The 72,089-nt window shown below is 33.3% G+C and overlaps 3 protein-coding genes and 1 non-coding gene across 4 annotated transcripts; all 4 read right to left on the bottom strand.

The window, feature by feature from the left end:
- Positions 1-18,629: 18,629 nt before the first annotated feature.
- On the bottom strand, positions 18,630-19,979 carry LOC120275869 (probable aquaporin PIP2-6). The gene is made up of 4 exons (XM_039282590.1): positions 19,625-19,979; positions 19,248-19,543; positions 19,008-19,148; positions 18,630-18,898 (listed from the first exon to the last, which is right to left on the bottom strand). Exons 1-4 carry the CDS (start codon positions 19,914-19,916, stop codon positions 18,779-18,781), a joined length of 849 nt encoding a protein of 282 aa, XP_039138524.1. The 5' UTR covers positions 19,917-19,979; the 3' UTR covers positions 18,630-18,778.
- Positions 19,980-44,745: 24,766 nt separating this feature from the next.
- On the bottom strand, positions 44,746-50,752 carry LOC120275132 (trafficking protein particle complex subunit 2-like protein). The gene is made up of 5 exons (XM_039281633.1): positions 50,627-50,752; positions 50,444-50,540; positions 47,770-47,848; positions 47,135-47,216; positions 44,746-45,291 (listed from the first exon to the last, which is right to left on the bottom strand). Exons 1-5 carry the CDS (start codon positions 50,657-50,659, stop codon positions 45,151-45,153), a joined length of 432 nt encoding a protein of 143 aa, XP_039137567.1. The 5' UTR covers positions 50,660-50,752; the 3' UTR covers positions 44,746-45,150.
- Positions 50,753-55,567: 4,815 nt separating this feature from the next.
- Positions 55,568-55,674, bottom strand: LOC120276574. The gene has a single exon (XR_005541289.1). It is a non-coding gene; the product is annotated as a small nucleolar RNA R71 (small nucleolar RNA).
- Positions 55,675-70,373: 14,699 nt separating this feature from the next.
- On the bottom strand, positions 70,374-70,970 carry LOC120275965 (uncharacterized protein C106.07c). The gene has a single exon (XM_039282704.1). It carries the CDS (start codon positions 70,896-70,898, stop codon positions 70,518-70,520), a length of 381 nt encoding a protein of 126 aa, XP_039138638.1. The 5' UTR covers positions 70,899-70,970; the 3' UTR covers positions 70,374-70,517.
- Positions 70,971-72,089: the final 1,119 nt, after the last annotated feature.

The following is a 72,089-nucleotide window of genomic DNA, read 5'->3' as shown; positions in this document are numbered from 1 at the left end:
AAACTAGGGCACAGGTCGACCCTAGTTTTGGATCTCTCGTGTGGGACTCTGTCTCTATCTCTCTCTCTGTCTGTCTGTCTGTCTCTCTCTCTCTCTCTCTCTCTCTCTCTCTCTCTCTCTCTCTCTCTCGTTTGTGTCTGTGCTCCAGGTCATCGCTTCCCTCCCCTGCTCCTGGCCGCCGCCCCTCTCTCATTTGGCTTTGAAGAGAAACTATGGCCGACCTATTGGTGGTGCACAAGAGCTCACGCTTCCTCTCTCTCTCTCTCTCTCTCTTGTGTGGCTGACTCTATGAAATTCTTGGCACAAAAGCCTGGCTTGCCTTGAAATCAGGTACAGAGGCAATGATGATGCCCTAAAAATTTCTATCCTGCCCTCGTCTCTCTACAACTATGGCATAGTGGCTTGGATGGCCTAGTAGGCAACCTCTACTCTTATTGTTGTAGAGAGAGGGGGAAGGATGGGAGAAGATCAGTACTGTTGAATCTGAGCCTCTGTTTTGATTCTGTTGCTTGATATTTTATCTATATTCAACATTAATCATTTTGTTGCATCATGTATTTCTTTCTGTCGATGTGGCTGGTTTGTGTGGTTGCTTCGCTCTATATAGCATTACTCTTAGTAATGATGTTCTTGGCCATGATGATTTGCCTTATAAAAGAGTATAGAGATTGGGTGGCATGGCAACTTTAGTTGCAGCCCTTGAATCGTGTTTATCCATGCGAAAGAATAGAGTGGCAAGATCTGAGCCTTTTTCTTCTTCTTAAACTGTTTGTTTTTTTGCTCTTTTTGAATATCTATCAAGCTTGATCATTGTTGATGTAATCTGCAGTTGGAATCAGTATCTCAGCCTTTTGATTCCATGATGGTAAGAGCTTTTTGTGTCATCTTATAATGTTGGTTTTTGAGTTGGCAAGCTTTTATTTTTATGTGATTGATTGATTAATGTGTTACTTAAACACTGTTAATTTGTTTGATAATTCATGAGGAGGACACCAAAGAAGCTGTAAAAATTGGTTATTTACCTCAAGGTATCATAGAATCACAATCTGACTTGGAATTTTAGTGAATTTCCTAATTATCTCTTAAATGTTCTATACTACATTCACTGTCATGTTTCTGGTTCTTGTAGGTTTATTTGGAGGTTAACAAATATAAGGATGTGCTGGTTGAGGATTCAGATAAGTCATTGCTCTCTCTATTGATTGCCATCAACAAACTGTTTTCAAAATTAGAAGCTTCAATTAGCCATCCACCGGAAATTTACAAGGTTCTGTGCCATGACTCTCTGCAGTGTTTAAATTGTTTCATCTAATTTTTCTTGGTAACCATTGTAATATTTCAGAGAAGTAAAATAATATTTTTATTTTACATTAACCATTAACTATAACTTCTGAATACTTTATTTGGTGCTCCAGAGTGGTAGTTCCTTCTCTAAGGATGGAGATAAATCATATCCCAGTTGACTGCAAATTCACTTTGGAAGTTCACATAATGAGCACTAAGAAGTCACTCTTAAAGTTACATATGTTGATCTTAGTTTCAAGGACGCTGTTTTGATAGAATTATCTGAGTCCATTAAAGAGTTGTTTTGTGTGTCTTTGTCTAATTTGTTAGATAACGTTTGATTCCTTTTTGGTTGTAGTCAACAACAATGATGGAGAGCTTTATGAGACTAGCCCAGTCAAACACTAACAGAATTTTAGAAACTTGTGGTGTTCTTGCTGGTTCACTTGTAAGAGCAATGGCTGCAATTCTCAATATAAGATATTGGTATATATATATATATATAATTATATAGTTGGCCATTGATTGTCAATTTGTTGCTTTACAGAAAAATAGGAAATTCTTTGTGACAGCTCTCATCATTCTGAAGCAGGAATCTACTTCTGATTCAGTAAGATATAGAACACCGTTTACACTTGTTATGCTTGTCCATATGCTTTCATACCTATTACTTACAAACTATTTTTGATCTCAGTGCCAGACAACAAATGAAGAGAAAATATTTGACTACCTAGATAAGCAATCACTTTTTCCGCTTGGTTGGATTCATGTGAGTATATATAACCTAGGAAAGGTTTTATTTTTAATAACTTGCAGTTTTCACGCTATCAACAAGTCAATGCTCTTTGTAAGCAGACAAACATGTTAAGCACCAGTATATTTATCATTTGAGATCAATGCTAGTTAAAAGAAATTGCCTGCTTCAAAATTCTTTTGTTAAGCATTTTGTCAGGTTAATGGTAGTAGTTATATTGGTCTAATTTTTCATATTTAAAATCTATATCATGACATTTGTATTAGTTGATTAGTTTTTTCCCTTTCTTGTGCATATGATTTAGATTACAAATTTTGTGTTTTCCAAACTACACTTACATTTTGAAGTAATATGATTCCTGACCAAAACTCAAACTTAATTTGCAGACTCATCCTACTCAATCATGCTTCATGTCCTCAATTGATGTCCATACACACTACTCTTACTAGGTTTGCATAGAACAATATGTACCTGGACAGTGTTATACAAAATCATCTTTTCTAATTAATCCTCTCTTGTCTCTTGTTTATTTTCATCTAACCTAAGCTTCTTCTTGATTTGGCATAGAAGATCGGGAATTCCTAGAAATTGTGATGTCCAGGTAAAATCCCTTTTTTCCATTGTGAAGATGTTGTATGTTTATTATCCATGTGGACAAGGGGGACTGAAGGAAGGCTGCAAATTTTCTCCAGTGACAAGGGGACTAAAGGAAGGCTACAGATTTTCTGGGTTCCATCATTATCGTATTCACAAATTTTCGTATTCATCAATGGGACATTGGTTGTTGGGTATCAGAAAGTTGTATAAATCGCTCAGACTTTTGTTATAATTGACTGTTATAATTGACTATAATTGACTATAATTGATTGTTATAATTGAATATTGCAATACAAAATTCAAAATGTCACTGCGAATTCAATATACAAATCAATTCTGTTATGCATTCAAGAATAATAACACTAACAAGAGAATAAAGCATGGAAGTCTGTTCTCTAAACAAAGACAACATCATGGACACCTTCCCTTACTACAAAATCAAACATCTCTTCATCAAACATAAGCAACACACATACTACAAAATCAAACATGTCATGGACAAATTCCTTTACTACAAAATTTTATAACATGAACACAAATACTTATAACACAAACGAACCATCTCTTCATCAAACATAAGCAACAAACACAAAAATTTTATAACATGAACACAAATACTTATAACACAAACTTAGAACACAAAATTTCTGGTTTTCCTCCATGAGCATGAACACGAATATGAACACAAAAATTAACCCTTGCGCTATATAAGTAACTTGCACCACAATATGATTCCTTAAAAAACTAAAATGGATAATACATCACTACTTCATAAAACCAAGAATATTAATCACTAAGTATTAAATACAAAAATAAATATGTACATCTTGCAACTCACCTTAATCAGAGATCATTGCATTGGCTTGTAAAACCTAAAGAAGAACTGTGATGCATGTCCAGATTAATCGATATAAAATTTGAATTCACCTAAGAAAAGAGATTATAATAAAACAAATCATTATAGTCCGCCATCATCTTTAAGTATGTGTTTTCAAACTCTTGAGTATCCACTGCTTCATACGTGATGCGTTTCAAAATCTTCTTGATTGCTTTGTATTCATTTAAACCTCCAAGCTTCTTGGGAACCTTCTTCAAGGCAAAGACGGTGATGGGAATTTGGAAAAACCAATCTAACTGCACCCTGAATAGCCATACACTGGTCTGTAATAATTGCTTTAGGAGCCTTGCCTGACATACACTATAGCCAAATTTTGAAGAGCCAAACATATGTTTCTGTATCTTCCTTTGACAACAAACCACACCCAAACAATACCGTCTGCCCATGATAATTTACACCGACAAACGGAGCAAATGGCATGTTATACTTATTCGTCAAGTATGTTGTATCAAAGGAAATTACATCACCAAAAGCTTCATAAGACGCTATAGACCTCGCATCCGCGCAAAAGACATTTCTCAAACGACCTTCCTCATCCATGTCAATCAAATGGAAAAATTTTGTGTTTCTTTGTTGCATGCGAGAGAAATATTTTTCAAGTGCCACGGCATCACCAACACCAAGCCTAAATTGCCTTGCTTTCGCAATATAATTCCTACAATCTTTCTCGGTGTATGTTAAATTTTCATAACCCCCATTTTCAACCGCTAAGAAATGAAAATTTTTGCTTAGGTTTATCCCTGCTTGGTCGTTTAATTCAAGCCTTCTTTTGACATATGTATCAATTTTTTATTGAACTTTTGGAAACGAGCTTTTTGTGGGCTAACTTAGGGCTGTAAACGAGCCGAGCCGAGCCGAGCTTTGCCTTGTTCAAGCTTGGCTCATTACTATTTAATTGAGCTTGAACTCGAGCCGAGCTTTCTTCGAGCTTTATTTTTTATGTTCAAGCTTGGCTCGTTACTATTTTAACCGAGCTTGAGCTCTAATCGAGCTTATTTCGAGCTTCATGCTCGAGCTCAACTTGTTAAGAAAATTCGAAGACTTAGCTCGTTAGCTTGATTAAGGCTTGACTATTTTTGTATTCTATTTTTTATTTAGTAAACTTATTTAATGAATCATTATCAAGTGTGACTCAACTCGATTTGAGTTTGATTATATTAATGATTGTTACTAATAAAATTGTAAATGATACTATAAATGAGCTTTTAATTATACAATAAAAGAGTTGTTCACAAGATTTAATGAGCCAAGTTTGGTGGTGTTCAAGCTTGGCTCGTTTATCTTACGAGCTCATTTAACTTAATGAACTAGCTAACCCAAGCTTTTAATGAGCTGAGCCTTTGAATAATAGTTTATAGTCCTATATGTGGAACTCAAATTGACAAAAATGGCATAATCACATATACACCTTAATATACATATACATATATATATATATATATGTATAAACTAGCTCACAATCGAGCTTATAAACGAGCTTGTTCATGAGCTTGGTCACGAGCTTGTTTGTGAGATGTGTTCACGAGCCAAAACGAGCCGAGCTTACTGCTGATCAAGCTTGGCTCGTTTATTATTCGAGCTTGAAAATGATGTTCAAGCTTGGCTCATTTGCAATATGAGCTGAACACGAACGAGCCCTTATCGAGTAGAACACCGAGCTACTCACGAACGGCTCGGCTCAAATACACCCCTAGGCTAAGTAAATGATTATGCTCCAAATTAACACTTGAAATGGTAAATCGCCCATCATTGCCAACAATGACATTAATCTTTGCCGGACAATTTACTTTGGTGGATAGCCTTGGGTTGAAGGAGTTTTTTGAAGTAGATATACGTTTGCCACCTCTTGAACATGCTAGCGTGTAATATTTCAATTTTTCATCATCACCTAATCTCGTACTTTTTTTTGTGATGCCAAACCCTTCATCCCGCGCATACTTGACATACAATTTATAAACTTCTTCTTCGAAATCAAGTATCATACCAGCCTCTAGCACAATATTTTTAACTAAATCCAAATCTACCGGTTTTTCTTTGGCATGTATTTCATAACTTGAACATCCAACTTCCACATCATCTTTTCCTTGCTCATAACACCCAAGTATCACTTCTTCCATGTTCTTGCTTTAAGTATACTTCTAAACACAAATTAGACAAACAATAAATTTACAAATTACACAAACAATAAACACTCCCATTTTTTTAGCTCTTGATCAAAATAAAAAATTTAATCACCCACCAAGATCTCTTTATAAACCAAAATAATAAGTACAAACTTAATCACCCACCATGATCTCTTTATAAACCAAAATACTTGTAACTAATTGTGTTTCCTACACAATACTAATCAGAAATTTTTGGTAATACAATTTTAATCATCATGATCTCTTTATAAACCAAAATACTTGTAACTAATTGTGTTTCTTGCACAATACTAATCAGAAATTTATGATAATACAATCTTAATTATTACAAAACATTACATGAAATAAAGTATACCTTTGATGTAGCGGCGGCCGGAACGGGGACCGGGAGCGGGGGAGGGAAGCGGCGATCGGAACGGGTGCCGGGAGCGGGGGAGGGAAGCGGCCGGGAGCGGGGGAGGAGGCGGCGGCTTGAACGGCGGCCGGCAGCGGGTGAGGGAAGCAGCGGGAGCGGCGACCAGGAGTGGGAGAGGGACTCATGAGAGAGAGAGAGAGAGAGAGAGAGAGAGAGACAATCGGCTTTTACTTTTTACTTTTTAAATTTAAAAAAAAATTCCACGTCACCAGCCACATCAGTCGTGTGGCTGGTTCGTGTGGTTTCTTCGCTCTATATAGCATTACTCAATACTTAAACACAAGAAGAACCAGATGTCCAAAATAATAATAATAATAATAATAACAATAACAAGAGAAACATTTACAAAAAAATAAGAAGAAGAAGAAGATGAAGATAAAAAAGAATGCAAGAGAAGAAACAAGAAAGTGGAATAAGTGCAGTTTGGTATTATAGAAATTTTAATAAAAGTCTCTACAAGGACTATAGAAAAAGAGCTACTTTTCCTTCCTAATATGCAAGAAAAGATAAAGGACCCTTGCATGGCATTGAATGCTTGACAAAAATACACAATAAAAACCAAGAGAAATTCATAAAATTTGATAAGAAGTATTATAAAAAGTGCTAGTTCTGATTTGAGTAATAAATATAAGAAATGCAAGCTTCTCAATAAATTATATAGTATAGAATATATATATATATATATATGTATGTATGTATTATAAATGTTATCCCTAAAAATTTCATTTCTAAGCTCTTCTATGGAACGAGCAAAAGGCCTCCTCCTATTGAGTGGAACAATATCTTGTGCAATCATATAATAGAATAAAATACTTATTACCACCTCTAGTATGAATAATTTTAAATCACATACATTTGAATGAATTAACTTCAGAGGTTTTGTGCTAGAAATCTATTAAAATGGAGTTATTGTTAACTTAGACTCTACACATACTTCACACTTATTATTTGAATTAATATCAAATTTAAGTAATAATTCCAAATTAATTAATTTCCACAATGTATCATAATTGATATGTCCTAACCTTTTATGACACAAATTACCATATAAGTAGAAGAAATCTAATTTATATCAACTAGTAGATACAATAGTCATAACTTTTAATTTGAATAAACTATCACATAAGTACCCTTTTCTCACATTCACCCCATTTTTATTTAGTACAAATTTTCCAGACATGGAAACTAATATGCATCTATTATTACTCAATAATGACCCAGAAATTAGATTTTTTTTTTTCTAATATTTGGCAAATGCAAAACAATGTTGTTGGTCAGTTCTTTGCCTAAGGTCATTTCAACACAACTTTTCCTTATCTTTCAATTTTTGATGTAAACAAATTTTCTATAAACAACTGTTCTCCATTAGTTATATTGTTACATATGAAAATCTTTTTATCTAAGCATATGTGATGAGTAGCACTTGTGTCCATCCACCATTCTTTGGGATTACTATCAAGTTTACCTCATATACAATAGCCAAAAGGTTAAGGTCAAAGGATCAGTTGTGATCATTTTGAAGTTCTTTTTATGATTACAATAATATTTGGCACAGTGGCCGAGTTTGTTAGATTCATAACAATTTCCTTGGAACTTGTTGGCCCTCTTTTTATTTGATTGATCATAACCAACATGCTTTCTCTTTTTGATAGTTTTATGTCCATTCTCAATAATATCTACCTTGGATCTTATGGAATTCTCTAATTAATTTTTCCTTAGAATTTTGACTATCATCTTCTTTCCTCAACCTCAAAAATCAAATCCTCAACACTCATTTATTTACATTTATGCTTCATGTAACTCTTAAAATCTTTCCAAGATGGAGTCAAATTTTCAATCATAGTAGCCACTTGGAAAGATTTACTAAGAACCATTTTCACAGCATGAATCTCATGTAATAATATTTAAAGTTCTTGAATTTAGCATATGAAAAGATGTTTGTATTCACAAAATAAAAACCATAAAGAACAATAGATCTATAATTCATATTTCTCTATAGCATTGATGAAACACCTCCTTCTTTTCCAATATCATTTCTCGATAAAACAAATAAAATAATAAATAAGTGTAATAATATCTCGCTGAAAACCAATGAACATCATAATAATTATGATTTTCTACAATAATAAATTTAATCCAAACCCAAGCATCAACAGTTTTCATGTTTTATAAATTCTAACATCCATCCTAATGCAATAATCCCAACTCAATGAAATACAAACTATTGTAATCAAACATAGAATAAGTCTCCATGTACTGACCAACCTGAACAATAAAGCAAATTACTAGTGCAATCCAAAATGAAATTTCAATTATCTACTCTGGAAGATGTCAAGGTGTGAGTTGTCGGTTCAGTAATTACCATACTTATACAAGTACACATATAGTCATATATTGCAATACAACGAAGCAATTAATATTACGAGAATAATCATGTTAATTTAGTTTTCATATAAAGATGTAAAATCAAGTAGTTAATAAACTGAAATCAATCACACCAATTAAATTCTAATGTAAAGAAATATAATTAATCAAATAATACACAAAATCAATCATACCAATTTAAACCCTCAAATTATTTACTTATTCTCTACTGTCATATTTTATTCCGTTTTACTTATTTGGGCACGTCTAACCTAGTTAAATATGTCCCATGGTCTAATAGCTATATCTCACCTAAGGTATACTCTATCATCACTTATATGAACATGCATCCAAATTTCATCAAACCTAGGTATTGCTATCATCACCTATATGGACACATTACATTGACACCCTATCTCCGCCTATATGAATAGGTGCTAATTTAATTACAACACATAACATCAATCTCTAGACCAAATGACATATCCAATCTAGACAAGCACTAATCGGCTACCTTTTCCCATTATTACATATCTAACATCTCAATATCAAATCAACTTCATTCTACCACATATTCCCATTATCTTCTTTCAAACATATCCATATATACCTCAAACAAAATATTATATACTATTCATATGACAATACAAACCTTAGCATGCTATCAATTCAATACCACAAGCATCATATCTAATACTAAGATATATATACAAAGCAATCACTTAATCTAATAAATTCAATCTCTCACACACACACACACACACACACACACACACACATTATCAAGCATACATCTACATACATGTATAAATAAAGCATTTACCTCTCGCCTAACGCTAAATAGAAGTATGTTCACCCTGAGCTTTACCCTTATCTTACTCACCTATTACCAAACAAACATAACCATAATAAATTCTAATATATACTTGATGAGGTCTATAAATATGGTAATGTCTATTAATCTTTTGTTTCCGACGAACTTAAGTTATTTACGAGTTTGTCTTTAAATGCCAAAATAAACTCATAGATCTATTATAAAAATTTAACAACTCCCATTATTAATCTAATATCAATCTCCAATTCCCAAAATTAAATTTGTTTAATAGTAAAGAAATAGAAAATGAGATCATGTAACCTACCTTTAGTCTAATCTTGAAAATGATTAACCCTCTAGATCCAATCTAACTCTTTTAGTTTGAATAGAATTCACAAAACTTGTAGAATTAAAACAAGGAGAAAAGAAAATTTGAAAGTTTTAGAATAGAAAAATCGACACATATATGAGAAAAATTAGAGGAATAAATTTACAATTAGAAGACAATATATAACACAGTATGGTGCCTAATATTTTAGAATTTTAAATTATCTTAGCTTTATTAGCTATTTTAGTTTTATTTAATCATCTAGTATTTTGTAATTATTTTAATTATTTTAGTTTTATTTACTATTTTTTCCTTAGTCCAGGCCTCTATAAATATTTGTTTTAGGGTTTGTAAATGGGGATCGATGAATTGAATTGAATTTTCTTGTTTCTTGTGACTTCTTGAATTAGAACTGCATATCCGTTGTGACAGGTGGTATCAGAGAGAGGATGTCAATTGGTGGCGACGGTGATGGTCTTCGTGACGATGATCAGGAGGCTAGAGCCCCTTTGGGGGATGAAGTGTTGCAATGATTGGAGTGACGTTTGGAGCAACGGATGGATCTTAGATTCCGGCATTTTGATGAGCGCTTTGAAGAAATTGTAAATCGTTTGGATGCTCTACAAATTGATGCACACAGAAGACGGAATGACAATAGAAGGCTTGGGGTGGAGTTGGCCCGTGGTGTTCCTATTGCCAGACGTCGTCCTGCCCCAATTCTTATACAATATGTCTACGATGAAGATTCAAAGGAAGAAGATGATTTTGAACCAAATTGGTTCGGACATCATCAACCATATGAAGGCCAGAGGGTGAGAAATAATTATGGCTGTGCTAAAAGGGATGGTGGAGATTTTCGATTAAGGGTGGATATCCCGTCTTTCAATGGAAGCTTGGCCATAGAAGAATTTTTTGATTAGATTGCAAAAATTGATAGAATCTTTGACTACATGGAGACCCCTCCAAAGAAACAGGTTAGATTGGTAGCATACCGTTTGAAAAGAGGAGGATCTGCATGGCGGGAATGGATTCAATCCAGGAGAGAAAGTGAAGGTAAAGGTCCTATATGAACTTAGTACAGGATGAAGTATTTATTGAAGAGGGAGTTTCTACCCCAGATTTTGAGCAGATACTGTTTCAGCAATACCAACGTTGTCCACAGGGCAATCGATCTGTCTATGAATGCACTGTAAAATTCTTCAGACTGGCTAAGAAAAACAACCTCCTTGAATCAGAAGGGCAGTAGATTGCGAGGTATTTGGAGGGGTTAAGGCCTTCACTCAGAGACAGAATTGGTGTACAAATTATCCGAACCTTATCTGAGGCGAAGAATATGGCCCTAAAGGCAGAATTAATGCAATAAGAGCAAGGTTGGAGGAACCATGAAGATTATAAAGTTGAAGAGTCCACAGAAGAGTTTGAAGATCGTAGCAATAAAAATAATAACCAATACAGAAGGAACAAGATAACAGAGACTATAGGGAAAGATCAAGAAAGGAAAGATAAAGAAATTAAGAAAGCAAAAAAAAATCCTTATACGAAACCTACTGTAGGGAAGTGTTTTAGGTGTAATCAACTTGGACACAAATCAAATAAATGTCCCATGAGGAAGACCGTGAACATTATAGAGAAGAATAAAGAAATTATTTGTGAGCCAGATGGCGATGTGGAAGATGAATTTGAAGCAGATGAAAGATAAATTTATCTTGTAAGGCGGATAATGTCAAATCCCAAACATGAAGAGCAGATTCAAAGGCATCAGTTGATTAAAAATAAGGCGTTCAATACTATTATTGACGATGAAAAGATGAAAAAGTTGATTGGAAAAATGTTGATGAAAGAAAGAAGACCAATGAGAAGGATTTCTTGGAGCTTCTTAAAGAATCCAAGCTAAGGATGTTGTTATCTTTAAAGAGGAAGAGAAAGAAAGCTACTAAATGGAAAGATTTCAAGATCAAAAAATTGAAATTTTTGAATGGTGATGGTTTGATGAAATATCCAATCACAAGCTTAATTGCACAATTTAAGACTCGAGGTCGAGTTTCTCACCAGTGGGGGTGAATGACACAGTATGATGCCTAATATTTTAGAATTTTAAATTATCTTAGCTTTATTAGATATTTTAGTTTTATTTAATTATCTAGTATTTTGTAATTATTTTAGTTTTATTTACTATTTTTTCCTTAGTCCAGGCCTCTATAAATATTTGTTTTAGGATTTGTATATAGGGATCGATGAATTGAATTGAATTTTCTTGTTTCTTGTGAGTTCTTGAATTAGAACTGCGTATCCGCTGCGTCAATATATATATATATATATGTTTATTCTCATTGATCCCTAAAATTACTTTCATTCTATATTAGCCCTTTTTTCATATTGTTCACTATCATTTATTTTATTTCTATTTCTGACCCTATGACTTATTAATGATTATTTAAACTACATTTACTCATTACTTTTACTATTTTAATGTAAATATGCACAATGGCAAATTGTTAATGTGAATTTAGCAAGAATATTTAATTTTTCAGGATGTTACAATTGAGTTTATCCTTGAACACCTTCCTATGTGTTTAGTATAATATACAACATTTCCTCCCTTTTGTCATAACAATACCTTCCATAAGCTTCCAAAATACCAATTAATTAACAAAGCAAATTTTAAAACCTCCGTCATCCAACTTGGAAGTAGAAAAGAAGTTCATAAGGAGATTCATAATGTGCATCACATTCCTTAAAATCAATTTGTTTCCATGCTAGTTTCAAGACAATCATCTGTAGCACCGTTAACTTTAGTAATGCCACTATTATCCAATCTCACAAAACCAAAATCATAGGTGTTAGTTCCAGAGGGGCAGAAGTGTGATCATTTTTCACTCAACCTCACATATAATGTAATCACATACAATCAAACATACAAGAGAAAAGAGACACACTAATTGGTTATCTAGTTCGGCACAACTTATCTACGTCTGGGAGGCTGAGCCAGGAGAGAACAATCCACTAAAAGAGGGAAAGAATGAAGAGTACAACACTCACTCTCATTCACACAATAACAAAAAACAACCCTCTCTAGATTATCCGATGCCCACCTCCTCAAACCACACACTAGGGTCTCTCACATGTGGTACACACTAAATCTCAAAGCAGGGTATCTTATATAGGCATCTCTATGTCCGTAACACTTTCTCTTTTAGACTCTTCGCAGCTTCCTAACTTGGACACCTTCCAAAGTTAGACGTTGCAATTCCAGTTGCAACCGAACTTACAACACGGCCAGCCTACTGATCTTGACTGATTTTTAGCTCTAATTGCAAAACGACCTGCAACACATACAACCCTCCTAGTTGCTCTACTTCTCGTCGATCCAGTCAACTCCTCCCAAGCTCTTCCTGCCAGCAACTAGCCTCCTTCCTCATGTCATATCAGCAGGTCCCTCTCCCAAGGGTCGTACCCACCAAGACGTGAATCCATCTCACTAAAGATGGTCTTCAAAGATCTCCACGATTTTCTTTCCAAACTTGACCTCCATTTATCCAATTTTGGTCTTCAACAATTACCGAACTTGATCTTCATTCATCCAAGTTTGGTCTTCAATATCTTGTTACTAAACTTGATCTCGTTTCATCCAAGTTTAGCTCTTCAAGATCTTCCAAGCATGATCTTTATTCATCCAAGTTTGGGTCAACAATCTTCTTCTAAATCTATGCACTTGCCAAAGATACTTGTGCCCTTGAATAGCTTGTGTCTTCAAATAACTCCGCCCATAAATAGCATTGGATCTTTTCTTCAAAGCTAAATCCTCAATGTGCTTGCTAATTATGGTCTTGAGATCTTCATAGCTTGGTGTTGCCTCTCTTAGTTTGTTCCTTCAATTAAACTTTACACTAAATTAAGGATCTCCAAATCTTGGCCTCCAAGTAAAATCTTTCATGAGAAATTGAGTTACCAAATATAGATTTTATCATCTTGGATATTACCAAAAATAGATTAAATCATAACTTTAGATATACTCCTCATGGCTTGCTCTTAAGGGAGATCTTTTTACCTTGATGTTCTTTGCCAAAAATAGTCTCTCCAATGATAGTTGTGAAGATATTCTCAACATGCTTTTTGCTTACTCCTCAAGAGAGATGCTTTTTACAAACATAGCTTCATAAGATCTAAACCTTCATGTTTCATTGCCATATCATCATGTGCCTAGTCGTTTTGCCATGTCATCATTCTTTGCCTTGTCACCTTATTTGCTACATCATTGCTTTTGTCACTTCAACTTCTACGAGTGTCAAATAATACCAATTATAAAGCTCTAGCTCTAACAATAGGATTTTCAAAAATTGAAAAAATCCAACCATGATGTAGCAAGATATGAAACAGTGCTACCAATTACAACAAGGCAAGTTTCAACACAAGTTGATAAGATCATGTACTTTTCATTGGAAATTACCACAAAGATGTCTATCTTTCTTTGTCTTCAGTCCTTTGTCATGAAAACTTACAATCATTCTTTTTATTTCTGAGTTTACCACAATTATAACCATGTACTCATTTCCTCAATTGGATCTTCCTTGAGGTTTACTATAGTTGTCAGATCCTATATTCCTACTCTTTCCTTTATTTTCAAAAATAAGAATACATGATTTAGTAAAATCGGTGCTCTTTACTTTTGATCTCATTTTCAAGTAAGATTCAACCAATCTCAATGTCACTATTTCACTAGATTTCTATGTTGTGAGAATCACCGTCATAAAAATTATTGTGTTTTTATTTGTACTCACAATTAATGAATTATTCAATAAATATTCAACTGCCTCTTAAAAACTAGTCTCTTAGAAATATCTAACTTTGTCAGCAAAGATAAACTATAAATTCATCAAGCATAATTAGAAAGCTACACGATATTAAAGCTTTAAAAAAAAGTTAAAAAAGATAATTACTAATAGCAAGGTCTCAAAAAAATTAGGAGCCTCCATATAAATTGAAAAAAAAAATTGAGAAATTAGTATATAATAATATGATGAGAAAAAAATTGAATAATTTTTTTTGGTGTAAGAGTAAAATATTTTCTTCCGAAAAAAAAATTTGGTCAAAAAATATTAAATCAAAATGCTTATTGTTCTCGTTGCAAGCTTATGATATAAAGACCCATTTTTGTAATTATGGATTTTTATGCTTTTTTTTAGAAAGTCTATAGATAAGATATATGACCCCACATCTTCAAGGAACATCTATAATATCTGAACATACTAACATCCTTAAAAGTCATTGGAACATTCAACTCCTATCCAAACTCTACTCATCTTTTTCTCCTTTTTTTTCATGTAAATGTTTTACAAACATTCACAGATCACATATCAGTATACATATGCAGAGAAAGGAAACATAATATATGGGCGTTCTGTAAACGACCGCAAATTATTAAAAAAAAGAGAGAAAAGCAAGAGGAGAGAGACAGAAAGAGATAATGTGAAGGAGAGTGAAACATGATTATAAACAGTGTCCAAACCATTGTACTAGATGATTTCGAGTGAGGTGAGAGAGTACTAGGATTTTATAATTATTTTTTTAAAAAAGTAAATGGGATTGGACGGCTCAGATCAGCCGTGCATTGTTGCTATCAACGATCCAACAATGAAGAGTTGATGAGATACTGTACACTGTTTAAACCATTTTTTAATATTCATATGCCTTATTATTCATGAATTCTGTTACTAATGGGAGCATGGCAACATGGACAAGATTTATCACTCAAATCAGATGAATGGCATGGACACAAATCATGTGGTGACAAAGGAAGTGTTCCTTGAACATTGGTTGATGGTGGAGGTGCGCATGCATGCCATTATGGTTTATACGCTCATCATGCCCATTACGATGTCCAATGAAGATATTGATGATTTGACTAGTCCATGATAGAACTAGTGGACGGTGTCCTCAACAAAAGCAAGAGCTGTTGATCTTGGTTCTTATTGTTTCAGACTATTTTGAATCCAAATTTAAAAATTTTATATTTTCATTTCTAACTTTTGGTTACATTATCACACTTTATATATATAATCCTTAAAATCAGTATATAATTGAAAATTTTCAAAAAATAACTTTGTGGATTCTCAGTTTTACGGAAAAAAAAAATTATAAACTATGTAAAATCTGTAGTTAACAGACAGAGAAAAATTATAAATAGTGTTAATTTTTTTTTTATTTAGTAAAGATAAAATTGCCATTCTATTTAAAGACAGATCTATATAACATAAAAATCTATTTTATTCTATTAATCTCTCTAGTTTAAAAATTTACCACCTATCACTATTTATAAAATTTGAGAAACTACAAGCTTTTTTTTAAATAAATTCTCAATATTTATACAAGACAAGTTTTTTTTTTTTGCATGGATAAAATTGTTGTAAGACCATTTTCACAAATACTCCACTTTTCTAGACATAATAATAATAATAATAATAATTAAAGGCACCATATTTTCTTATTTTTATCTTTGTATTTTTTTTTTAAAGCTATAATTGCATTATGTTGCAGGTGAATCTAGTTAGTTCTCTATAATGAATTTTATATAGGTAAAATACCCATGTTAGTCCTTGTACTTATTTTATTTTGCCCTTTTAGTCCTCCTACTTCAATTTAAGCTCTTTCAATCCCGCTACTCCTTTAATAAGTGCAATCAAATCCCCTAAGACTGTTCTAATCATAAAAATAATTAATGTACTACACAATTCATCCATAATAATCATTCTAATATACACAATTCAGGGAAATAATATAAATTTTTTATTTTTTATATAATTCATAGAATATATGAGCAATAAAAATTAGTAATTTGTATGTTCAAAGTATATATGGGGGACTTGATTGCACTCATTCAAAAGTAGAGGGATTAAAAAGACTTAAATTGAAATAAGAGGACTAAAAGGGCAAAGTGAAAAGAGTATAGGGACTAATATGGATATTCTACCTTTTATATATATATATATATATATATAGGTAATTAGTATTTCATCACCTTCCAACTCAAACATGGAAAGTTAAAATTCTATAAGTGACTTATCATACTTCTTTAAAAAAAACCTTTTTAGATTTAAAAATTATATTTACTTGTGAAATGGAATTAAATTATTAATCATATCAATTTATTGATCAAAATAAACAAATTTACCCATTTTACATTTTTTGCTTGGACGATCAAAATAAATAATCTCTCATATTTAAGGGCAGGTCTAAAGTCAAATTTTAAAATTAGGCCTTTAAATTAGTTTAGTAAAAAGTAATTTTTATTTATTTTCTTTTAAACAAATGTTTGTTTGAGATGTTAATGTTTTATATGGCTATTAGGATCATATATTTTAAATTTACAAGCAAAAGTTAAAGAATAAAGATAAAATATACTCATATAAATAAATTTATTTTTTTATAATTATAAAAATTGTAGATTATGAAGTGTCCTGTACTGGAAATAGGTAATTGCAAAGATAAGAAAAAATTTTAAAATTTGTTGAAAAAATATAGAATTGATTAATCATTAAATTATAATATTTTAATACCTTAATTAATTATTATAAATTTGAATAAATTAATTAAAATTATATATTTAAAAATTTAATATGTTAATAAATAATTATTTAGAGATTTTTCAAAATTAGGGGTCTAAAGCAGTGACTTTCTTGATCTTATCATTGAGCCTTCCTTACTGATTAAATGTACTAACAGTAGTTTTAAACATGTCTTTATTTTGTTATCTCATATAGAGAATTATGTTTAATTACATAAAATATATTTTTCATATATATGTATCAGTAATCTACAAAGGTCTCTAGATAAAAAATTTAAATTCAACGGTTATATCAACGTACATATTAACTACTTAGGAACAGTATAGAATCTGATGAACAATGCTTGATGTATTGATAACCATTCCACCATTGATAAAAACAGTGACCATGCAATTTGGTCCATCCAATCTTGTTTCAATCCCCTAAGAAAAAAATAAAACCGTCTCCTACTTGCTCATATGATGAAAGTAAAATGATTTTGATTACACATGTTTAATTCTTTCTTTCTTTTTTTTCCCCCATTTTTTCACCAAACATTCTACAAATCTCCACAGTTTATATTTTTGTAAATATAAAGAATGTGTGTGAGAGGGAAGCTTTTTAGGTTTCCTCCAACGGTGTTTAATTCTCTTTTTCCCATTTTCACCAAACAATCTACAAAAGGTTTCTTCCAACGGTGTTTTTTTTTTCATACACGGATTCAATTTCAAAACCCAACTCAAACCTTTGGTATTTAGAAAAAAATACATATAATGTTTAAATACAACATAAATTTACTTATTTTATTTCTTCATTCAATGTAACAAAGTAGTCAGTCACATATTTAATATAATATCAAATCTTTTTCTTACTTCATATCAACAGACAATCATAAATGTTTTATTTGTGATGGGTGTGATCCAAATGACATCTTTTTTAGTTAAAAAGTGATCCAAATGAACATTGCAAGCCATGTGATTACCATCATTGTTTCCATCAAAATTAAAAAACTTTTATAGTCTTTTACTTCTCCAAAATAAATAAATAAGAAAGCCAACCTCAAAAAATCAATAAAAAACAAAAAATCACATCAAAGAAATTTCAAATCATTTTCCATCTTAGGAGAGATGCCATGCCCACTACCACTAGCACCTTCCACTCCATTTTCCATCATGTCTTTTGCCCAACCGGTGGGTTTAACCCAATGGTCACCCGCCCAAAACTTAATCACGTGAACTCATCCACAAGAACCTACTAGAATTTAACACGTGTACAACTAACATATCCTCAAAGACCGTGCCATTTTACCCCAACCACACCACTTCCTTTTTTCACAAAGGAAACCTCTTTACAGCCTGTACTTTCTCTCCATCTTTACCAAAATACCCCTCCTCCTCAACACCAGTCACAAAAGATTCCATTGTCTCATCATCATTAAAAAAAAAAAAAGACTAATAAACAAAATAAATTACCATCCATTACAACAAATATAACAACACTAAATTGCTCCCACTCTTCCAAACCAACAAAGTACATGGTCACCACCATAATATTCAGAATTCAACAACAAATTAAAAACAGAACCAAACACTACACCCTCTTCCTCCCCTGCTTCACATCTCACAATCATCTTCAAAGCTCAGTTGCTTGGGTTGCTCCTGAAAGATCCAAGTGCTTTAATTGCTGCAGCTCTCAAGATATACTGGTGATATGCAGCTGCTGCCAAAGCTCCAACCAAAGGTCCAACCCAGAATATCCACTGAAAGAACACCATTAATAAATAAATAAATACATAATTTAAAAAAAATATATATCATTAATTAAATCATTTTAGTGAAATATTAATGCAAAGACAGTGGTAGTAGTACATGATTATGCCAAGCCTTGTGCTCGTTGTAGATGACTGCAGCACCTAAGCTCCTCGCCGGATTGATTCCGGTTCCGGTGATCGGAATGGTCGCCAAGTGCACCATGAACACCGCAAACCCAATTGGTAACGGTGCAAGCACCTAGTAAATAATTAATTAATTAATTTTTAAAAACAAAATAATTTAAAAAAAAAAAAAAAACGAAAACTATGTTTGGAGTGGGTGATGAAAGGTACGGACTGGGACGTGAGAGTCGCGAGCGCTGCGTTTGGGGTCGGTGGCGGAGAAGACGGTGTAGACGAGGACGAAGGTGCCGATGATCTCGGCGCCGAGAGCAGTGCCCTTGGAGTATCCGGGGGCGACCATGTTGGCGCCGCCGCCGAGAGAGTTGTACTTGTGTTTCATGAAAGCTTTGACCAAACCAACGCCGCAAATGGCGCCGAGACACTGTGCGATGATGTAGCCAATTGCCCTAAACAAGGACACCTTCCGAGCGAGGAACAGCCCGAATGTCACTGCCGGGTTGATGTGCCCACCTGAAAACATGAAAATTTAGTGTCAATTTGAAAAGCCTTTGTTTGATGAGTTTTAGGGTTTGGGAGAAGGAGGAGCAGGACCTGAGATGCCGGCAGTGCAGTAGACGAGGATGAAGATCATGCCGCCAAAGGCCCAAGCGATGCCGAGAACGCCGACGCCGCCGCAGGCGTCGTTGGCGGACTGATCTTTGTAGCCGATGACAGTGGCGACGGTGATGTAGAGGAAGAGGAGAGTGGCGATGAACTCGGCGATGAGAGCGCGGTAGAAGGACCAGAGGGCGAACTCACCCATGTCGAGCAGAGGAGCTGGTGGTGGGTCGGTGTAGTCCTTCGCCGGTGGGTGCTCCGCCGCTTCGCTCACCTCTTTCGACATCTTTGCTTTCTTTCTTCTTGTTGGTTTGTTGGTTAGGGTTAGGGTTTGAGGGATGGAGAAAGGGGGGCGTTTTATAGAAAGAGGAAGGGGAGGTGTGGATAAGCGTGAGTGGGCACTAGGGCTGGCAAATAATCAAACTGTTCGCGAGCAGCTCGAGTTCAGTTTGATATTGGTTCGAATTCGATTCGATGATTTTAATAACAAACTGAACTTAAACTTAAATTTGAGATCGAACAATAAACGAGTTGAACTCAAACTAGAGTCAGCTCGATCGAGTTCGGTTCGAAGTTCGAATATATATATATATATATAATATAATAATTATCATTATTATTGGTTGTGTTTTTAAATTTATTTTTAATTTTTAAAATTAAAATAAAAATTAATTTAAATTACAACAATTTTTTTTAATTATTTTTTCTTAACCGTTGGATCATTTGATCCAACGGTTGAAATTATAAAAAATCATCTAAAACCCTAAATCCATTCACAACTCCCAGTCCCCACTCCCTCGTCTCCCACCCTCGTCTCTCCACATACAGACATACCACATCCCTCGCCGCCACCATCTTGAAACCCTAGAGAAAAATCCTTCCGTTCTCCTCCGCGAGCGAGAGAAGAGAGAGAGACAGAGAGATCTTCTCTGCTCTCACCTTGACGTGTCGCCGAACTCCCAGCCTCGCCTCTCCCGTGCCCTGACGCATCGCAAAACTCCCAGCCTCGCCGCCTCCACCGCTGTTCTTCTCGCCTTTTCATCAAACCCTTTTCGTTCGACTTTCTTCGTCATCCATCCTGCTTGTTAGCAATTCCTGGCCACGCGCCCCAAGGTACTCTCCCTTCTCATCCTCTTCCTTTTCTCAATAGATCTATACTTGGGTTTTGATGCTTCAGATCTTGTTTGTTTTTGCTTGATTTTACTCGAATAAGGGTTTTGCTTTCGATACCTTTGAGACCTTGATTTTTTTTCGATTGTGATATTGTTTGGTTGAATCTTGTGTTACTCTTGAGAAAAGGAACAATCATCACTTGTTTGCTTTTTTTGCTTTTTTTGATTGTTTTAAGATTGGATTATTTGTCAAGGTGCTCAATTGTGGAATTTTGGGGGTATTTCTTTTGATGATTCTTGGATGAGAATTGAAATGTATGAATTTTTGAGTGAGAAATTTTCCTAGAGAGTTGATGTTAGGGATTTTGTTTGCAACCTTAAAACATTGTTAAATGGCTCGTCTTTTTCATGCTTCCATTTGTATTAGTTTTCAAGTTTATTAATTGGATTATGGATTGTTGGTGTTTCATTTGCTTGTATACTTTTGTAATCGAAACTCTACTTTTGCCTTTTCTTTTTCTATGATCAAAATGACATCTTGCTTGTGTTGCTGCTTCGTTTTTTATAATTTTGTTTTAATCTTACTCAAGATTATTGTTTAATCTTAAGAGCTTGCTTCTATGTGAAAATTAGTTGGTCACGTGAGCACTGTGCTTTTAGATCCAGATTTAATTGTCATTGTTTGCTGTGTTGCATAAATGGTCTTTGTGGGGATGCTATTTCTTTCTTTCTTTCTTTCTTTCTCTCTGTGATGACAATTTAAACATGGGTAGTTTGTTATTTGTTTAATACTTATTAGTTTAAATTGTTTATTGATGCTTTATTTATTGAAAAAATGTGTTCAATTCAGCTTGTCGAGGTTCCTATACTTTCTCCTAAGAAAGATCATATATTGTTGAAAGTGGAAGTCGCAACTTTGAATCCAATTGATTGGAAAAATTCGAGAAAGGCATAGTGCACCATTCTTGCCTCCAAAAATTTCCATTTATACCGGGTGAAACTTTTCATTCCTCAGGCTACATATTTAAGTTAGTTTTTGTGGATTTTCTAACTCTAGAATGGAAACATTTCCTAGTGTAGGACTAAATTTAGTATTTTATATTCTCTTTTTGCAAACATTTAGTCAAAATGCAGATTGAACAGCACTCCTCTTATTCAATTCTGTTTTTTCTGCATGAGATTTTCTGAATTTCTTGATTTGTGTTTCTGCAAGTTTTGTGGGTCTGTGTTTCTGAATTTCTGCAGAATCATAAGTAAGGTATGGTTGAATTATTTTATTTCCTTTTATATTATAGCATAAGGATTACATCATAGCATACAACATGCAATACTTTATATTTGATGATGTTGGACACCAAAGAAGGTTTAAGACCTAAGTGCATGATCTCTCTATAATTGATATAAATGGTATGAGCATGTGACATTAAGATGTAATTAACTAATAGCCAACTTTTTTCCTTTGAATTTAATTCTAAATCATGGGATTGTTGGTTGGATGTTGGTGTTGCATATGAGGAAATAAAATGGTTTTCGAGAGATGATTTGGACTCAAAAGATGAATTATACTTGCCCTTGGATTTTGTATTGGATTTTACTTTGGGTTTATGCTCCAAGTTTTATTTTTCAGTTATTTTGTTGGAATTTAAATCTCTATTTATAGTTACTTCATTGTTTCTATTTGTAGAAATGTCTGAACCTGACACACAACAATCAATGGCCAATACTAACCTAAATCCTATACAAAGTGGCACTCATAGTGAAGAAGTAGAGACAATTCCATGTGACATAGAAGATAATGAAATTAAAAGAGGCCGGAAAAAAATTTCCAAAGTTTGGACAGAATTTCAGATTATAAATATTCGTGATGTAAATGAAGTAGTTCAAAAAAATATGAATGCCGCTCATTGCAAGAAGAAATATGCAGCTTCAAGTCGGAACAACCACTCATCTTAAGAGACATTTAGATGATTGTTTGTATTACGTAAAAACAACACAAGAATCAAAAAAATTATTAGTTTATTACCTTCGGACGATGGGGATGGTGAAACAGCTTTTTATCTTTCTCAACACAATCTTTTGACATGAGCAAGATTAGAGAAGTTATGGCCAAAATGATTACAAAGGCATGAGTACCCATTTAGTATGGTAGAGCATTTTTTTGGTTTAATGTGTTAATGAAGTCCATGAACTCTCAATATGAAAGAATTTCAAGAAATACATCAAAAATCAGATTGCTTGAGATTGCATGAAATTGAAAAAAAGAAAAAAACTAAAAAATCTGAATAATGTTGAAAGAGTTTGTCTTACCTCCGATACTTGGACATCAAATCAAACAATTGGCTATATGTGCTTGATCAGTACACTTTTATTGATTTGGATTGGAAACTACAAAAAAACGTATCATTAGTTTTTTTATGAGCTTGAACCACCTCACACGGGTATTGTCATCTCCGATGCTATTTCGTAATGTCTTTTTAGAATGGGGTATCCAAGATAAAGTTTCAACAATCACATTAGATAATGCAACAACTAATGATGTAGTTGCAAGAAGTCTAAAGTCTAATTTTGAATCAAGAGGCAAGTTGCACTACAAAGGTCATATTTTTCATATCCGTTGTTGTGCACACATTTTAAATTTGATGGTCCAAGATGGTCTCAAGGAAATTGATAGTATAATTCACAATATAAGAGAAACTGTCAAGTACTTAAAAAAATCACCATCCAGATTATTTAAATTTGGCGAAGTTGCAAGGCAGCTGAATGTTTGTACAAAAAAAGAGGATCACGTATTGATGTTCCTACACGTTGGAATTCAACTTATGAAATGTTGGACTGTGCTTTTTAATTTCAGAACTGCTTTTTGATCAAGATGCTATTAGAGATGCAAATTATAAATGGTTGCTCTACTCAAGATCGGGAAAAATGCCAAAAAAAGTTGCTGAATTTTTGAAATTTTTTTTATGATGTTACACATCTTTTTTTCTCGGTCGCTTGTATCCTCATCGCAAATACATTTCTACCAGAGGTTTGGAAAGTTAAAGAAGTTCTAAATATTCATTCAAAAATCTTCAAATCTGCTTTTTGAGAAATGTAGCAATAGTAATGGGTGAGAAGTTTGACAAATATTGGAAAGATTGCAACATGCTTATGGCAATTGTCACTGCTTTTAGATCCAAGATATAAAAATGGTGTTGATAAATTTCTGTTTTCCTCTGTATTTATCCTGATTTTGAACATATTGAAAAAATAGTTCAGCTGAAACAAGTTATGGTGGATGTATTTGAAACATATGCAAGTGAAAAATGTCAATGAACAACCTTCAAGTTTTTGCTCGGGCTGTTTTTCGTAATCGTCCCATTAGTGTTGCGACATCATCGAGAAAACCAAAAAAAGTAGAGGTAGATCTGAATTTGCTGAATTTAAACGAAAAAATGATCTAACACAACCTATGAAATCTGATTTGGAGATTTACTTGGAGGAAGGGACAGTGGAATGGGAGCAAGAGGATGCTACTTTTGATGTTTTGGTCTGGTGGCAGTTAAATTCTCTTAAATTTCGAACTTTATCCAGAATGGCCCGTGATTTGCTCACAATTCCAATGACTACAGTTGCTTCAGAATCAGCCTTTAGTGCTGGTGGGAGGGTACTAGATAAGTTTCGCAGCTCTCTTGCTCCGAAAACTGTTGAAGCTTTAGTATGTACTGCAGATTGGCTTAGAGCCACTCAAAAGAACACAAAAACCAAAACAGTAAGTGTATTTATTTAGAAGAATTTATAGTTTTATATTAATTTAAGGTTTTTCTTTACCTTAATCTAATTGTTTTTTATATTGTATAGATTGAAGAAGATGAAGAAAAACTAAAGTTGGATATTCCCGACAGCTTTGCCACTCTTTAAGCATCCTTCATGGTCTGTTTCTTTCATTCACATGGGTAAAGTAGTGCTTCACTTTGAAAATATTGCATTTGTTTTGTTTGATAGGGTGATACTTTAGTAAGTGAACATGGATAGGTTGATGTTTTGGCTCTTTGCAAGTTGAGGGTATTTTCTCAGCTTACTGATCTTTTGGCTCTTTGCAACTTTATGAATTTAGTAAAATATTTTTGCCACAAGATTTGCTTCTGACCACAACTTTGGTGCATATCTTTTTGTGTCTTTTGGCGGGAATCTAATATATTCATTCTCATCTTTGGTAGAATTCTTTCATCAGCTATGATGTCCTTCATAAGATTGCAATCCCTCAGCCTAAACAGTATTTGCAGGTAACTATATATGAAGCATGTTACTATTCTATCCTTTCTCTGTTTTCTACCATTTTTTTTATATATTTCTTTTGTAGGAGGGAGTACTATTATTATATATTGGTTATTGTGATAATATTGAGATAATTTCTCACTATTATATGTATCCTTGACATCTTTTTGATTTTCTTCTATTTGCTTAAATGTAGTCCAGATATGCTGAAGGCATTCCATTAGATGGTATATTTGTTCATCCTTCCATGGTTGAAATGTTGGATGCTGCTATAGAGGATGCCATTGAGCATGGTAACTGGTAAGCAATTACTTTGGCTTTTTTTTATACACTTGGATGCTAGGATTGTTGGCAAAATTCACCTTTATATTTGTTCATCCTTCTTTTGAATCCTTAATCTTTAAATCTGAATGTTAAAGTTTTTGTTGTTAATGGTTTCTAACTTTTGATCAGGTATCATTCATTTCATCACACTCAATTCAGAACAAGTCCAGTGATTGTTTGTATGAGAAGTCACTCAAAAGAAAAGAAGAGACATGTGTGTTGAATGTAGCAATTATGTAATTTGTTCCAAGTTTATGTGATTTGTTACAAATTTATGAATTTAGCATATTTATTGTTTTTTGAATCGAACTCGAACCGAACTCGAGCCGAAGATTAAAATTTCGAACTCAAACCGAATTTGAACAAAGATTAGAATTTCGAACTTGAACCGAACTCGAGCTAAAAATTAGAATTTCGAACCGAACTCGATCTGGGCTCAGCTCGTTCGAGTTCGGTTCGTTGCCAGGCCTAGGGCACTGGCTGGTTTTTTGGAGGGATGGAAATGCAATTACATCCCCAGGAAAATATATAATTTGAACTTTTCAGTTTGAAATACAATTAGAAAAAGAATGTTTTTGTATGATGTAAGAGGAGGAGGTATTTTCGTTCGCATATTATTGGAATAATTATTATATTTTAAATAACAAAAAAAAATATTGGTACATATATATACTTCTAGAAATATTATATTTAAATAAAAAAAATATGTTTATATAATTTATAATATATTTTAACAAATGTAAACAAATTGTATTTTAGTTTGATGTAGTACATATAATATTTAGTTTTTAAAAAAATGCACCGGAAAAATATATAATTATTTTGGAGGAAGTGGGCAGGGTGGGAAGTAGATTTCAATTTTTTTTAAAAAAAAAAGGTTTTATTTAAGGAATAAAATGGGAGTAAATAGGATTAGACTAAAAGAATAGTAGTTGGAGTGAGCAATAGCATAGCATGTATATGATTATGATAGAGAGGGTAAGGCAAAGAGAGGGAAAGAAGGGGGTGGAGACTAGAGTGGGGGACCGAGACAGCGAGACCATGTGAGAGAGAGGACGAGAAGAACTCATCATCTGCTTTTCTTTATGAGTTGGATGATGATTGTAGCCGTTGGAGCTGTGACTCTTCCACCCTTTATTATGAGGCTGGAACATCCTTCTATTTATGTTTTTATTATTTTTTATTATTTTTATTATTTTTATTTATTTATTTATTTATTTATTTATTATTATTATTTTTATTATTATTTGTGGTTGAGACAAGATGAAAACATGAGAGGGAGAGAGAGAGAGACGTTGGAGTGAATGAGAATGGAATTATATTATTTTTTTCTAATTGTTTGTGTGTTTATGGAAAGAGAGGGAGAGAAAGAGAGATTTCAATTTGGTGTTATTTGGAAATCTTTGATATTTTCAATGAGATCATAATAATAATAATAATAATAATAATAATAATAATAATAATAATAATAATAATTTGTTCATGTTTGGCAATTTGAGGATGTGCTTTGTTGCTGTTGGAACAAAATAAAACACAAAATATTAAAAAATAATTAGTTTTTTTAATTAATGAATTAGCTTGTAGACTTTGTATTTTTTATTTTGATGAATGGATTTAATTTATGAACACTTGGTTTATTTATGTTATACATAAATATAGATAAGAAACATTGGTATAAGGATATTTTAAACCATCAACTTGTGGCTCTAACAAAATCTTTTATTAACATCTCATTATCATGATGATATATGTTTTCCTAAAAACAAATCATTCAAATAATAAAATAGTGAGTATTTTATATCTCTCCATATTTCATATTAAAAATTAAAATTTTAATTTATAATTTTTTCAATAAAATATAGATAAATTATCTGTAAAAAATATATACATACATACAATTGATACCGTAATAAATGTGTGTCTTCATCTCGCGTGAGTTGAAATTCAAACTAGTCTATTTGATAGGACACAAACATCTTGTGCAAAAAAATCAGATGCAAGTTCAATTAATAACTTATTCATATTTTTTAATATAGTATAAAAATAATATACTGTATTATTGGGTAGGGTTAATTTAGTTTCATAGCTATGCAATAGGTGGACCATTAAAAAAAACAAAAAATCAAAGTAAGTAGTAGGAAACTTTGGAGTTTATGTGTGTGTGTGGATATATTGCCACAAAATGAGTAATTACAAGTATATCTCATAAAAATTTAATTAAATATAACAAAGTCGAAACTCATCCTAAAAAAAATTAAAATAACAAAATTATCTTTTTCCATCTTTTAGAAATAATGGGAGGGTGGAGTCATAAATCAACCTGATTTTTTTCAAAAAACACAAAACTATTAGAGTTGTCAAAATCACCATCTCTTTCATAAAAATAAAATGAGCCATGAAAATATTATGCTCTCTTTGATGTAAGCTCCATTTCAATTTTTCTCTATGATTCATTAGTTCTTTCTTCACATGGAGTGGTAGAAGAAAAAGAAAAGTTATTTCAATTCAATTAATTTTAAAATAATATTTTATTTATTTATTTAATAAATGCACAAACCACTGCAGATATATATATATATATATATACTATTACTATTAATCATATATCCAAAAGAAGTTGCCTCACACATGATAATCAAATATTGCGGCTTTTTCTTTTTAATTATTGCAAGGATACAAATGTAATTTTCTTTTGAAAAAATACAACCAAAATGATAAGTTGGTATGTTAAGTTTGTATGTTATTAGAAATTCTATTCTCTCCCTCTCTCTTTCATTATATATATTCTTGCAAATCTTCATAGGGTTTTGTACACTCTATTATTTAATAATGGAAGTATACATGCTTAAAAAGAAACAAACAAACTTAACCCTAACTAAACCTTAGTTAAGTTAAAGGTTAAGAATAATAAGAACAAGTGTTTTCCACTAAACTAAGTTCTAAAAAGGTTCCACTACCTCCTCATGTACATTGATTTTTTTATTTAAAATTAATTAATAAAGCACAAGGTTAAGATAAGATAGAGAGAGAAAGACAAAGACAAAGAAGTCATTTCTGGCATGTTCTATGGGAGAAGAATATGTTTTAAATAAATAAATAAATAAAAGTGTTCATTAATTCAAGCAAGATTTAAAGAAAAGAAATGTGGGGTAATGGGGCCTCAAATGATTGAAAGCCAGATAGGAATTTTAGGGTTTGGTCGGTTAGGTGCTCCCAAAGTTGTCTTTGAACCGGTCCGGTTTGGTTTGGTTTGCTTATCACTTCGTTTAAACGGACATGAACCGAACCGATGGGACCGGCACTTTTTTTATTTTTTTTATTTTTTTATTAGGGCGTGTTCTATTCATAATAATTATAGACGTTTGGAAGTGGGGTCATTTCTTGATGTTTCTTCCACTGTACTTGATGCATAGAAGCGAAAATAAAATACATATACTTATATTGTAGTATTCCATCTGTTTCATTTTAATGTTTATATATAAATTTGGTACAAATATTAATGACACTTTTATTTTTATTTAAGTTATTTACCCCTGTTAATGCTTACATATTTTTTTAAAATAATATTAATACAGTTAATATGATCGTAGGAAGTAGTTTTAACTCAAATTAATTTTTAAATAATTAAATAATTATCACCAAAAGGTTCTTAGCCTAAGCATATTGGTTATACTGTAAAAAACTGTGATGTAAAATTTGTAAGTGTCCTAAGTTGAAATTTCATCAGACATATATCATGGTGAAGATCTCTAATATTGGTATAGCTTGTAAATCAAAACTCTGCATCATTGGGTGAGAATGCACGAATTGAATGATCAATTATCGGTCATTGTGCACATCTTAACTATCCATACTTGTCATATTTATAAAAAAAATAATTATTAATATTATGAGTGTGTTTTCCGATGAAATTCAACATCTATCAATTGATATACCTAACACATTGTGCAAATATTTCTAGCCATTGATACAGAATTAGAAATTTGGACACTTGAAATTGTTTATTTCCATGTTTGAGTTTTTGAAAGCAAATATTTATATAACGAGATTTTGATTTTGATTTTTTTTTTGTGCATGACCAAATACCACTATATATAATCACCCTGTTTGCATAGTCTTCACTAGTCAACATATGGGAATTAATAACATGAGTTGGTACAAATAGTTAAAATTTGGACCACTTAAATAAATGATCTTGAATTTAAATCTATGTCCACATAAAGAATCACATGTTAAAAGAGAATGAACCGTGGCTCATAAATGACAAATTGATAAAAAAAAAAAATAAAAAAATAATATTTATTTCAAAGTTACGTCTATAGTTAATCAACAGATTTGACAGAATATAAATATCAAAATTTCACCATTTTAGATACTTTTTCAAATTCATCGAAGTATCTCAATATAATATAACTGTGAAAGAAATTCGAAAATCAGTTTTTTTAATAAGAGTTAAAACGAATAATTTATTTTGACTTTTTCAACTCATACTACATAATGTTTTTCAGTGAAAGATTTCAAAACTGTAGTTTATCTATTTTATTAAAAATATTTACAATCATTTTTTATTAGTTTTTTTAAACTGTTAAAAATGAATAATTTATTATGGCTGTTTTTTCACACATACTGCATAGTGGCTGAAAGAGAAGAAAGATCTCTTCCCAAGTGATCATCAAATGTAATTGAGACACATTTATAGAATTTCACACATATTTTGATAAAGTTGATCAATAAACTAAAAAAATAACTCCTTTTAATCACTTAATCAAAAGAAATATTATGGACAATTTATTTTTTAAAATTACTTTATTTTGAAAATTTGATCTTTTATTTTAGGAAAAAATATATATTGAAAAATTAAAATTACAATATATTAAGATTTTTTAATGCTAACATGTCTCGAATTCTAGATCTCTCATGTTGAAAAAGAGTGCATTATCGAGTTAAAAAATAATTTGAGATTAATATTACAAACAATTTAAATTTCATATTGACATGCGAGAAGTATTAAAAAAAAGAAAAGTCATTTTTTATTATTTTATTTGAATAAAAAAAAAATCTGTACCCTGAACATATGATAACTACCTAAAAAAGTTAACTTATGATTAAACTAAATGATGAATGGTTTAGTCTTTTTTTTTTCATGAACACTTTACAGTATTTTTATTGATTCAACATTTATTTGTTTGATTTCTTTATATGATAGTTTGTTTATGATTTTTAAGAGATTTTTGTTGCATAGGTAATTTGATTTTTTTTATAGTTAAACAAGCATTGTTCTTCTTATTTTCCTTAAATTAATAATTTATATTGAATCAGGTTTTAATTGTTTACAAAGTTCAAAGAAGAAAAGGACAAAATCATAGCTTAAAAAAATTGAAGAAAATAAAAAATTGGGAAATTGATATTGATAAGATATATTAAGAAATTAATGCCAAAGATTTGTAGCCAATTTCTCTTTTACAATCTCATCATTTCTTTGATTAATCACTTTCATTCTTAGTTATTTTTTTAGTTTTAAAATCTTAGAAAAATTTGGGAGCAAGTCAGACAACAACAAATTTGTTTTTTTTTTAAAAAAAATTGTTTCATTTATTGAAATAGATTGAGTAGAGAAGTTGCTCATTAAATATATATTGAGATATCAGATGATGAACCCGGCCAAATAAAATCATATTCATTTGTATATATTTTAATAAAAAATGGAGATAAATCAATAATTTTTTTTTTAAAAAATTAATTGATGCCAATTATCCGTGTAGGTGGAGATTAGAAGTCGAATCCCTCGTCACAAAGTGAAGGTGCATGTGTATTTAAAAATTCCGTATAACTCGAATTTCTTTATATTTATTAAAAAATGATTGAATTTTCATCTCAAATGTAATAATGTATACTAAATTATACATTTTTTAGAGGTATATCTATAAATAAATATTATTTATTTTCAAATGAATGTGATTTAATATTATTAATTTTAATCTTTAAATCATAAATATTCATTTTCATCCTCGAGTTATATTAATTTATTTGTTTCAATCCTTTAAATTTATGTGGACTCATGATAACAAGATACATCTCAAACACGTCAAGCTAGCAAATTCATATTTTTCATTTAAAAAATCAAATAAATAATGATACCATTCATAACCTATTAATTAGTAATTGATTAAAAACAAAGTTTAGGGGCAATATGAGCCATGAAGAAGCCAAATACTGTTCCTTAAAGGGTGTTCTATATGATTGGATGAAGGAAGCACAACCATTTCATTTGTTTACTTGGATTTGACTTTAAGTAGGTGGTGGTATTAAATAAATGTCATGCGTCAACATCATTTCTTTCTTTTTCTCCAATGAGAGTTGCATGCCACCATATAATGAGTGAACCCAATTTAATTATTTGATGCTCCTCTTTTGCAAGTGAGGTTTTTTTTGTTGGAATGTGATGTTAATGTGTGGAATTGTTTGGATGTGGATGGACTCAATTGAAGTTAGAGATATGAAGATGATCAATTGTTTTTATCCTATAATTATTATTGTTGTTGTTGTTGATGATGATGGACTCAATTGAACTTAGAGATATGAAGATTAATTATCAATTGTTTTTATCAACTTATTATTATTATTATTATTATTATTATAAAATAGACAAAATATATTAGGGGTGTACATAAAATGAGGAGGTAATACCTCAACTTATTTATGCCTTTACTATTATTTGATAAAATAGACAAGACCTATGCAGGGATTCTATGCAAGAGGTAGTTGGCTTATTATTATTATTATTATTATTATTATTATTATTATTATTCCAACTCATAATCATATTCTAAAGATTTTGGTGAGGTATATTTGTAAGCAAGAGTGGGAGGAATGCTTTTTTACAAAAATAATAAATTGTGGATGAAATTTGTAATTGGCTTAAGATATTACAAGATGTATTTTGCATAATATCAAATTATAAATAAATAAATAGGGATAGCACTTTCACATGCGTCAAACGTAATATACCTAATTTTAAAAGTTTTTTATAAAAAAATGTAAACCATATGATATATAATGTTGATATTTTATTTTATAAAACTCAAATTTTTATTTATTTAATTAACCTATTTATTTATTGCAGTTTTATATCTTAGATTTAGTCTGTATAGTATTTCATGGTTCATTAGAGCTCAAGACAAAATAGCCAAATAACTTTTATTATTTATTAAAATAGATAATTAAAAGATTTGATAAAGATTTTAATAGAAGTTGTGTTAGCTTTGTATTATAAAAGGTTGAAAGATCACTTTAATGTTTTTTAGTGATTTCTTGTGCCTGAAGAAATTGGGGGATAAGGAAGAATATGAAAACTTGTTATGTCAATTTGTGATAGTAAGAAATTGAATTTCATTAATATAAAGTTGTGGTACTAAGTTAATGCTATATTTTTAATAATCACTATAAATTTTTTAATGATAGTGACTAATTTTTTTTGTCTTCCAATAAGACTTGCCATTAAATAAATCATATATATTTTTCTTATATTGTTCTCAATCATATATACTTTTATGTATTTGGGCTAAAATTTAAATCTATATACATTGTGTGGCTCTATTTCCGTATTTTGTTTATTAAAAATGATTTTTTAATCAAGATTTTTAATTATAATTTTAATTGGTAATCTACTTGGATTTTTAAAAAATATTTTTAATGTAACTCTTTCGCAATAAAATATACTCTAATACGATGATAATATTTTATTTTTGAGTAAAATATTGTGTTAACACTTAGCGAGTTTTAATCAAAGTGAACATTATGCATTTTTTTTAATTATTTTATTTTTAAAATTTTTTTAGCTTTAAACTCTAAAGTGTCACCAACGACTTTTGGGTCAATTGGTATCGGGTCCCTTGCGTAGGGTGTTCGTTTCGGGGAGGAGTTGAGATCAAACCTCATGTCCTACGCAAGATGAGGGCATGTGGATCGGTATTGAGCTTTGCTCTCCATAAGTGCACGTTTCTGGATTCTGGTGCTTGTCGCCTTTCTCATAAAAGGAAAAAAAAGTCAGCATTCACTTCGATTTTGCAAGGATTTATTAAAGAGAATACTATGCAAGTTATTTATTTATATATTTTATTATTAAATTGAATTTGCTTTAACACTCTACGATTGTAATTAATTTGGATTTTTTTAAATAATGATGTTTTATCCCACTATAAAAATCATGAGTGAGTTTGGACTGTTAAGGTACAAATGGTTTAGATTTTGGTTTGTCAAATCAAACCAGTGATTCTCATGTTTAATTAATTTTAGTTTCTCATATATTATATAAGTAATTTACTTATTTATATAATTTTATTCTAATTTATTCCAACCTCACCAACTAAAACGTCAAACATCATCAAGATGATTTGAACTGCCACCATCCATTGGCAAGTCAATTTGATAGATATATTTGGTGCAAATAGTGTTATAATTTTATTAAAGATATATAAGCAATTTTTTTTAAGTCAAAATGAAAGTTCATAATATTTTATGGGCGTTCTTCATAATTTTGCATAAAATGCATAGTTTTATCAATTCAATTTATTTGAGTGACATGACAAAAGTACTGACATAAATAAAATATGATTATATAAGTTAATATTTATTTATTTTTTAATCAAAAGTATCTTAGTCTATTAATATTGGTCTCCTGTGCATAAGTGGAGATCAGAAGTTGAATCCTCCATTGCATAGGGTAAGAGTGTATGGTATATTTAGAAAGCTCATGTATAGTCCTTTACACGTGGCTTATAATATTTATCCGAAAAAAAATTTAATTTTTCAACATTTATTGATGTCAAATTTGCTTATTTTAATTTTAAGCAATTAAAAAAACAAAAAAATTATCATGTTAAATGTTCTGATGATGGTGTCTTAGTTTAATAGTTGGACTATTTTTTTGGCATTTGAAATTATTTTAATCAAATAATTCTTACATATAAAAATAGAAAAAAATAAATTAGAAATTATTGAATTTGGTTGCCACAAAAAATGAATATAAGGAATTTGGAATATTACAATAATTTTGGGCCACAACTTTATGGTTTATTTTAGATGAATTAGTACCATCTGTTGAATTTTGGAGTAGTGCATGCATGCATCTATTTTTCATCACATGTTTTTCAAGTTTCATGCCTTCAAATTTTGCATGTCTGTCGTTAAAGTAGGGTTTGATTTACCATCTCATGCCGACAAGCAATTAGATCAATTAAACTCAAAGAAGAAAATATAAGAAAGGGGAAAAAATATAAAAATAAAAAAGGCTTTTTAGATGATGGATATGTGCTCAAGAAAACAATAAAGACAAACTAAGAGAATAAGCTTAAAAAAAATTAATAAATAAAAGAAAGAAAGGAGTTTTGTGTCTATAACTATTGTCATTTGTTGTCCATTTGATGAACTTTTAATCACATAATCCTCTCAACAAACTCTATATATCTATTTATTTTTAATTTTTCAAATTTATTTTCTATTGATAAACTATGTTCAGATTCACTTACTTTTTTGCAGATTTTGGCGAACAAATTGATTGTACATCCACTTGTGTGGTGATATATGCTGTTATTGTTAATTTTAGTGGATGTATTGTGAGTTAGAATTCACTCAATCTCTCATACAAACACTCACACAATCACATGCAAACCAAAAAAAAAGAGACATATGAAATTGATAACTCAGTTCGGCACAACACTTACCTACATTTGAGGGTACATGTGTGACTGTAGATTAGATATATTTTTGTTATTTAGTAAGTTAATTGCGGAACATTTTGTTATTTGTGCGAAAAAGCCTAAATTTGTGTCCAGGACATCAAGAAAAACATTCAAGAGTGGTGAAAATGATAAAAGGATGTAAGTCTAACTCTGTTTTTGATACCTTATTCAACAACAATGCATAGTATTCTAGTGTATTGGCTTGAGAGTCTATATAAGGTTCTCTATCTTTGTCTTTGATTAAGGTTAGTTAATTATTTTATGTCCTTAATTAACATAAATTATTTTATGGAATGTCTGGGAGACATATGCAACTATAGGTTAGATATATATTTGCTATTTTTTTAAAAATACTTATGATTGTCGTGGTCGTACCCCATATATATGGTGCATCTCTTTTATACCGAAAATAGTCTTCAAATCTTTTTTTTTCCAAACATGATTTTCATTTATCCAAGTTTGATTCTTCAATTGGTTATAAAATGTAGGACCGAATAGGTACCACAACAAATGAAATGAAAAATAATAGTGAAAAGTAAAAGACACATATATATTACTTGAAAAACCTCTAAATAATTAGAGTAAAAACCACGGGTATGGATAGAAGAATTTACTAAGTGAAAAAATTTAGGAGTTACAAACTCTCTCTAATAATAAGAAGAAAATCACTACTTTCTCTTATACTAGGAGAAATACTAATTTTCAAAATACTTTTCTCATTACTCCTACTCTTCTATTTCTCCCTCACTTATTCTTTACTCTTACTTTTCTCATTTACTTAAGTTGTGAATGAATGGGGTAAATTTTTCCAATGAGTACCTAAGTTTGACCTTATATCAGTTTGAGTACTAACTTTCAATTTATATCAAAATGAGCACCAAGTTTTAATTTCATTTCTCCAGCTAGGCAATTGGGGATTTCCAGTGGATTTTTGTGATGTGGACGCCGGAAAGCTTGCATGAGTGCCCTGGGTCCACGTCACCAGGGCTATAGTATTCTGGAGAGAGAGGAAAAGAAAAGGATAATGAGAGAGAAGCTGGGTTAGTGAGTCGGTGACGTGGACCCAGGGTATCAACGTAAGCTTTTCGGCATCCACATCACCAAAAATCCATTAGTAATCCCCAATTACCCAGCTAGAGAAATGAAATTAAAATTTGGTACTCATTTTGATACAAATTGAAAGTTAGTGTTCAAACTGATATAAGGTCAAACTTAGGTATTCACTGGAAAAATATACCCTGAATGAATGAGCTTCATCCTTTTTTATTTATAAGCATGAGAGAGAGAGAGAGAGAGAGAGAGAGAGAGAGAGAGTTCCAACCACCATTGTTGACTTTTAACAAACGGGCGCATGCTAATTTTTAATCCATTGCTTAAACAAGCAGCATGCTGATTTGTAATCCATTGTTTAAGAAAGCAGCAAATGGATTAAGGTGATGGTTTTTGTGAGAGGATTTCGCAAGCTAATGTTTTTGGTAAGATTGTTTTTGACTAACAATTCTTTGTCAGTGTATTCTCCTTCATTATCAATCCTCACACTTGATCTTCTCGCCGGATTTAAGTTCCACCCGTGCTTTATAAAATTTGAAGACTTGAAACACATCTGCCTTCCTCTTGATAGGATACATCAACATCTCATGGAATAGTCATCAATAAATAATACAAAGTAATTTGCTCCTCCCAAGAACATAACTGGTGTTTGTCACATCAAAGTGAACTACTTCTAGAATTGCTTTGCTTCTAGAATTAGATGTGTTGAACTTTAATCGATGCTGCTTGCTCACAATGTAATGTTCATAAAAGGGTAGTGTTACCTTTGTGACACCTTGAAGTAGATTTTTCTTTGCAAGAATTTTCATTCATTGCTCCGGCATGTGTCCAAGTTTCTTGTGCCATTTTATTATACATTTTTCACTTGGACTACTTATGGCAACTCAAGCTTCTTTTTACAAAGTTTCTCGCTTCAGCTATCTTGTCTCCCTTCATACATACAAGCGCTCCACAAATTACTTTCATGATCTTATTCTAGACTTCAATTTACAACCAAGATTAATAAGTTGCCCTATAAACAACAAGTTTTTCTTGAGGCCCTCTACATGTTGGAGTTCTTATATAGTCCGAACCATGCCATCATACATCTTCAGTTTGATGATGCCAATGCTAATGATCTTCAAAGCTTGATCATTGCAGTTGTACACAGATCCCACAAAGATAGGTTCATAGTGATAGAACCATTCTCTTCAGGAGATCATGTGAAAAGTGGTTGCTGAATCAAGAAGCCATATATCAGCAAATCTTTTATCAGTTGTCGCTGCTGTTTCACACACCATGGCATATTCATCATCTGATCGTGTTTGTGACATTCCCTTGAGGATTGGAATCTTTCTTATTTAGACTCCAACAATCTTTTTTCAAATAACCTTTCTTTCCACAGTGGTACCACTTGAAAGTCTTCTTAATCATTGACTTTGATCTACCATGATTGTAGCTCCCACTGGAGCCACGTTCTATTGGTCATTTCTTCATCATCATCAAGGCCTCCGCTTGTTGTGAACTTGCCAACTTGTCTTCCTTGTTCTTGCGCCGACTTCCTTCCTCTAAAATAGTAGTTGCAATGTCAACGAAGACTAAAATGTCTATGTGGACATTGTTTGCTAAGTTGATGATGAGTTGATTATATGAATCAGGTAGACTTTGGAGCAAACTTTCCGCACGTTTACCTGATTCTATTTATGTCCCAATGATGTGAGTTGTGAAAATAGATTATTTAGTGTGTTCAGGTGTGCTGTCACTGAAGTGGATTCCGTTATACGCAAAGTATAAGTTTCTCTTAAGGAAAATTTTATTATGTAGTGACTTGGCCTCGTACAACTTAGTAAGGTGATCCCAGATCTACTGTGTCGTCTTCTTCTCTGCTATGCTTGATGGAACTTCATCAGCAAGTGACAAAGAAAGATTGGCAACGGCATTCCCGTCCATCTCATTCCACTTGTCATCTTTGAACTCAGCCGGTCTCACTGATGGCCGCTAAGCAGTTGTCTTTCCGCAGGGTTGGCTTTATCTTCAGCTTCCATAGTGAGAAATTACTTCCACTGAATTTTTCAATCTTGTATTTTGTCGTCATTGCTTCTATTACAATTTTTCTGATGTGGACGATCCACATATAGTGGAAACCATAGAGTATACGATACGTAGGTATATACACACCCAAAAGTAGCTCTGATACCACTTAGTATAAAATGTAGGTCCGCATAGAGCAGCATTACAACAAAAGAAATGAAAAATAATGTTGAAAAAGTAAAAGACACACAAATATTACGTAGAAACCCTCTAAATAATTAGGGTAAAATCCACGGGTAAGAATAAAAGAATTTACTAAGTGAAAAAATTTAGGAGTTACAAATTCTCTATAATAATAAGGAGAAAACCACTACTCTCTTATAGTAGGAGAAATACTAACTCTCAAAATATTTTTCTCATTATTCCCACTCTTTTATTTCTCTCTCACTTCTTTACTCTCACATTTATCATTCACTTAAGTTGTGAATGAATAAGCTTCATCTTTCTCTATTTATAAGCATGAGAGAGAAAGAGAGTTCCAGCCACCATTTTTTTATTTTTAACAAATAGGCGCATGCTAATTTGTAATCCATTGTTTAAGCAAACAACAAATGGATTAAGTTGATGGTTTTATGAGAGGATTTGGTGAAGCAATGTTTTTGGTGGAATTGTTTTTAACTAACACAATCTTCTTGTTACTAAACTTGATCTCTCATTCATCCAAGTTTAGCTCTTCATAATCTTCCAAACTTGATCTTCATTTATCCAAGTTTGGTCTTCACAATTTTCTTTGTTACCAAGTTTGATTTTCTATTCATCCAAGCTTACTTCTTCAATTTTCTCCATATATGATAGTGTCTTCAATTAGATCCGTCCAAAATAGCTTATCTCCAATTAGCCTTGTCTTAGATTGGTTACTTAGATCTTCTTTCATGATTTATGCTTCCATATAGCTTTGTTACTAACCTTAGCTTCAATAAGATCTTAGCCTCCAAGTAGTTGATCTCCCAAGTTTGATTCACTTACCAAATATAGATGTGTTTTCATATGGTTTCGGTTTTTTTTACACTTAAATTAATGTAAAATAAAATACTTGGACACATGATAATGTGCAATGTAGTTGTGCTTGAGTGATTAGTGGGTCCACTTATAAAGTGTGTGACCTTGACCCACCCTGGTTAGAATCCTACTTTGTACTTGTGTTGTTTTCACATTTTATTTTTATTTTAAAAATTACTAAGATTTCAAAATTGTTATTACTAAAAAAATGTTTTAAATTGATGATAAGGCCTAACAAATGTATTATAACATATATGCTAGAGTGAAGGAACAAATGTTTTTATAAACAATAGTTTGGTTGTCTATAGTGAGAGGAATCAATTTTATCATATTTTTAAAAAATACAAATTTGAGATGTATTCTTATTAGTTGAATTATTGAAAATGACATATGTTTGCTATAGGTAATAACAAAAATTTAAACTATACTTTATGTTTTTTTAATATGTATATTCAATTTTTTACTCAGTTTTTTTTATCTATCACAAATCCATATTCATTTTTATTTGTCATTTTCTAACATCAAGAAGCATTTATTATGATTTTTCCAAAATTACCCTTAACACTATATGCAACTTAACTAATTTTTTATTAAATTTTATGAAATAACTAAGTTTTTTGGTATGTGAGATTCGGTTAACCACGACAGATAAAAAAGAACGGAGGGAGTATTATATTAGCACATTATTTTTCATTTAAAAAAATTATTTTGTTAGATAATTTTTTTATTGTTTTATTGTTTTATTTTTATGTTTTGCCCATAGGTTTCAGCCCCCTTATCATCGAGTCTTGGTTCCGCCACTGTCCTCCAAGATGATTGTCTTATCAAAAATAGGTCCTCTAAAAGTTGTTTTATATCTTCTTCTCATCTCTTGTCACATCATCATGAGTTACCATGTTATCACCATTATGTGTCAAATAATGTTAATATGGAGTTTCAGCTCTAAAAGTTATCATTTGTGTGTGCTAAATAAAATATTGTATTTTTATTATTTTTATATAAAAATTATTTATCCAAGCAAAATAAAGCAAAGTGGTTTTTCCTAATTAGGTTTTTAATGCTAAAAACCATGGTGTTTTATGTTTGTTTCTTTTATCAATTTCATTGTTAATTATTAATTTTGTTGTCTAATAGATTTATTGGGTTTATTAGTATATTGAGATGGAGAAATTAATTTTGATTGTTTAACTATGAGATGAGTATAATCTACACTTGTTTGTCCCTTTCCAACATTTACCAAGCAAAATAAAGCAAAGTGGTTTTTCTTAATTAGATTTTTAATGCTAAAAATCAATACGGAGCTTCAGCTCTAACAGTTATCAATACGGAGCTTCAGCTCTAACAGTTATCATCTGTGTGTGCTAGATAAAACATTATATTTTCATTATTTTTATATAAAAAATTATTTATCCAAGCAAATAAAGCAAAGTGGTTTTTTCTAATTAGATTTTTAAAGCTAAAAATCTTGGTGTTTTATATTTGTTTATTTTTTTTAATATCAATTTCATTGTTGATTGTTAATATTGTTGTCTAATAGATTTATTGAGTTTATTAGTATATTGAGTTGGAGAAATTAATTTTAATTGTTTAACTATGAGACGAGCATAATCTACACTTATTTGTCCCTTTCCAACATTTACCACAATTCACCTTCGTTGACTTAAAAAATCAAAGCTAATTAAGCTATAATAAGTGTTTGTGAAATAGAAGAGTATACTTTTATTTTAATTGCATGTGTTTACCCTATGTCTTTTCAAAAGATAAAATAAAATAAAGGTATAAAAATTGAAATCAACAAGCAATAATGCATGCCTAATAATCAAAATAAAGAAAAAACAAACACCAAAGTTCATACTTTGGACGTTGCTTGTCATCCTCATCTATAGTCTAAAACAATAAACTAGGGTGGCCAAATAAGATCGAATTTAAAAAAGGAATGAAGCTTCATGATGAGTTAAGAAAAGCTATAAAATGTTTAATTGAACAAAACAAAGGTACCAAGGCTTTAGATATAATCATCATGTGAATGTGAATGGTCATCATTGCATGAGTAATACTTCTCACAAAATAGGGTCCTTCATGGCCCAACATCGGTGCTAATGTTCCAGATGTTATATCACATTGTTCATGTTTTTGCGCAGATGATGATGATGATTCATATTAATAATAATTCATACATTCCTAAACTGTGTTTATAAACTTTTAACACATCAACGGGCTTTTGATGTAGTGGTACTGACCTCACTCTATTAGTATTTTTCATTACTTGGGTTTGAAACAAACTGAACACAGTGATATCAAGGATCCACGGTTGTGAGAGTTGGCTTATAATCCAATTTCATATCTGTCGGATGAGGGTATACAAGTAGATTGTCATTGCCCTTGTGCCCACACCCTAGACTGTATATGCACTTGTCATATTTGTAAAAAAAATACACACACCATTAATATAACTCAAAAATATTAATTTAATAAAAAATATATAAACAAATTTGTCGTTGTTATAATAGTTGAGTAGGTAGGACATTTGACATTTATGTGAAAAATTAAGGGTTTAACTTTCTCCTAATACATGGTTGAGTTGTTACTGAGATGAGTGTATATAGTGGCTTGTACATATTTATTAAAAAAAACTAATTTTGTCTAAATTTTCATTTTTGAAAAATTTTGTCTGAGTTTTCAACAGTACGCAAATAATTCTTATATACGAGATATCAAAGGGATAATTAGAAGTATTATATATATATGAATCAACCCTTATAATAATCATTAAACAATAAAATGATAGTTGATTTTTAACTAGGGGCATGCATGTGAAACTTTTCTACAAACAAGGGTATGCATGTAAATACAAGAAGCATAAAAATAATAAATAAGTAATGGTAAGATTTGAAAGAGGGTTCAGAAATAAAGGGAGGGCAGGTTAAAAGCATGGTAAAAAAGGAGTAGAAACATTGGATTCCAGTCTAGTCTACTTGATTCAACCCAACAACAAGCCAAGACAAAAGAGAGACCTACTTTGGAAAGTCACAAGCATCATTGCTTTGTTTTGATGCCTATTAACTACTGTTGTATTAGGACAGCACAAATACACTTTTTACAACAAAGATTTGAAGTTCACATTTTCACTGTGTCACTAGAGTGGTCTATCTACCCTAGGCAAGCACCTGAATTTTTTTTTATTTTCTTTTTATATATATAAATATGTCTTTTTTAAAACTAAGAAAAGTAGAGCAGATCCCTTAAAGTGAAAGAATTTTTCATATTTTTTTTATTTTTTTTTAAAATCACAACCGATTAACTCAATGGAGTTTTATGGAATAGTACATGGACAAAGTACTGGCCCAAAGTACTGTAACAATATTATACTAATGGTGTAGTAATACTGTTTATGCACTACGCCGAGTCTAGGTACTATTTATTGTTTATCAGATCTGAAGTTATGGGTGGTGGAATATCCTTCCTCTCTGGTTTTGCATGGTAAAAAGATTTTTAAATCACCTATGGTATACATTAGGAGATTGATAATCCATTGTAACTGGTACATATTCATACTTGCTTGTCCTTTGACAATGCTTATCGCTTTTGTAAACAAAAACTCTTTTTTTTTTAATTATTTATTTTGTATTTAAGTTTAAATAAAATTACTACTTTGTCTATAGCCTTACTAACTCTACATTGATGGGATCACATATGGTTGCAAACTTGGGTTTTTGATTAGGGATGCCAATACTCTATTCGGACCGTCCGTCCCGTTCCATTCTGCTTAAAACAGGTTTGGACAGAAGTTGTGCTGATGCAGGCGGTATCTGTACATAGCTTGGTTATTAAATTTAAATTCAAACCGAATACAAACAAAGAATTCGGATAATTGGGCCCTTTTATCTCTAAAATTTTAAAAGCCTACAACCTTAAGCCCAATATTCTAAAAACTTCAAACTTATATTGGCTTTTCTATTAAAACTTGTAATTTTGTATGATTTGATTTGGATTTTAGATAGTTGGACATTGTTTGTTTAACATTTCATTTGATGTGAATTAAATTATTTTATGTAGTTTAATATTTGAATCAATTTAAATGCTACTTATAGGATTTAGACAAAATTTGGACATCCTGACATTCTAGTTTAAAAAAAAACAAGTCTACGCAAGTTAGATTTAGCAGGATTTAAAACCAGAGTCCAGACATGGTATGAACAAGTTTATCTATTTATAATAGTAGGCGCTCGGACTCAATTTTGTCCACACCCGAATGTTTATTGTGCCATGTTTTGACGAGATAATGATATTTTTGGTATTATAAAAAATCATTTAAATGAAACGGATTAAGAAGAGAAAATTTTAAAAATGAAGGATTGGAAAATATGAAAAATGTCAAGACTGATCTGGTAGGTAATTTTTTTTTTCTTAAAACTGAGATGTATGTAGAAATAGTATATTATTAATATAATAGAAGATACTAAAAGTACACAAATGAAAAATAAAACAATTTTAATTTAATTAGATGTTTTCCTATTGGTTCTTAAAACAGTTTTGATTTGATCATTTGGCTTGCAGAAACCTAATTTTACTTGGATACTTTGTTTTGTTTTTAAAAAAAAATTAACCTCAATACATTAACTTTTTATTCATATGCGTAACTTTGTTATATACAAATAAGATAATTTATATTAGACAAATTCTCTCACTACATACTAGGGTTTTTACAATTACAATGAAAATTCTGAAATTATTATCCTACTTAAGTTCTGAAAAAATTCATAGATATTTATTACACAAACAAATAACTATAATTAATTTTTTAATTATTAATATTATATTTAATATAAACAAAAAATCTAAATGTAATAAAAACAATTCAAATTTATTCCTTCAAAAACTATGACGGTAGATTATACATATACTTTAATAATATATAGATAATATAAATTTATGTTTAATAGTTATACCTTAATATTAAAATAGTATATTAAAACAATTGATGTAATCCATATAATTATATAAAAAAAGTTAAATGTTTATAACTGTAAATATATTAAAAAAATAATTTTTTTATTTCATCTATTATAAAATAATAATAATAAAAATATCAAATTTTCACAAAAGGAAGAACTCAAGGAAACATAAATTTTATAAGTACATGCATAACTTTGGCTTTTTTTTAAAAAAAAATAAATAAATAAATAAAAATCACGACCACTCAACCATTGCATTAAAAGAAAATCATTGCATTAAAAGAAAATCGAACCCTCAACTTCTCTTTAGCAAAAAAAATAAACTATTACTATCTTATTCTAGACATGGTTGATATTTAGTATTTCAATGGGGAATAATACGATACGGTAAAACTTGTGTAACTAGGTTTTCTGTACCAATATTAATTTCGAAAAACAATATAAGTATAATGATAGCAAATAAAAAAAACAAAACACACACAATTAGAATAATAACACCGAGAATAAATAATAATTATTATGTTTGAAGCGGACCATGTTTTGACAAATTTCAATCATGTAAAGGACACAACTTCATGTAACAATGGAACTAAATAATTTGAGACAAACACTTCTTGGCCAATCATGGCGTTCAACTGTTCAAGTTTACCAGATGTCAAAGATTTCCACTTTCCCACTTTTTTCTTTTTCATGAAATTTGACATGCTCAAGATTTTGTTTTAGTATAAACATTTAAAGAAGTGATACAAAAAAAAAAAACACATTAGTGATTTATCAACCACCAAAATGAATATCTGTAACTGCAACTACAGTTTTAGATAACGAAGAAAGCGCAAGGATCAGGAATGATAACGCGGAGAATAAACAATAATTAACATGTTTAAAGAGCTTGGTTTGAGAAATTTCGGGCATGCGAAGGGTATACAAGGCACAAGAACTTCAAGAACTTGAGAACTAAATAATTTTGCACTTACAGTTGCTATGTGATGTCTGTCACAGGAACGAAATAGATATGTTCATGCATTTGAGCCAGATTCAAAAGACTTGACGATGGCACTAAGCCGTACCGCAAAAGATCTAGATGTTATTTTCTTTCCCGGAACATGGAAAGGGTTCGAGACTGCATCTACATATGCGGCATGGAATCGCCTGAAAAACTGAAGAATGGGAAACAGATGTAAAAATTTGACAGAATTTTGAAATAAAGCCCCACAGGAATCTCAGAAGCAAATTACGGAAATTAGCATGAGGCCTTCATAGGCATTCTCCATTTTCCATTTCCAGGAGAACAGCAAATGAAGGTAAATATGATAATATTGATTTACATAAGTGCACAATTATATAAAGTAGAATAACTGATCAGATAAATAAGCACATGTTATTTAAGAAGGCAAAAATTCAGCAAATTTAATTAATGGTCAGAATAATAAACATGAAGAACAATATTAGATCGTAATTTATCCCTCGGCAACGGTTTTATGAAAATAGCACTAGATTCTTTTATGTCGTGTAGGAGTACATATGCAGTAAGAAGTTCTAGGATCTTAAACATAGTGAAGAATAAAGAATCTCTCAAGGCAGGACACTTCTGAAGCTCAGGTGCTCTACTTATAGCAGAGAAGTGTGGGATTTAGGGTACATGTAGACTGGCTTTCTCTTTGTTGAAAAGCAGTTATATTAATAGAGAAAAACTTACAAGGCAATTTGAGGGTGTTTGGATTGACTTCTGAATAGAAGCAGAAGTGGTAAAAACTGCTTTTTACCTTGGTGCTCCTTTAAAAAATGTTTATATAAGTCCAAAACAAGGCACTTGTGTCTGATTTACCAAAAGTACTTTTACGGTAATTCTGTCCACATACAACAATGCTTAACTTTCTCAGAAAAAGCACTAAAAAAATTCTTATGCCTTTACCGTGGATTATATCAAGTTTATCGTTAAGCTACAATGTCTCTTCAGAAATCTGGAAGATATAAACTTTCCCACACACACAAAAAAAAATAAAATAAAATGGAAAGGGCAATCCAAATTGAAAAAAATGAAACACAAACTTGACCTTTGCTAAGGATGAAACTAAAAGAAAGTTCAAGATGTTCAAGTCTTCCAAAATGATAAAAAGGTTAATCCCCTTGTAAGAGTCTTCAACCAACCAAAATATAAAGCAAATAAAATAATAATAATAACAATCAAAATATAAAAATAAAAATAACTCATCACGGCCAATGAAGGGACAAACCCCATACGGCCTCTTCACGAACTCTTGCCTTCAGTCTAACTACAAAACTCCCAACCCTCAAACAAAATTCATTATTCATATTTGTATTAAGTGTGAGTATGCCTTTAATTAAACCATGCACATCAAATAAATCAATAGAAGTTCTACCATCCCAGCCATTATTCTGTCTTCACTTGCATTGATCTTTTCATTGGCGGTTCCCAAGATAATATCAGACTTAATAAATAAAGACCTCACTGGAATACAAGATTTCACATCCATTCAAAATCAGTGCATCTCAATTTTCATTTCGATTTATCAAAGTGCTTTCCAGTGGCAGGCACATTTAACCATTTACCTCTTGCTACTATAAAGTTGGGGCAGATGTTTTGATTTAAGGTAGACAAGAAGTAGTTATAAAAAAAGGTTCAAGTATGAGTGGAAACATAAAATTTATAGGCTGGATATTTTGCCAAGAAATTCTCAATAATTGAAAATCCTTCAATCCTTCAGACAACCTTATGAATGTTAGCAACATCTCAGTTTAAGCAATCAAGTTTCAAGATGTGGCAAGAAAATATGAGGATAGAACTAAAGAAGAAAATTTCAGTTTAAGTTTATTCCTTTGAGTAACTTTGTTATATACAAGTTCCAAACCTACAATAGAATTGATTTGTCTGGTAAACTAAGGTATGACAATGGAATTCATTGAAAGATATAAACTTAAAGAATATAAAAAATACTGATGACAGATCGAATATGAAAATCTTATGGATAAAAATCTTACATTTCTCATGTCTGCATCTTTGACATCGATTTCATTTGTGACCAGAATGAATTTCACTTTTGTATTAGTTAAGTAGCCATATCTGCACAACAAGAAGAAAGAAAACCAAGTGAGAAAAGTAACACACAGGCAAGCCTTTGGCAGGATAGTTGAACTTTTTGACAAGGTTACATGCAAATTCCTAAAAGAAATATGCATACTCATAATTTTTTATGGTTTTTTTTTTCTAAGTTGGCTCCGGTTCCATCTTTTGGGTAATTTTCTCCCCCTCGGCAAAATGAAAGCTTGTTGGAGGAGAAAAACAGGGAATGACAATTCTATAATGCACTATAAAAAAACCTACCTTTCATGACACTTTACATATTTACTTTCTCAGTCAATTGCCATTCTCTTCATTTTCCGGGCTTGAAGAAACTCCAGCCGCTTCCCACAAAATGAATTCTTCTCTTCTTTTTATACTTATTTTATTTAATCAATTATTTGGCTTTCAAAATGGTTGTGTGGAAAGAAAGTGAACTTATATCTTAACTTCACTAAGTTAGCATATGAATGAGATTAGCATTTATGCACTGGCAATAGAGGATATTAAAAAAAAAAAGCAACAAAGTAAAACCATATAAACTCCACAAACTTACACTTTATAATTCTCAGATGGATACAGAAGACCAAGAAATGTCTCATTCAGAGTAGGCCAATTCTTCTTTGGATTATTCACTATTAAAAGAAACAAAAAACATGTTATAATAGCTAGGCATTATAAACATAACAGAGCTTAGTTCATTCTATATCAGCTGGCTGTGTTTTGCTATAACAATTACAAAGGTGAGAATATGTAAGTAGCAAGCTTGTGATTTTGTACTCGAAAGAGATACAAAGGCGATGATGATCACTAATGGCTTTTAGATGAATTAATACAAGAAAGTTATAATCAGAATAATTAATATCTAGTTTCACAACAACTTTTGCTAGTTACCACTTTAGCAAACTTGCAAAAGATGAAGTTCTTGAAAATGCTAGCAAAAGTAGAAAGCTTACAACTTTACACCAGGAAAACTTAAGGATAACTCTTGTCACTCAACAAAGGCTTTGAGATGGATTTATGGTTCAATCAGTTCTAATAACAATTAAAATTAGATCTTTGCCAACATGAGAATAACAAGGTGAGAATACAAAGTAACCAGCTTTTGATTTAAAAATTGAAGGAGGAATAAAGCTCATCTTCTGATCACTTAAGATAATTGGTTTGAGATGGGTATAAGAAAGATATAATCAGAAAAGAAAAAAAAACTCTCAATCTGATTCTCAAAAAAGAAAGTGCTTAAATACAATAGCAAAAGTAGAGAGTTCGCAAATTTTCAACTGGAAAACTTAAATACAATTCTTGCACTTGAGATAGGCTTTGATTTAGAACTACACTTTTAATATGGTTCTAAAAACAGTTAAAGATAGATCTTTGCCAACTTGAGAACCATCAAGAGCAGCAAGTTAAGAAGGTGAGAACAGAAAGTAGTAAGCTTGTGATTTTGAAATAGAAAGAGGGATAAAGCCGATTCTGATCAGCTAAGACAATGGTTATAAAAAGAAATTTCTCAATCTGGTTCCCGAAGAAGAAAGTGACAATTAAAAATTAGACAGGATTTGATTTGCATTCGATAGGTGAGCAATACATTACTGGAAAACTTAAAGATAATTCTTGTCATCAAGATAGGCTTTGATTTGGATTTACACTTTCAATCTCATTCTAATAACAATCAAAGATAAGATCTTTGCCAACATGAGAACAAAAACAAGACATTCTTCTAAAGAAATTTTCATGTGTAACTATCAAGAGTAACCAGTTACAAAGGTAAGAATACAAAGCAAAAAGCTTGTGACTTCATAATTGAAAGAGGAATAAAGCTGATTCTCATCAACTAAGATAAAGGTTATAATTAGAAAATTCTCAATCTGGTTCCCAGGGAAGAAAGTGCCAATTAAAGATTAGATAGGCTTTGATTTAGTTTCAGTAGGTGAGCAATACGTTACTGGAAAAATTAAAGATAATTCTTCTCACACAAGAAAGGCTTTGATTTAGATTCAGTAGGTGAGCAATACGTTACTGGAAAACTTAAAGATAATTCTTCTCACACAAGATAAGCTTTGATTTGGATTTACACTATCAAACCCATTCTAATAACAATTAAAGATTAGACCTTTGCCAACATAAAAACAACAAGAGGACATTCTTCTAAAGAAATTTCCAAGTGTAACTATCAAGAGAAACCAGTTACAAAGCAACAATCTTGTGATTTTGTAATTGAAAGGAGATAAAGAAGATTCTTGATCGCTTAAGATTATGGGTTTGAGATGGATATAAGAAAGTTACAATCAGATAAACTCTCAATCTGGTAAACAGAAAGTGCTTGAAAACACTAACAAAGTAAAAAATTTTGAAAAATTTCAACTGGAAAACTTAAAGATAATTCTTGTCACTCAAGATCGTCTTCGATTTGGATTGACGCTATCAATCTCGTTCTAATAACAATTAAAGATTAGATCTTTGCAGACGTGAGAACAATTAAAACAACATTCTTCTAAAGAAGTATAATTATTAACAGTAACAAGACAAAGCAGCAAGCTTGAGATTTAATAATTGAAAGAGAGATAAAAGATAATTCGGATCATTTGTAATAATGGATTTGTGATGGACGGAATAAGTTACAATCAGAAAAACCCTCAATCTGGTAAACAAAAAGTGCTTAAAAACACAAGCAAAAGTATAAATCTTGCAACTTTTCAACTAGAAAACTCATAGATAATTCTTGTCACTCAAGATACGCTTTGATTTAGACTTACACTTTCAATCTCGTTCTAATAAAAATTAAAGATTAGATCCTTTCCAACATGAGAGTAACAACAAGAAGAAATTCTTCTAAAGAAATTTCAAAGTACAACTAACAAGAGCAACAAGTTAAAAAGGCGAGAATGCAAAGCAGCAAGCTTGTGATTTGTTCTTGAAAGGGAGATAAATATGATTCTTATCACTTAAAAATGGGTTTGAGATGCATATAAGAAAGTTATAATCAGATAACTCTCAATCTGGTCCCAAAAAACAGAAGTTCTTGAAAAACACAAGCAAAAGTAGACAACTTTCAATTTATCAACTGGAAAAATTGAGGATAGTTCTCTTCTTTGATTTGGATTTACGATTTCAATCTGGTTCTAATAAAAATTAAAGAAAAGATCTTTGACATTTGAAATCGAAATCTATGAACCAGAAGAAAGCTAGAATTCAAGCATTTAAAGAAAACCAAGAGACGAGAAGATAACCTCGCTCGTCAATGACATCAAGGGAGCAGTGGACGATGTGGTGGAGCTTCAGTTCATCGCCAGCTTCGGTGAAGCTCTGCAGATAAAGGGGGTTGTTCTGCAAGGAAAAAAGGGAAGAGGAGCATCAGATCTAAGGGAGAAGAAGGGGGGCAAGAAGGAGGAGGAGGAGAGATGGAGAAGCACCTGCTGTCCGACGACGGCAACGGAGACGATCATCTCTGGCAACTCCGGCGAGAAGAAGGCCAACAGATTCGGATTGGATTTTTATATTACCAAGACCCGAATCCGAAAGCTCATTCTCTCATTGTATTGTTTATGGTTCTCGTTTTTTTGCAATTACACCCTTAATTAGAAGGTAATTACAATTTTTTTCCCTTTAGAAATATTTATTTTATTTTGTAGGTATTTTTTTTAAAGTATTTTTTATTAAGATAAGTCATGAAATAGGAAGAAAGACAAGGTTGGGGAAGAACTACAACGGTGCAACCACTCATAGTGACCTGGTTTAGAAATAAACCAGGTCACTATGAGTAACTAAGTCACAATTAACTTTTAAGGACCCTACTAGAGGTTTTTACCCATTTGTTCATAGGAGTCGGTGGATTTATGTGACAAGAGCTTGCTTGTAGATTATTAAACATAGCAATCGTCCATCGAGCTTCCATTATTTCCGCACATTCTTATTACATGATCTGTAGATATAGGTTTCTTTTTCCCCACTAGCTCATTTATGCATTTCCAAATGGTCCATATTGTAGAGCTAGATGTTCTTTCTCCTCTAATGTACAGCTAGAAAGCATGTTAGACAACCACTACTTGAAGGAAGATACTTAAAAGCCTACAATCAAGAGTCCATACGAGTGCTAAACCTGTTGAGCAACCAGGCACCATAATAAGATATAGTCAACTATTTCGTCTTGAGCCTTGCAAATCGGACAAACGGAACATACGTCCACCCTTCTTTAAATTAAATTGCATGAGCTTGACAAGAAGCTTTTTACTACCAGCCACATTAGATATTTCATTTTGAATGAAGCATTCATGTTCTAAAGCCGACTCCAAGAGACATTACCTAAACGATCAATTGGTTCCGGGTGTAAGAGTTTATATGCACTTTTAACTGAAAAATGACCCTTACTATCATTCTTCCAAACCCACATATAATCTTGATACCGATTCAATAATGGCAAGGCTAGGATCTTTGCAACATTGTTAGTGAACAAGGCTATTAATTGGGGACTATCCAACTGTCTTCTATTTCTTTGAATCATTGCAGAAACCTGTAGACCCTTATTGGTGTCAATTGTTGTCGATGTCACGTAAGGGTTGTCATCCATCAACTAGGAGTTAGTAAACACTCTTATGTTATACTTGGTACAAACTTTTCACATTCATCTGATCTAATGAGAGTTGTTGATGAGTGTACAATGTTTATGTATTTCATATCAATTTGTACACTCAATTCGCATGTATTAGAACTATATTATAGAATTCGATGCTAAATATAGTGTGTTGTCCATTAACAACTTAGGGTAGTGCTTAAAGACGAGGGAGAGCCCAAAAAAGCATTTCAGACCTTAAAACAATGAAGTTAGAGTTTTCTCGGCATCAATTGAACAAGGACAAGGCAAACTGGGTGGCTTACGAGTAGCTTATGGTCGTGCTTACAGCTGTAAGTCAATCCAGAGGACCTTGCGGGCAAACTTATGCCCGTAAGGGGGATTCAAAGCCAATTCAGAGGACCTTAAGGGTAAGGCTTATGCTTGTAAGGATGCCCATAAGGACCATTAAGAGGAGCTTACAATCACAGCATACGCCCGTAAAGGCAGTCGCAAGGAGCTGGATAGGGAAGCTTATGGTCCAGCGCTTATGGCCATAAGCTCGACTGCAACACAAACAGAAGACTTTACAGATGGGGTTTATGATCGTGAGTTGTCCTGTAAGGCTCGCGACCATCTTCTCTAGCTCACTTACGGCCTAGCCCTTACACCCATAAACAGTTTGTAAGAAGTCAGGTATAAATAAAACTTATGAGGATTTCTAAGGTATTCTTCTATTCTTTAGAGATAATTCGTGGAGGCAAGGTTGAGGAAGATAAAGGGTGAATCTCTAGCACCTAGGGAGCAATTTCAAGGGGGATTCGGTTCTACATTCAAGGGGATTGAAGATTGTAGCCGTCAAGCTCATCTTGGAGGTGTGCGTGGAAGCTTACCTAGGGTTTCTTCGGCGATTCTTCATCACTGAGATTGAGAAGGAGATTTCTTAGCTTTCATGTTTTCTTCCATTATTTGTATCTTGAATGCTTTCCCTCTATTAATGCAGAGCCAATTTGTTAGAGTTTGGGTATAGTTGAATTCTAAAGTTTATATTTTTGATTTTGGTTGTTGGATCTTTGATGCTTTAATTGATTTCTTATTTGCAATCATATTTATTTGGGTCTAATTGTGTGATTAAATGTTTGATTGCTAAAGAGGCGAAAGCCCTAGCTATCATACCTTGTATTGCTATGTGACGAGAAAAAATTCCCACCTAGCGTAGACTTGCCACAATTCAAGAGGATAGTAGGTACACTTCTAGTTAGAGTATCTAGGAGACTTTGTCTCCCACAATTCTTTCGAGTGAATTGATTATAATTTCCGTACTCTTTGCAATCATGTGGAGCAGATTTTAGAAAAAATCACATTTCTGCTATGTATTTGGATTAGGGATAATCTCTCTTTAGGGGGAGATTATCTACTTAAGAGATTATCATTAGTCCACAATAAGGTTTCATAGAATGTTAATGCTATTGTATAGATGTATGTATCAACTTTGCACCTTTTCAGTTACACTTCGCCTAAGAAATAAGGGTTTTGTATATTTCTGAAAACCTTTCGGTTCAAAAAGGATTACATGCTTAGACAACTATTGTCCTATGCATTATAACCCTAGAGGGATGCTATGCCGAGACATCACTTTCTTCCTTGATTTCTCTCCTATTACCTCCCGTATTTTCTTGTTTTCACTAGCTTTTGTTCTCACACACATCACGTAATCTTTTAGGCTAATTTTTGGATTTAGAGTCATTACTAGTGCTCACATCCTTCCCTATTGACCAACACTCTGCTTTACGCACACTTTATTATGCGATCGGCACGTACACTTGTATCCTATCAAGTTTTTTGCACCGTTGCGGAGGAAGGATAGTGATATTAGCAACACTTGATTATCCATCACTTTAGCCATTTCTATCTTTTTCTTTCTTCTTCGTTATTCTTTTGTTTTTCCTTACTATTTTTTTATTCTTTTTCTTTTGTTTGATTTTAGTGTATGCCACCGAAGAGTAAAGCACCAAGACTGGCAGAAGGTGAGAGCAGTGTAGAAAGAGTGATTGGAACCAGGTTGAGAGTGAGAGCAGTTGGACACCATGGCAGATCACGGGAACCGGTATAAGACCCTTTCATATTATGCTCGACCAACTCTTGACAATTCTCAGTCAAGTATAGTGCGCCCACAAGTTACAACAAACAACTTTGAGCTTAAACCTGTGATGTGTTCTCTGTAAGTGTACAGGTGGCACACAAGTAATACAGTGATACCCCGAAAGGGGTAGGGTTGTCGAACCTCAGTGACTAGACTTAAAGTACTTATCTATCTTCTGATGTTCAGTTGAATAAAGAGTGGTAAAAGATTTAACTGAGAACTAATAGTGAAAGAGTGAATGATGATAGAAATCAGGGGATTAGGATTATGTTATCAACTACAAGAGAGCAATGCCCCGGGATGATCCATATGAGTAATAGTATGCTGACTTGATTATAATGGTTACCAGGTACATTCTATGATTCAAGTGTATGCCCTAAAGCAATGTTGCATCTATGGTTCTCAAACACACCAAGTTATGCCAAGATAACTAGATTACCAAGGCAGCTGTGCAATTTAAGCCATCAAGATATGTAAACACAAGATTAAACACAAGAAACTCAAAGAACTCAGTAATCATTAACAATCAAGTGGTTAAAGTATACAAAACCACATAGTTTAACATCCTGGGGCACCGTGGACGGTTAGCCCCTTATGGATGGGTACAACAAGAAAGACATAGATGAATGGCAAGATAAAGAAAACATGACTTCCTTCTACTCAAGATGATCTTCCTTGTAGAGCTCCGTATGCTCAACCCCACTTCTCTAGTGCCTCTAATTCCTCCTTAATCCCGTTAGAGTGTGTGGTGAAGCCTGATCTTCACCCTCTTCAGTGTCCTCCCGGTGGAGAGTTGAGTCCCAGAACAAAGATCAGAGCAAAACCCTAAAAACTAAAGTTAAAAGGGCTGTCTTCGAGCTCGACACGGTCTAAGCACGATCGTGCTTCGACCATGTTTCCATAGGCTACCTTTAAGCAAACAGCTAAGTGTTCGCCTGAGATTTTTAGTGGGAGAAAGTGCGGTCGTGATTGGCTCTTGTTTCCATGAACATGATTGTGCTAGGAGCTTCCAGCACGTGCTTCCCCTGTTGAGAAGAATAAAAACTCCAGCCTGAGATATTCAGGGGGAGGGACACCATCGTGCTTCAACTGTGTTCATCTCGGTGTCACACCCCTGCAAGCTTCTTCACTTGATCCATACCAGACTGGGAGATTCAGGGGAATAGAGTATGACTGTGCTCTGCCCGTGTTGAGCTTGAACACTTAGCATTTATTCTATTTTCCTTCATCCGATGACCTAATTTACTCCTAGTTACATCGAGCTCCACAATTCCTGCATCATTAACAAACATACCCAGAATAACACCGAATATATACAAAGAAGTGCTAAAAGACAAGCAAAAGTATGAATTGAGGGTAAGAAAATATGATATGAATTGTACTTATCAACCTACATTTGTACAGATGATTGAGAATTTAGTACAGTTCCATGGATTACTAGATGAGGATCCTAACAATCATATTGGGTTATTTCTCATAGTATGTGACATGCTTAATATCAACAACGTTTCTAACAACGCCATTAGACTCCGCTTATTCCCATTCTTACTAGAGGAAAGAGATAAACAGTGGCTTCAGGCCCTTCCTAAAGCATCTATCATGACTTAGAAATAGCTTGTTAGAGCATTCTTGACCCGTTATTTCCCTCCTGTAAGAACGACTAAGTTGCGTCAAGAGATTACAACTTCTGTACAGTTGGACATTGAATCATTATTTGAGGAGTGGAAGAGATTTAAAGACTTATTAAGGAAATGAACACATCATAACCTTCTTGAGTGGATGGAAGTTTAGATTTTCCATCAAGGCCTCAATTAGGATACACAACAACTTATTGATTCGGCAGTGGAAGGATCGTTAGGAAGTAAGACCCCCGAGGTAGCTAAGCAGTTGATTGAGGAGATAACCATGAACAATTGTTAATGGAATTTGAGAGGCAAATCAGTAGTGAAGGCAGCTGGGATAATCGAGGTTAGTGAAGTCACAACACTAACAACCCAGGTGAAAATTCTAAGCCGAAAGATTGACAATTTGTCTACTTAGAAGTTGGCTATAGTCATGGTGTGTGACACGTGTGGGGGAGGACATGCTTCGATTGATTGTTCCATTGCTGGAGTGGTGCACGGACCCACCGAACAAGTAGATTTTGTTGGTAGTGACATCCAATAACAAGGGAACCCCTACAATGGCACATATAACCCAGGATGGTGGAATCACCCAAATTTCTCTTGGGGAAATCAAGGGTAGGAGCAGAAGCCCCGCAAGGATTTCCTCCACACCAACAGAATGACAAGAGACGCGTATTGGAAGAAGTGCTCACTCGGTTCATTCAAAGTATAGACACTAAGTTTCAGCAGTTAGACACTTGGTTCTAAAGCATAGAAGCATCGATGAGAAACTAGCAGGCTTTTCTTCAGAATTTGGAGAACCAGGTGGGGCAAATCACCAAACTGTTGTCTGAACATCCTCAAGGAAGCTTACTGAGTAACACTGAAGCCAATCTCCATGAGCATCTTAAGACAATTACTCTTCAGAGTGGTAAAGAAGTGGGGACGGGTGGTGAAAAAATGATGGAGAAGGAAAAGAGCCAAAAATTAAGGTTATTGAGAGTCCGACAAGGGAGAGCCAGCCTACTCCAAATATTAAGAAAAGAACACCGCCACCAGTGAAGGAGTACATTCCCCACCTCCCTTACCAATCAAGATTAAAGAATGATCGTATGAATGAATAATTCAAGAGATTTATGAATTTGTTGAAGAAATTGCACATCAATGTACCGTTTGTTGAAGTATTGTCTCAAATGCCAAAGTATGCAAAGTTTCTCAAGGGCCTACTAACAAACAAGCGGAAGTTTAGAGAGGTATCAACGGTCACATTGAGTGAAGGGAGCTCCGTGTTGCCTCATAATCGATTATCGAAAAAGCAAAATGATCTAGGGAGTTTTACTATTCCTTGAAACATTGGTGAATAGGTTAATGAAAAAACCCTAGCGGATCTAGGTGGTAGTATTAATGTGATGTTGTACACCATGTTTAAGAGATTTGAACTTAGTGACATTAAGCTAACTAGGATGACTTTGCAACTAGCGGAAGGCTCCATTAGACATCCTAGGGGAATCATAGAAGATGTTTTGGTTAAGGTTGACAAAATTATTTTCTCGATAGACTTTGTGATTTTAGATGTAGATGAAAATGTTGAAGTGCCCCTCATTCTTGGTGGGTCATTCTTAGCTACCTCTCAAGCCCTCATTGATGTTAGTAATGATAAAATGACACTTTGGGATGGGGATAAGGAAGTCATGTTTTCTTTGTTTGATGCAATGAAACATCCTTCTACTCTTGATGATACTTGTTATTTTCTTGATAAAATTAACTCACTTGTTTATGAATATGTGCAGGAAATGTTGCACAAAGAACCTTTCGAGGAGTCACTGGATAACCCTCATAATGAAGAGACCATCCCTTTGCTTGCACCAATATTGATTGAGGAAAGCACGCGAAAGAAGCATTGGCGAGAGGTCACTTCCCCCAAGACAGGAAAGAGAAAACCTTCTCCCAAGGAGGTAACCCTCGAGTCAATCAACTACATTGGTAAGTTCCCTATTTTCTCTCATCTCGCACTTGGGCATTACTTCAAAGACATTGATTTTGGTCAAGAGGAAGGCTTTTACTTTGAACCTCCATGACATGTGCGTTTCAGGTACGTCATGCTTGTGACGTTAAATAAACGCTTCTTGGGAGGCAATCCAAGCAAGATGTCTCGTATTTTGCTTAGTTTGAGTCTTTTTGTTATAGTTTTGTAGGTTTGTTTGAGTTTGCAATAATTTTTTGGTTTGTTGTGAATTTTCTTGTGTTGATTGGATGCTTGTGACCTTGAACACTCATTTTGTGCTTCTTAAGTCTTATATGTATTTGAGTTTAACTGCAGGAAATAGGGAAGACTCTGATCAATTTTCTAGGACTCTTACGGGCTACTTATGCCCATTAGCACGGCCGTAAGCCTCAAATAGAGAGCTTTAATGGCATCTTACGCTCGTAAACCACCTCTCAAGGGGAATTCAGAGAGCCTTACAAGTGCAGTTATGGTCCTTAAGTCCTAGTGAGCATAGTTCAAAGGTTCTTTAAAGGTGATTTACTCCCGTAAGTAAGGTCGTAAGGATCATCCAGAGCATCTTACCGGTATAAGTTAAACCTTTACGGCACGTAACCTTATGGGGAATATAGCTAGGTTCCTTACGGTCATCTTACGCACATAAGAGCAAGATAGAGAACCATACGGACTAGAGTGCTAAGTCTCTTACGGTCATAACTTACGTTGTAAAGGAGATGTACTCTCACGGGGCAACCCTTATGACCATAAGCCCTCCATAATTGTTCATTCAGAGAGACTTATTCCCATTGATCTTTATTCCCATTTGTTTTTATTGGATCTTGGTTGACAGCGCTTGTTTCTCTTCCTATTCTTTTCCTTTCATCCTCATATTCTGTTGTTGAGTGATTTGAATGGGGTTGGACCATTTTCTCATCCCTCCTCTGGCCAGTTTCCATTTTCTCCTCTTTGCTTGGAAGTTAAACCTTGTTTCTCATGATTTGTGAATCAATTGTTTGAGTTTGTTGCAGGAAAAAGAATGCATGGTGTTTAACAATGCTTGAATGATAGTTTAGAGTCAGATTTTGTAAATTTTAGAGCTTCATTGTACAGGAAGGGTCCTTACAGCCTGATCCCATATCTTATGGCCATAATGGTTGCCGTAAAGTTGACTTTTCCCAAGCCTTATGGCTGTAAGCCTTCCCTTAAGCGGGTTGTAAGTTGTCCTGGCATGGTTTTTGCAAATTCCATATTTTTGTGTCTAAACTCCATATTTTTTATGCAGTATGACTAGAGCAAAGAGGGTTGCATCCAGGCCGGCCAAGCGGGGCTTGATCGAGGCATTCACCTCAGGTGTGCCTACCATGGAGTAGACATCAACTCTCCTAACCCCCTCGCACCTAACATTTTTTGAAGTTTGTTTCCGAGAGTGGTTCACCCTCTTGAAGACGAAGCGGTTTGGGCAATCCTGTACAGTGGATTGACATGTTCTTGCCAAGCTAGGGCTCGAGAAAGAGATATGAGGGATGCTACGGACAAGTGGTTAGCATCAAGAGTTCACACATGAGGAGCCGGTGTATCAAGACACTACATTAGAGTTTTTGAGCACCCTCGAGCTGGATCGAGCATTGGTTGATTTCAGTCGGGCGGGTTCCATCTGACTTCAGCTATTCGGGAAGCAACGAAGCCTCTCTTACACCGAGTTTTCCTTATTGTCGGGGATTTACGAGATGGACTTTACCAGCACCCCGCAATATGAGCAGTTGCTGATGACTTCCCTCCAGCGTTACAGCAAAAGGAGTCTGACAACATCTGAGCAAAGGGAGGAGCTATGAGCCGGGCCTTACCAATACCTCATTCTTGACATACCCGGCTCTCAAGTATGTACACACTATCATTGCTCGTTCATTTGTAGGTCGACGAGACAACACTAGAGCGGTGGGACAGCAAGAGCTCTTGTTTTTTTACAGCATAGCTGAGCCTCATCCCATCCACTTGGGTTATATGCTGGCGGATTTTATTGCACACCAAGGCTAGCATGTACGCTTGGGTGTGATCTTTATTGGGCCTTACATTATCAGACTGATCAGAGGGATGTGCTTAGCAAATTGACTCCAGGGCCAAGAGGTCATCGGTGACATTGCTCCCTTGTGGTTGGACACCCTACGTATGATGGGGATGATGGTACGCTGCGACACCAAGTGGGTCCTCACCCCTAGTATGACTAAGCAGCCACCAGAGCGGGGGTGAGGCAGAGGATGAGGAGTCAGACAATGAGCCTGATAGTAAGTCATCCTTACCATCGGGCACTGTACTAGCGAGTGCAGCCAGCCCAACCATAGTATGTCTCAGACGCAGATTGGAGAACCAGGAGCTTCAGCTTGAGGTTTGCCAGCTATAGAAGCCCAATGGACTATCTTGGTGACCCAACCACGGATCGAGGCTGACCTCGGTCGTGCCCTGGATCTACTCTCACATTTGGTCTTTCCTTTAATTCCAGCCCCTCCGGCATCGACCCCTCCATCCTCACCACATCCGCCGACAGATTCTGTACCCTCAGACATGGCTGATCATTGAGTTTACTTTATTTTTCATTTTGTATTTCATTTCAAACTTTGTATTCAGAATTTTTGGCAAGAGTTAGCCCTGCCTAGTTTGTACTTATTTTGAGGCTCTTAGTGGATTTTACTTTTTTTTGTTATTTTATTTTATTTTTTTTAGCTTTAATGTTCTTCTCTTATACCTCACAAGACTTATTTGCAACACTTACCATCCTAAATTATAAAGGGGATGCTCACTAGTTAAATTCTTGACCTTGAGTGACCCCCAAACTGCTAGGGCACAACTATGGACACACTAGGCCGATTTCCAAGCTTTAATGATTTCATATATGTGAATCGGGGAAATAATCATTTCCACTACCCCCCCCCCCACCCTAATATTGTTTACATTACCTTGCATCCTTCTCTTTTACACACATTAAGGACAATGCATGATTTAAGTGTGGGGGTTTAAGTTTTATTGTTAACTCTTTTATATACCAAGTGTGACTTATGACGGTGTAGTTGAAATGTAGAGGAGTTTCTTAGTATTAGGGTGGACACTTGCGAGCTTGTTCCATTTTGAGTTCTTTTTTTTTCTTCTAGTTTGCATTCTATTCTTGGTTATTCACCTAATTAGAGCACACAACTTCTCTATTGTAACAACTTAGACCATGTTAGACTTTTTTTCAGTTTTCCTCATTGTACTTTTTGAGGTTGATTTGAAATTTTTTTTGCAAATTTTAAAGAATTTGTTTCAAAATAGAAAGAGAAACATTGAGAAACGGAAAGAGCTGCCCCTTTTGGAAGTGTGAAGCTACTCTCGATAAGTTAGATGCTATGTATGCCCTTATGAGAGAAAGAGCTACCTCTTTAGGTGAGTGAAAGCTACCATATTTTTAGTAAAAGATGTGGAAAGAGCTACCTCTCCTAAGTGTGAAAGCCGCTCGTTGAATGTTCATAGGAAAGGGCTACCGTGGAAGATGTGTGAAGCTACCACAATGTGCACAAGAAGATTTTTGTGTGATTGTTTGCTTTTGAAAGTTCTCTAGATAGAAAGAAGTGAAGTAGAGAGTTGTAAGACACACGCAATGATAATCTTGTGTAGAATGTTCACTATTTTTTGGAACTTGAAGTTTTTAGCATTCTTGTATTTTTAAAACCCGAATTGCTTGTAAAGTTCCTAAATTCTTGAGCACCCGAGGTCCTACACTTTCTCCACTTGGTTTGTACTGTTCTATTTTTCTTGAGGACAAGTAAAAGCTTAAGTGTGGGAGAATTTGATGAGTGTACAATATTCATGTATTTCATATCAATTTATACACTAAATTGACATGTATTAGAACCATATTGTGGAATTCGAATGTAAATATAGTGTGTTGTGCATTAACAGGCTTAGGGTAGTGCTTAAAGATAAGGGAGAGCTAAAAGAAGCATTTCAGACCTTAAATATTGAAGTTGGAGCTCTCTCGGTATCAGTAGAACAAAGACATGCAAATTAGGTGGCTTCTGGGTAGCTTACGGTCGTGCTTACGGCTATAAGTCCATTCCAAAGGACCTTGCAGGCATGCTTATGCCTGTAAGGGTAATTTAGAGCCAATTCAGAGGACCCAACGGGCAAGGTTTATGTCCGTAAAGATGCTCGTAAGGACTATCCAGAGAAGTTTACGATCACAGCATACGCCCGTAAGGGCAGTCGCAAGGAGCACAACAGGGAAGCTTACATTTTAGCATTTATGGTTGTAAGTTGGACCACAACACAAATAGAAGACTTTACAAATGGGGTTTATGGCCGTAAGTAGTCCCGTAAGGATCGTGACTATCTTCTCCAGCTCCCTTATATCCAAGCCTTTACGCCGGTAAGCAGTCGGTTATAAATAAAACTTACATAGATTTCTAAAGTATTCTTCTATTCTATTCTTCTATTCTTTGGAGGCAATTCGTGGAGGCGAAGTTGAGGAAGATAAAAGGCGAATCTCCAGCATCTAGGGGAGCAATTTCAAGTGGGATTTGGCTCTACATTCAAGGGGATTGAAGATCGTAGCTGTTAAGCTCATCTTGGCGGCGTGCGTGGAAGCTTACATAGGGTTTCTCTGGTGATTCTTCATCGATGTGATTGAGAAGGGGGGTTTTCATAGCTTTCATGTTTTCTCCATTGTTTGTATCTTGAATGCTTGCCCTCCATTAATGGAGGGCTAATTTGTAGGTGTTTGGGCATAGTTGAACTCTAGGGTTTATATTTTTGACTTTTGTTGTTGTATCTTTGATGCTTTAATTAATTTTTTATTTGCAATCATATCTATTTGAGTCTAAATGTGTGATTGAATGCTTGGTTACTAACGAGGCAAAAGCCCTAGCTATCATACCTTGTATTGCTACTTGACGAGAAGAAACTCCCACCTAGCATAGACTTGCCGCAATTTGAGAAGATAGTGGGTACACCTCTGGTTAGGGTATCTAGGAGACTTTGTCTTCCACAATCCTTCTGAGTGGATTGATGATAATTTCTGTACTCTTTGCAATCATGTGGAGCAGATCTTAGGAGAAATTGCATTTCTGCTATGTATTCAAATTAGGGATAATCTCTCTTTAGGAGAGATTATTTACTTAAGAGATTATCATTAGTCCAAAATAATGTTTCACATAGAGTGTTAATGCAATTGTGTGGATGTCCGTATTAGCTCTGCACCTTTTCAGGTACATTTTGACTGAGAAATCAGGGTTTTTCATATTTATGAAAACCTTTTGGTTCAAATAGGATTGCATGCTTAGACAACCATTGTCCTGTACCTTATAACGCTAGAGGGATGATATGCCTGGACATCACTTTCTTCCTTTATTTCTCTCTTATTACCTCCCATATTTTCTTGTGTTCACTTGCTTTTGTTCTCACACACATCACGTAATCTTTTAGGTTAATTTTCAGATTTAGAGTCATTACTAGTGCTTATCTCTTTCCCTGTAGACCGACATTCTACTTTATGCACACTTTATTATGCAATCAGCACGTACACTTGCGTCCCTATCAGTTGTACTGCATGAATGCTGCGTCAAACATAACTTAGGGTTATGCCCAAGTGAGCCTTCGAGGAAGTTTTTCTTAGGGAAATACTTGGCACAGAGAACGAGGTAAACCAGTAAGTTTGGGGACGTGAGAAGAAGCCAACCATTCTTAGCTAGGAGGACTAGATTGAGACCATAGAACTTGTGGAATCTGATGTTGTCGTTACCTTTATTGTAGAATAACTTCTCCCAGCTAGACCGGTATATTCCTTTCCAATTAGCTCCCTTAGATTCTCACAAAAATGAGTTTAACATCCTTTCTAGCTCTGCATAAGTGGCAACCAGAATTAAATAAATCTATATTCCATAATTGGTAATGGCTTGAGCAACCATTTTAAAAAGAACTTTGTCCGCTCTTGATAAAAGACGCTTATTCTAGACTTGAATCTTTTGCCTCACTTTTTCTTTTATAAAAGAGAAGATCTCTTACTTTTTTTCTCCCAATGAGAATTCGCAGGCCAAGATATCTTCCTTGAGTGTTATTTTAAATTATTATACTTGGCCCTTTGGTTGCGCCTTTAACTTAAAGTTTAGACTGGTTTATGCACGCCCAAGCCTTTCTTTAGCTTCGCTAGTCATTTCGGGGAGCTAAGGGAGGTGAAAGATAGCTTCTAGAAGCCGTACGACTGTTAGGCGCTCGCATGCCAGCCGTATAGCGTGACCAAATGGCCATGCGGCCGACTTGCACCCACATGAAGGCCGCAAAGCTCAAGCTGAGCCTGTTTTATTCTTGGTCTTTTACGCGAGAGTCCAATGGTGTTTTGGTCCTTTGTCCACCTTAAACCCTTTTATTACTTCTTCTTCCCTTCCTTTCTCTCATTTTCATTTCCCTCTTTGGATGAGAAGAAGCCTCCTTGGACCTCCTCCATCTTGTTCCTTAGTTGAAGTCCCATTCTTCCTCTCTTCTCCTTCCTATGCTTGGCAAGGTAAGTGATTCCTTTCTTTTGATTCTCCCCATGTCTCTCCATGTATTCTCATCATTAGATGATAGATCTAGGGCTTTTGATTGTGGGCATGGAGGATTAGTAGAAGCTAAAGGCAAGGAGTCAACGGAGGAGTGGCGGCTTTGGGGAAAACTTCTCTCCGAAGTTTGTAAGTGGGCTATATTGTATTGCCTAAATCTATTAGGACTTTTAATAATTTAATCACTTGATGGATTCATTTTGTGGTTTTTATTGTATTTGAATCGATGCTTTGTTGGTTTGGAATGACTTATGATGTTATTAAATTTTATATGAGATCCATAGACTTATTAATGAGTATAACCATGATTTTACTTATATTCATAAACTTGGATGGTTTATCAAACCTACCTATCCGCATAATCATGCATTTGACACTCTATGGCTATGAAAAAGGTTATTTTAATCATCATTTACAATTATCGTCATCGTCGTCGTTGTTGGTTGTTTTTGGTGTAATGTATGTGGATACTATGAGAACTTAGTTGTGGCCATAGCTAGAATTTGGAGAAGTTTTTCTAGGGCACTACGCTTGAGATTGATGTTGTAATTCTATTTTGGGAAACCATTTTTTCATGCAAAAAAAAATCTTTAAGTTGTGAACTTCCTTACATATTTAAGTATCATTTTGGAAGCATGATTTATTAATGAGTTTTGTTGGATTTATGTTGTGGATTCATTGAACACCAGATTATGTTAAATGCTTTTCTTGTAAATGTTGGGGGTTTCTCTTTGGTTTCAGAATGATCGAGTGATTATTGTTTTTTTATTAGAACCTATATGTTATAAATGAGTTCATATTGTATATCATACTTGTAATAATTTCTTTACTTAAATTTGACAATGTGGTTTCATGTCCTTTTAGAATTATGCTAATTCAATCACTGAGTAACTTGAATTACTCATCCATTCATCATCTTTTCAGACTATAGCATTTAGTGGGACAATCCCTTGCTTTTCCTCCTTCAAGTCTTGACTTATGGTTACCTTGTATAAGGATAATGGATCCACTACTGTCTTTGGTTTAGTGAACTTGTATTTGTTTTGTAATTGTACTTTTGGAAATCTTGGTTGTACCTTGTGACTTGTATTTTTTCCTTGAACCCTATAATCGTATGGATATTTGCAACCCTTGTGTTCCATCTTGTTCCATGTTTGAAATGATGTTTACTGGGATCATTATTGTCATTGTGAAATTCTAGGAAACTCTAGTATGTCTTGCAGTTATTTGGGGGTTGGGTGGTGTACACCCTTCTTAGAGTTATCCCGACAATTGTCCTGTGCTAGTCCTGTGGACGGGGCGTGACATAAATGGCTAGTTTTATGCTTCATCTGATTTTATTTTGCTTACTCATTGGTGTTACTTCTCACATTTTACTTTATTTAAATTATATATAAATGATTTTTTACAGCATTTTTTGTGAAAAATGTTTTTATAATATATATATATATATGATATAATTTATTTTAATAAAAGATTTTTAACAAAAATATATAAGAATATATAAATGTTTTGGCTTAAAAAAATTGGAAAGTTATGTTAGGAAGAGGGGATATTCTTCTATTCATATCTATTATTATCTCATAATAAGGGGTGTTTGGTTCATAGATTGGAGTGGTAATCACTCCTTTTTTAATCCAACCCCTTGTTTGGATTAGAATGAATGGGAATGAGAGAGGAATAGGTAAGGAATGATAAAAGATTGAGTGAGGAGTGAGCAATTCGCCTAAAAATGGAAGGATTGCTCATTCCTTGCTCACTTCTTGAGATAAAATATCAAATTTACCCATCTTATTTAATAATTAATATAATAATTAAATAGATAATTTTAATAATAAATAATAATTTATGTGCAATAATAATAACTAATAATTAAAAATAATAATTTAATTTAAATAACAATTAAATCAATATTTTAATAATAAAAATAATTATATGTGAAATAATAAAACTAAAGTTAAAAATAATAATCTAATTCAAATAATAATTAAATAAATAGTTTTAATAATAAATAATAGTTAAAGTGAAATATTTAGTTCAATAATAACAATACTCAAATATTTTATAATTAAAAAATAATTATTATTTAATCTAACATTCTTTTATCTATTTCCTTACATTAAGGGTATAATATATATATATATATATAGTTCTAGTTAAAATTTAAATAAATCCTTTGACATTGGTTAAATTAAATAAAAAAATTAAAACAAAGGGTAATAAGTGCAGAAAAAGCAGACTTCAGTTAATAAATTATTATTTTGACAATAGAAAAACAATTACAAGAACCAATTTACACAAAAAAAAAAGGGGGAAAAACAGTAATTGCGGAACCAAAAGGGCATCTTTCCTTTTAATAAAACTCTTTTTATAAATCAGAAAACTTTATTTGGTACACATACTCATTTTATATTAAATAAATGATTATAAATAGATATAATTTCTTTTTTTGGTTTACCCCTTCAAACAAACTTTGATGCCAAGTCATAAATATATAATTTAAGACAGACAACAAATCAATGATTGCCACGTGGAACAGTACACAAACTCTGAATCCGATTACTTGTAGAACTTAGAAAACAAGTAGCTTATAAACAGAGAAGAGAAAGAAGAGAAGAAACTCAATCAAAACAAATAGCTTCCAAATAAACACAAAAGCAGAAAGAGAAGCCAATGGCTATTTTATTAACATCTAATGGCTTCACAAAATTAGAAATCTTTGTGGCTGAGCAACTGATGTTGCTCAGTGAGAGCAATAGCGAATGCGTGTCACCGTCTTTATCATCTTCTTCGGCCTCGACCACAACCTTGAACATGGCCGATTCCGCTCACCAGAGAATTCTCCGGCGGCGTTATCGTCTTGTGTCGGATCTGTATGCTGCTACTAGGCCGGTTGTTAGTGGTGACTGTGAAAGAGGGTAGAAGAAGGTCTTTGCCTAGGTTGCTTTGGTTGGTATCATATGTACATGTGCTTTTGTGTTTGCTTGAACTATATAGTGCTTGACAGGATTTGCATGCATGATACCATGTGAAGGACATACAAAACATGTAAATATGCACTTTTGAAAAGTACATGTGTACATGTGTGTGTGTATGTGAAAATTTAATTATTATCATTGGTTCATTACTACACAACAAACCCAGACAGTATATACAAAAGTATGCTCTTTTGGAAGTGTATATAGACAAATGTGCATTGAAAAGTACAAAAGTAAAAAACTCAAATTTTTAGCACATCCTTGTTGCATTAGTTATACAAATCATATTTTACTTGAAAAACAAATATATACCCTTAGCCAAATTTGAGGCACCAATTTGCCTTGTATCCAATTAAAAGTTCACTAGCCAGAATAAAATAGCAGTGCAGTTTCACCTAATGTTAATTTAAACAATAATTTACTCTTAAGATCCCAAGTCAGAAAAGGAACAAGTGATTAATGCTGTATGTTTAATGTTAAGTGTTTGAATTCAGGCAAAGTATAAGACAAGAGGATTCATGTAGATATTTTTGTGATGAAATTGCTTAAGTTAATGCCTTATGGTTCATGCTAGTTAGGAAAAAGCAGAATCAATATTGTCTGCACTTATTAAACTATATAAGCATCAAGTAAACCAACAATTTTTGTTACTTTCCTCCTTTAATTTTATAAATCACTGCATTGATCATGCCAACAAAAAAAGATGAGTCTCAAATAGATAACATACACACAAGGTCCTAAGTAACATGCACAAGACCAATGAAATAGCATCACAAAGGTTCTGAAATTCAAAACCTAATAAAAATTGCATGAACATAAAGCATGGGATTGAAGAAGAGACCAAACATAGCTGCAAAACCATCCAACCCCGTCCTAGTAAATGATGATTCCTCCCGATGTAAAGAAGTTTTCATATAGGTAACATATGCACAAGAACAATGAAATAGCATCACAAAGGATCTGAACTTCAAAGACGTAATAACAATAAAATGTTCATTCACCTGCATACATGTAATTTCTCTGTTTGCTTGTTTTCTAAAGTTTGCTGCACCTGACTTTTTTGAAACAAAAAATCCATTGCAATGCAGGCTTGTGCATAAACACTCAGTTGCTGTTAGTAAGCAGTTATACCCTCAAATGAGGCACATTTTCTAAGAGTATATAACTATGAACTGGAAAAATAAATATTAATTCATAAAATTTTTAACAGGTGATGCAACAACATCTGGTTCTCTAATTATTTTACAAACAAAAATAGCTTGAACCAAAGAACTATAATTTTCTTTGATTTGTGGTATCCTTGAGCATTTACGGGAGTAATAAACAATTTCCCACAGACATGTCTTAGTCGGTGGAAACCACATTACAGGAAGATTTTCTGCATTATAACCACCTTACTGGAAAAAAAATGAATTTTACTGGAAACTATTTTGTATGATTCAAAAGATGTGCAGCAATGAGGTTAGTACATATGCATAAACATAGCCATGCCAAGAGATTGAGGTGTCCATAAAATGAAAAGAGGAGCCACATGAAATCCTTGAATTGGAAACTTCAACCAAGCTAAGAATACTAATAAATATAGCCTACATGGATATAATAAATGATTTCTTGAGTAAAGATCAAAGCCTGATAAAAATAAGGCCCATATAGAGGTAGCAAAATGATCTAAGGAGAACTTCTGTTTGCGAGGTTTAGAGTTAATATAGCAAAGCCAAGTATGGTGGCAAAGACTGGAAGTTTGAATTTGATTAAAAGAAACGGGCATGCAAAGATTATGTACATATAAAGGTTCAAAAGTGTAAATAAAGCAATTATGCCTACGAGCATTAATAGGTTTTGCGTCATATTACATCACAGTAAAATTGATTGGTCATTCTCTTAATTACAATACAAACATGTTCTAGTTAAGAGTCACTTTATTATATAAATCCTGATATCTTCTTGCAAAAACATTTGCATAAAAAACCATTCAAGACATTTGTTGATAAAAGATGAATGACAAGCAAGAAAAGAAGGAAACAACATACATCAACATATACCATTGATCATGATTCAAGAGGCTAGTTGATGATGAGGATTTTGTGCTGATCACGTAATGAAAAGTAAAGCTACATGAACTTCTTGAAACAGAAACCTACAATTAAAATAAGGATGCCAACAAATATAGCATAAACGTAAAGGATTCTTGAATAAAGATAACACTCATATGGAGGGAGGTAGCAAAATGATTTTAAGAGAACTTCTGTTTTGCAGGGTTAGAGTTTATGTCTCGAAGCCAAGTACAGCACAGAATACACAAAGTTTGAACTTGAGAAGGAACACACATGCAAAGATTACATACATCTAAAGATTCAAAAGTGTAAACACAACATTTATGTTCACGAGCAATAAAAGCTTTTGTTTAATATTACATCTCAACTTAGTTAATTTGTCCTCCTATTATTTACACTGTGGACATGTTCTGGTTACAGTTCACAATCACTTGCTATTAGGAGCTCACCTATCATATGACGGTTGAAACCTTCTTGCAAAACATTGCCTAACTAAAGGTTCAAGAATTTGGTTGATGACAGATGAATGAAAGTCAAGAAAAGAAGAAAACAACAGACCATTGAAAATTTACCATACTTCTCAAATTCACTTCCTATTTTCACTAATTAATCTTAAGTGGATCCAAGCTCACATTTCATTGAAAGCAAGTGAAAACCTGTGATGCAGGTAAAACAAGATAAAATCAAGAATTAACAAGGAAGGTGTTCAACCTTACAACACTAAATCTAGCACTTATTATTCTTGGAAAGAAAACATCCAAAATCACTGTTAGTCCCTAAACTCAGGGGCATTGTCTCCTCCCATCCTTCAACTAAAGAATTTGTTCATTTTAGTCCCTCCATCCATCACTGTGTCCGTTTATGCTGACATCACAACAAGGATGCACGCGTGAACAACCATCCAGGTTGGCATCCATCGTGGCACGTGTGCATCAACATCAGGACTAAAATGAATGCATGCAATTAAGAGACCAAAACGAACAATTTTTCAGCTGAGTAACCAAAACAATCAATGAAACCTAATTTATGGACCAACAGTGCTTTTTTTTTTTTCATCAAATCTGTCTCCACGACCATAAATTTATGAAGGAAATGGCTGTCTAACCAAGGACCACTCATCATTCTTATCTTTTACCCAACAAATTCTTAGCTCCTCCAAGAACTGCAATTAATATACATTTCAAAAGAAAAGGAAAAGAACAATAAAACAAAATTAAACATTCCAGTCAAAGTTCAAGCAGGCCAAATTTCAAGCAGTAAAAAATGCTGCGAAATAAGAATCAAATTCATCCAAAACAAACAGACCGCAAATTTCATTCCTACTTATAATGTTTGTAAACATGATTACAAGAACAGCATCACCCAAAACAGTAAACTTTTAGCATTGAATAAATGAGAGCATTCAGAGTAAATAACCAATCAACCATTGTTAGTGATTCTTCAGGAGGTTCCTCTTGCGGAGAAATCTAGAAATGGGAGGAGTAAGGGCAATGGTGATGGGAACGCGTACCGGCAAGAGAGCCTTGTTCAAGAGGATGGCGACGGCGAGAGCTCCGCCGCTCGAAGCAGCCAGCTCGGCGGTGCGGTTCCTCGGGCGATCATCGGAGGTCGAGGTCGGATCAGAGTCCAAGGACGGCGGAGGAGAAGGAGAAGAAAGGCCGACCTTTTGGAAGACGGCTTCGACGTCGACGTTGTTGCGGATGGCGACGTAGAGGCCAGTGATTGATGCGGCGGAGACGGAGAAGTGGACGCCGATCGCAACCTTGCCGTACTTCTTCATCAGCTCTCGCAATCGGCCGGAGAAAGCCATTAGGGTTAGGGTTTGAGCGTGGGATTTGGGCAGAAGAAGAGATGGAGGCGGGGGTTTTATGGAGGTTTTGCTAACGTTATAACCCTTGTTTTTATAGAACAAAATTGAAGAAAAAAAAAGGAATGCTATTCTAGCCGAATGAGTGGGCCGAACTTACAGGCCGAATGACAACATACTTAAGTGGAATCCACGACTTCCGGTTTCTCTCTCCTACTCAAATTTAAAAAAAATAAAAATAAAAATAAAGAGATCAATTTTTTCTCTTTTCCTTTGTCTCACCCTATGTCTTCTCTCCATTTCTTCAAGCTCCAGCTGACGGAACTAATATCCTTTCTCTTTCTTCACCCCACCCTCGGATTCCTCTCCATCTTCTCTAGTTTAGCCAAGATCGATCTCAGAAGCTCATCAAATTCATCTCTCTCACCTTCACTCTCACCTTTGGGTTTTTCTCCGTCTCTTCAAGTTCCGGCGAGATCAATCAAGGAAAACAGCTTATTAGATTCGTCTCCCTTTCCTTTTCCTCACCCTCGAATTCCCCTTTGTCTCCTCAAGGTCCAATGAGATTGACCTTGATCTTGCATAAATGTAGCAAATCCGATCTCTTATAACTCTTTGATCGGTGGTTACGTTAAAAATTGTGACTTGGACAAGGTTGAGAAGCTGTTTTGGTCTACTCTGGATCGGAGTATGGTTACTTTATCCTACTTGTTCACTGGTTTTGTGCAAAATCAGATGTTTCGTAGAGGTATGGATTTCTATTCCAAGATAAGAATTTACTCCGTTGAGCCTGATGATACCGTGGTTGTGACTATGTTGATGTTGTACGCTCATTACAAGTAAGCATTGTTCGGGAAGTTTGTTCATGGGTAGCTATTGAGAAGATGGTCACATTTGCTAACACATGTGAGTTCTACTTTGATTGATTTGTATAGTAATTGGGGTTTGTTGAATGGTGCAGTGGCTTTGTTCGATAGATTGGAGAAGAAGGATTGGTTGAGGAGGGTGTTTGATATTTTGAAATGATGAGCTCGAGGTTTGGCAATAAGCCAAGCTTTGCTCATCACTTGTGCTTAGTTGATCTCTATGTTCAAATTGGTAGGCCTTTAGAGGCAATGAGGATAATTCAAGGCATGTGGACAATTTGTCTTCTATTTGGGGTGCAGTTATTTCACTTGCAAGGATTCACGATGA

The sequence above is a fragment of the Dioscorea cayenensis genome, chromosome 14 (genome assembly GCF_009730915.1).
Source record: "Dioscorea cayenensis subsp. rotundata cultivar TDr96_F1 chromosome 14, TDr96_F1_v2_PseudoChromosome.rev07_lg8_w22 25.fasta, whole genome shotgun sequence".
Lineage (NCBI taxonomy): Eukaryota > Viridiplantae > Streptophyta > Magnoliopsida > Dioscoreales > Dioscoreaceae > Dioscorea > Dioscorea cayenensis.
The sequence above is the reverse complement of the archived record's forward strand: the minus strand, read 5'-3'. Positions and strand labels throughout refer to the sequence as shown.

What these genes read in the sequence shown, in the direction of transcription:
- LOC120275132 (XM_039281633.1), bottom strand. Translation starts at nt 50,659, where the DNA reads ATGATCGTCTCCGTTGCCGTCGTCGGACAGCAG. An exon ending in TTGCCGTCGTCGGACAGCAG is followed by an intron (nt 50,541 to 50,626) that starts GTGCTTCTCCAT and finishes TTTTCCTTGCAG; the next exon opens with AACAACCCCCTTTATCTGCA. An exon ending in AAGATGCAGACATGAGAAAT is followed by an intron (nt 45,292 to 47,134) that starts GTAAGATTTTTA and finishes CCCATTCTTCAG; the next exon opens with TTTTTCAGGCGATTCCATGC.
- LOC120275965 (XM_039282704.1), bottom strand. Translation starts at nt 70,898, where the DNA reads ATGGCTTTCTCCGGCCGATTGCGAGAGCTGATGAAGAAGTACGGCAAG.
- LOC120275869 (XM_039282590.1), bottom strand. Translation starts at nt 19,916, where the DNA reads ATGTCGAAAGAGGTGAGCGAAGCGGCGGAGCACCCACCGGCGAAGGAC. An exon ending in CTGCACTGCCGGCATCTCAG is followed by an intron (nt 19,544 to 19,624) that starts GTCCTGCTCCTC and finishes TCATGTTTTCAG; the next exon opens with GTGGGCACATCAACCCGGCA. An exon ending in CTCGCGACTCTCACGTCCCA is followed by an intron (nt 19,149 to 19,247) that starts GTCCGTACCTTT and finishes ATTATTTACTAG; the next exon opens with GTGCTTGCACCGTTACCAAT.